The 66,321-nt window shown below is 38.2% G+C and overlaps 1 protein-coding gene across 1 annotated transcript; it reads right to left on the bottom strand.

Moving 5' to 3' along the window:
- Positions 1 to 40,236: 40,236 nt before the first annotated feature.
- LOC128722958 (protein rhomboid) lies at positions 40,237 to 66,066 on the bottom strand. Its single transcript, XM_053816653.1, has 9 exons — positions 65,842 to 66,066; positions 65,717 to 65,740; positions 65,449 to 65,622; positions 46,348 to 46,460; positions 45,979 to 46,096; positions 41,209 to 41,351; positions 40,967 to 41,088; positions 40,714 to 40,860; positions 40,237 to 40,547 (listed from the first exon to the last, which is right to left on the bottom strand). The coding sequence occupies exons 1-9, from the start codon at positions 66,064 to 66,066 to the stop codon at positions 40,237 to 40,239; spliced, it is 1,377 nt and encodes a 458-aa protein (XP_053672628.1).
- Between the last annotated feature and the right edge of the window lie 255 nt (positions 66,067 to 66,321).

Raw genomic sequence — 66,321 nt, 5'->3', positions numbered from 1 at the left:
TCGTTTTGGTTTAGACCAAATCCTTCACAGCTTAAACGAGACCCCGCCGCAGAAGTAATAAGATCCCGGTAACACCCACTTTATTATGGCTATTCAAACCCATCCGAGGCTGATGGAATTTTACGGTTCACCCGTGTGCCATTGGCGGATGGTAAATGCTACGATATTATTAAGAGACTCAGTTTTGTGAATAATTACTGGGAGCATTCTTCATGCTCAAACGAAAGCGCTACAGGATTGAGAGGAACATTGTGCGATTTGTTCGGAGAATCGCATACAATGCAGGAACCAATTTATGTATGGCTTAATTTATATTCATCAAGTTTTCGAAGCACCAGTTTCGGGTACGCTCACTGCATCGAAACCATTGCCTTACCGCCGTACAACGTAGACTGGATTGGTGGTAATGTTGATGCTGTCGTTGGAAATAAATTATTGGCTGGCAAATCGCCAAAACTCTCATGAATACTTGTTGTGGCCATCCTCAGAGAATCTGTACTGGCCAGCGTCCCCAAAAAGGAAGCAGCACACGAGATTACACCACGATTCGTGACTCTGCGCAGCTCTTGAAGCCACCGACAGACCCGCTTAGCGCCTTGTATGGAAGCTGGATTAAATTCTTTTTACTCGGTATGTGATCTTTTTTTGTTTTGTTTTCTCTCTCACTCTCTCTCTCGCTCTCTCCCTTTTCGAATAAGTCCGAATGGAACTGAATTTTGTAATACGAAAAGCATTGACCAATCTGTATTCACACTTAGAATGCACCGGGTATTCAATTCCCACGCCTTTTTGGTGTTGGCATGGGAGGCGAAAAGAATTTCTGCGGTTAGCAGAGAATTTGTTGCCAAACATGTATGTCAGTGCGAGCCGTTGTAGTAACAGTTTTGTTGTTTGGAATTGCATCGCAGCACGCTCAATGTTGCGCTGCGAAGGGCACTTAAGGTATGCCTTTGTGCAGAGAACTGAGCATAAATTAATGTCCTTTTTTGGGGAAAATTCTGTTCGGATGCGAATATTGCGAAGAACATCTTACAAATTATACTAAATTCGTTCATATACTTTCGCAGTTCTAGTCAATCTGCTTCTCAAATATAATTATAAGTATAAGTTAATTATGATTTTTAGTTATCTATTATTAAAAGGGGTAACAAAGGTGATCGCCGAGGGAATGATTTGAATACATTCTGAAATACATAAATATTCATGAGCCATGATACAGTTCAAACATTGACCCAATGTGTTGCTTTTCTCTTTTCAATCTAAATTCTAAGATATATAAATGTTTAGCGCCTCTCTGACTCAATAACACCTTTTTAGCTGTGGTAGGTCATCTACACGTAGTCATCATTGCGTGAAACGTTAATGCTCCATTCACTGGTGGAGATTTTATGATTCTCATCAGAAAGAGCCGCTGCCAGATGTCGACGATCTCAACGGTCAGATAAGAGCGATTGTTTTTCTACCGTGTCAGAAGCTTTTCACTGAGACAAACTTCATGTTCTGGTTTGTACAATGCTTTGTAACACGCTTTGAGGCACTTGGGATGATTTCTTGCTGTAACCTTCCGCAAATGGGGTTTTTGCATTCTGTTCTGTATAAAAAACGGAAATCGTCATGATCACCACCGAAAGCATAAATGTTTAAGTGAACCATTTAGCCCACACCAAACTATTTATTATATATCAGATAATCTTCTGCCCTATGTGAGATGCCGTGTCCCTCGCGGCACACGAAAAGAACAATGGATCCGACCAGGGGGAGCCGTAAAAAGTTGTTCCTCTTTTAAACGGCTGGAGGATGCGTCCGGCGATGGCGGCAATGACTGTGACGACAGACATGTTTTTGGTAAACGGAACTTCCTCTTCATTGAACCACCATATTCGTATCTGCAGAGATCTGCATTTGTTGCAAGCTCATTGCAAAAGGTAGTTTTCTCACTATCACTCGGTTACGGTTCCTGCAGCTAGGTATGTGCTCTAAACGATTTAATCTACCTTGGTAGGGCATGGCAGAAAAGATGCAATTTTTGTCTTGACTTGTAAATTTTTCCATCAACAAAAAATAATGAAATTCTTTCCTAGTGACTAAAATAGCATACATTGCTGAGATACACTTTCATGCTAATGTAACAAACAGAAATTCTCACCGCGAATCGATTCTCAATGACCTCGTACATGGTCAGGAGATTTGAGAGAAAACACTTTGTAATGTATCTGAAAGTATGGCACGTTAGAGTAGACTACACTTTCATATATCTTGATTCAAACTAATAAATTGTGATACTGCAAGCATCACGTGATATTCCTGTATCTTATATTTCTTCATTATTTTTCCAGTTGATCTAATATTTTGCTAAACAGCTTTCATGAAAAATAAAAGTGATTTTTGTCAAAGTTGTTATGTATCAAGGGCTAATAAATTGTTTGTACGTGACAGTCAACTGAATCGAAATGGCTTAAATTGTACAAATGATGAACATTGCATACCGGTTTAAGTATTCTTACCTAAAAGTTTAAGGCTATATTTATTAAAGGACAGTGGCACAATTCAGCAGCTATAAATAAAAACAAGCAAGGGTTCGTATCAAACTTCCACTAAAGGATCGAAATTTTGTTTCTGTTAAAACACCTGATAGCTTATCGAGGAGAATCAAAATCACATTTCTTTCGCTTACATATTCGTTCATAGGTGCGTAATATATCAGCTTGAAATGTTTATGACATTTTTGCCCGTCGCCTTGAACATTTTTTAGGTAGTGGGTTTATCGCAAGGATATTCATTTCATGCGGTTTGCTCTTGTTAGTTTCGTGTATCATGTGTCGGCTAAGCAATAAGTAACCAAACAAAACCCTACCCGACCATTGAAAGCCGTAGCGTTGGCTTGTGGCTGTATCCTTCAGCCGTGTTGGTTGTAAATATAAATGATTGAAGGTTCAGACTCGTGCATGTGTCAGCAAGACACGCAATGACCAATCCTTCGGGCAGCCAAAAGCACATGAAAAACGAACCATTGACATAACAAACGTGCACGACCAGCTTTATTGGTAAAAAATGTAACTAGGGTAAGAAGGGTAATTTTTTGAGCGATAAGGGGTGAGTAGAATGACTGTATTTGCTTGTTTTGTACTCCATACACTGGTAACTGCTTGAGACATTATGTGGTACAGTTATACTTCACTGATAACGTCCATAGCAGGGCTGATTTTATTTCACAAACTCATATTTGAATTATATGCTATCAATATGGCGATGAAAATCGACAACGAAATTCATAACACTTCTGCAACTGATTAATATTTGGTCGATGACCAGAAATTAGGACATACAAGCACGAAAGTCTTCTGGTATGAAGGATTCAACGGATTAAAGAGCCGGTATGATATCATATCTTAAAAGCTTACAATCGATCAAAAAAAGAACAATTCAGCCACTGATATAGGGTTTACAATTCATTTACATGTTGTTCATATTTTCTTCTAATTCATCTGAATAATTACAATGAAGGTTTTTAACATGCGCTGATTCCCAAACACATCAAATATTTTTTCAAATCTAATTTTATTTTATAAATCTTTAAAGATTCATAGAAATTTTCTAAGTATCTTTTTTTGTTTTACACAGAAGACATATACCATATTTCAAATTGTACAATTCATTCGGAATATGAGTGTCTTAAGTCTAAAAAGTAAGGTCGTGTAGCCATGAAATTCTTTTTTTATTGATTTATTCAAGTCGAGCTAAACAATCACTTGTACTACTTTTCTAGCGGTTGGAACACCGTTTCGCATTCACAAACTACCAGGCTGCTCCATCGAATGTTTGATTGTGTCAACAGAAGTTTGTAATCATTTGAACTGGAGCTGATAGCGATTTTATGATTGGTTCAACTAACTTTTCAGAAATCAACACTCCGTGAGCAAGGGTACTCTGGTTTCAATTGTTTGTTGATGTTTGCTGTCATGTCATGTTTCTGAACGGTGAAAAATAATTTCATGTCCATCATTATTTGGTTAGCAATTAATTAATAGTTTTCCTTCATTCTGTTTCGATACCATAAACAAGGCAGTTTTACTGAGAGCTGGAAAAAAGGAGAGAATGTATTACATTTGCTTACGTTGTTGGATTTTTGATTTATGCTCAACTGACAGTTATTTACAGCATTTTACACAAAACCACTGTAGTATGAAAATTAAAAAAGTAAACCAAAACTTTTGGCAAAGAAATTCATTTCCTGCTTGTACGGCATGTAGTCGGATACTTTCGTCATTTTCATGTTTGTTAGCTAAACATATTTATTGAACACCGCTAGAATGCGCCTTAAAAGAAACTATTTCTTTAACGAGCAATTATATCGTGATGAATAGTCTGTTCATCGAGGTATTAACAGAAAAATGTAATCATTTGAACTGGAGCTGATAGCGATTTTATAATTAGTTCTTCGAGGTTTTAAGCGTGTGATACGTAAGAATATCTGAAACATACTGTTTTTTTAAATTGTTCTTACCGTTCTTAGTTGTTATCTTCTTTTAACTCTGGGAAAAATTGTAAAAGTAGATGAAGTGTTTCGAATTATTTTGTTATATAAAAACTAGACTAGTGGTTTTTTTATGAGATGCTCAACATTTCAGAAATCGTATCGTCGAAACGCAATTCAAATTTCAAAAATCGTTACAAACTCAATGTGTTAGAATTCACACAAATAGGAAGTTCAAATGAGATGAGTCAACGGCCAACAATGCAACGTTGTAAGTACGGTAAATTCAGCTCACAGCACCGCAATGAAGACCCGCCCTTTTTAGCAGCACCTGTTCTCACATGGTAATCGATAATTTCACAACTTCCTTTCCAATTTTAAGCTCATTTCATGGTTAGCAGAAGCCAACAATTATCAATGGAGAGGCCTGCGTTGAAAGTCGTTGCACCAAACCGTGCTAAAAAATAAATAAAAGTGTGGCTCTGTACCCATATTACGGTTCAATGGCGACGTGACGACGTCATGCCTCACTACGTTCCGACTTGGTTAACGCATCGAATCGTTTGTGTCAGCGGTCATGCGGTTTTGGAATGTTTTTGCGGCCTTTATGTTATTTGAAACGCCTACCTAGATCAGATGCAACCCCTGTAAAACACTCGAATATTGTTCGTAGGATCCATTACGTTCGATGAAGCGGAAACGGCATGAACATTCGCTAAATGAAAAAGAGTGGCCTTTCTTTACGTCGATGTTGTTGGTTAAGAGAGCGTTCTGAATAGGGCTCACCAGAATAGGGTGATAGTACCGAAGTGGGATCGTAAGGACCGAACCGGAGTACCAAAAGTACTGCGCTGCCCTTGGTATTAATATAAAGTCGTCATAATCTCCAGTTGTGTATTATTACTTTTTTATTTTAAATTATTTAACAATGTACAAGAATATACGTATAAGAGTAGCCATCAAATACTGTACAAGAAACAAATTAATTTCATTTTAATAGTAGTAATTTTGTTTATTGCAGGATAATTTTGCAAATATAGTCACGATTTTCTAACAATGATCAACAGCGTTGGTAATTATTTTATAAAGAAAATATCTTGCTTGATACAGCCTCGATTGGTATATATCACCGTTAAGACGTTATTAATACGAAACGCATTGGTGCTGTTCGTCTACGTTTGAGAATCAGATTTCTTTAAAATGACAGAAGTGACTAAGTCGATGTTGACAAACGCCCTACCTATGCTGATGGCATTGCTGTTGAAATATTTGCAGCAATACAGAAAAAAAACCAAAAGTACACGATTTGAACCCCAAAGAAATCAGAACGTTATGAAGTGGCACAAACAAAGCACCAAATCTGACGACCAAGGAGCAAAACCGTTTTTGCAGCTGTGATCGTGTCCAGCTGATAGGCGAATTAGACTGATGTGTGCGCGAGGCAACCTGAATGAACACAGGAACTCGAGACACGAGGGCAAATATTTAAAACTCTGGGCGGATACAAAATTCGGCACGCGCTTTCAGATCCTGGCTGGGTATTTAGCCGCAACGCATTGTCTATGATGCGGCTGGTACTTTCTGGACGCCGTTGAGCAAACGTCTTTGTAGAGCAAACACCGGTTGTCTGATAATTGAGGTGTACAATATCCACAAAGGCCCCCGTGCGCAATGTGCTTGAATTTTCTTACACGATCAACCGACATCTTCCTTCCGAACAGGAAGTAAAGAAGGGATGAAAACGGAATTGCAGCGTGGTTTCCTCACAATTCATCGCGCAGCATGTGTTTGATTGCAAACAAAAGATTTGAATACAGAAGTGGCTGTGACCGAAAGTGGGTAGGGCTGTGATTATATTCCCCTCTTTCTTCGATAGCACGGAGCAAGACAACTTATCGTGGAGAAATTGTCCTTTCGTGCATACCCTGTTATTAACGTGCAGCTTGCGCAGATCCTATTAACGGTTCTACCAACAAATCGAGCGCAGAAACCAATTTGCGGTGTTTTCCATCACTAAAATCGGCAGTATTAAGATTATTTTTTATATAAAAACATATAAAATCACTGTTGATTTACATTATAAAATCCCTATTTATTACTAGGTCTAATATTTCGATGTGGTTTTTAAATTGCCTTAATATTAAAGATTTATTTAATTTTTTTTCAAATTGAGCGTACAAGCATAAATAATTCTCTACAGCTAGTCTTTTTATGGTTCTAGGATATTTTTATTAGAGATAGTCGTTTGATCGTTTGTCGAGGATATTACCAAAGAGACGATCTCCCATTGTATCAGATCATTTCACCATTACTTGTTTTTTGCAGGTTTTTCAGAACCAAATTTCAATTAATGGATAACACTTGCTGCAAAGCGGCTGAAGGGTTAACATAATTGATACATTTAATTGGGTAGAAATTGCACATCCCTTCAAATTAATAAAGTATTTTCAAGGCATTGCAAAATACCTTGAATAAATTATTTATATTGCATAAGTTATGTATTCAAATTACCGATTTAGCAAAGATACATTTCTCTTTCTCGTCACACTCAATAAATAGCATTAATTCATTTTCTGTTAGATTGGTTCCATTGTGAGATTGGTGAAATATTATTTAAAGTAATTTCAGTAAGAAATTGCAATGACCACTCTTAGCAAAGGTAAAACTCTCTTGCAGCAATATTTAACTTCGAGGAAACATCGTTGTTTGACGAAATGTGGTCGTCGACCACAGCTGCAATATATTTATGCGAGGTTTATGTTCGAAAAGAAGCAAACAATGCAGGAAAGAATTGTGCGGAACAGCTTTGAGCGTAAGTCCAAACCCTTACCAATAAGCTAAACCAGTAACCCGTAGCGCAGATCGTGGTTTCGGAGCCTCTGCTAAATGGGGATAATGTTGTTAAATGCCCAACAAATAAAAATAAATTGAGACTGCATACCTGACGGCACACAGCTAGGTCAAAGATGGGAAAAGTTGTTGGGCTTAAAATCCTGTCACCAATCAGTCGGCACATAGAACTGTTCCATATGGTCGGAAGGCACGAAAAGCGAATTGAGTGAAATGGCGACAAAGAAAAGTTTGACCGGAGCCAATTATCGGCAATTTCTATCCACAAAAGAACACCCGGGAAGCAATCCTAATTCCCGATATGTCTGGGAAAACGAATACAAAGACCGCGAAGCAGTCGGCCGATAAATCGTCACCATTCTGTGCTATTCTTTTAAAAGAATTTGTTGGAAACGAATGACCGGAAGATAAGTAATTTATGACTAACAACATACGCCACCTTTGGGATCTTTCTGCGTCGACAGCAAAAGCAGGGTTTTATAAAGCAAAGCTACCAAATACTATTAAAATTATTCACAATTTTCGATTGATTGATTTGAAAAATCTTACTAACGGATAAACGAATTATTCACACAAATATCTAAACAAAACAAATTACTACTGGACTTTCAAGTTTAAAATTAAAAGTAATCCATTCTTTGAAATATTAAAATTTGTGAATATAGTATATATTATAATATTGGAAATTTGATGTCCTTAGTTTCCATAGATTGATTGAAAGCAGCAAACATCTGCAGCATACCGATCGGAAGCTATTTCAGCTCACGATAATAAATACCGATGCGTCAAGCAATAAAACATTGAGCATGAGTGCATTCTTATGCTACCTCTATTGGCCCCAAACAGACAGACAAACAGAATAGATCGATGAGTTTCTGTACGCCATAATCATTAATTATGAAGCCAAATTGCCAGACACACTGCATTTGGGTGCAGCCGGTACTGCAATGAATAAATTACGAGCAACGAACGGCGCCCTCCCTCACAATCCGCAATAGAAGGCTCCGAGGAAGGCCGAAACGAATTGCATAACCATAGGTATAATAAAAGAGGTGTAATAAATGCGGATCTCTTTTGCATATTTTATACCCTGTTATCATGAACACCCACTGCAATACAAGTATTAATTTCGGAAATCCCTTCGCACTATATGAACTCCACCCTAACTGGGTGCCCAGCGCATTAGACTGATTACTTTTTTTGACTCTTTTCTTAAGCTTGGCTAATATATCTAATTGACGGACGCTTTTGCAATTAATCTTGCTTTGCGGATTATATATTTTTGCTGCTTCTTTTTCTTCTTAATTGACGCAACAACCGTAACATGGTCAAGGCCAGCCTTGTGTTAAGGGTTTCTTTGCCGTGACTTACTTTTACTTATTTTCTTTAACAGATAAGTTCAATCATTTACTTAGTTGCTATTAAAAACACGAAAAATGCAGCTTAAATTCAGGCATGGAATTATTATAACATAAATTAACCAAAAAATACTATTTGAATATTAGTTTTAAGTTTTCATTTGTAGCATAAAACAGGAACACTTTTTTACTAACCTAGCTTATTTTAGGCATCTTATTTCTTTCCTTTTAGGTTACTGTATAAGTATTTTTAAGGTACTTTTCTTGTTGATAAACTACTATTCATAGATATTGACAGAAAATGCTTACATACTGGCTGTATTTAAACGATGCTAATATAATTTTAAAGTCATTTCTGGTTTCAGAAAATACAGTCCGTTTGCAGCGCACAAAATTGGACGGTTAGGTCGATGTAAACCAATGCGACGGGTGTGATATTGAGAGGGACACTTTTGAAATAACCTTCAATACACAGCCAGAAGCCTTGCTCGACACTCGTCCAAATTCAATGATTACTGAAGCATCGGGAACTCCTAAGATGCAGGACAATCTCGCCGTCTGTCGTCGTGGAACCGGTTTATGAAGCGGACCACACCGATCTCAAGTCCGAGTGAAATTCGGCCGGGCTTATGAAAGATGTAAGTGCTGCAGTCACTTGTTCCGTTCCTGACAGATCCCACCCACATTCACATCAGCGCTTTGGGCTGCCTCTGTATTTTTTTTCAATTTCCATCCAGCCTTGGAAATGGGACCAATTATTGGATGTGGTTCGTCCACGTTTCCTTGAATTTGACTTGATAGCTATCTTGGTAATCAACTGGACTTCGACCGTATTAGTCATTTCCCTACGCAGTTCAACCAGGAAGAATTTAGCAAATTTTCTGGGGACGCATTTAATGCCAGAATATCTATTAGAGTTTTAGGTTACTGAACGAACGAGCATATTGTGCGATCATGAGCTACAAACTAATATATTCAACATCAAGCCAAGGCTATAAACGTGAAAGATTCTAAATCTGGTCTTTTGCACTCTTTTTTAAATTCTTTCAAGTATTTTTGTTCCTGTATATTTCGTCACAAATTTATGTACTATTAAAGTTGCACATTAGATAAGTTAAAACATGGTATACTAAACGTTTAATATATAAAGGAAACAATATTTGTCCTTTGTTTTTATAATCACGGTCCAAAAGCGTGAACCATTTCAATTTCAATCTCTGTACCAAGACGTAATTAAAACGCCATTAATAAGGTGCTTCCATGCCATTTAGTGTTTTTCGTCCAATTTTGTCCGACGGCGAGATCGAGGCTGCTTAAATTACACTAAAAGAAATCCAAAAATAAAACAATGGCACTAACAATCGATCATTAGAATGTTCCGTATTCGAGGTCACCTTTATGGCATCAATGTCCCTAATTGTTGGGACTATTAGGAACATTTTAAGAACATTTTACTGAAAAGCTTAGCTTCTTTTCTATTATTATGGCTAAGATAGCATGTTAATGGTTATCATATGAAGCTTCACAAGTGATATGAAAAAATATTTCCCCTGCAATTCGCCCACAATTCACTTAAGTCGTCGTAAGATAAGTCACCAGGCTCGGATGGATGAGGTGCGATCAATAAAGAAGGATCAATAACTATGGCTCGTGGTTTGGGCAGTTGAGAAAAAATGATATGTACAATTTATTTCTTCAATTTATATCTAGAATACACTTCATCTTAATTCTTTGTAATTGGTAGATGTGATTGACCAGATCACTGTAACGGTTCGTTACTGTATAAGGCTCGTGACTCATTTTACAAAATTCTAAGGTACATTTGTCTATTAACACTCCTATTAGCTTTTAACTAATATTGTTTAAAGATTATATATTAATGTACCACATTATATATGAGCGGTTTATTTAGAAATGTACGTTAACTTTTTTTGTGAAGGTTTTGTAATATACGTTAAGTATATTTGATGAGTGCTAATTATATTGCAACAAAGTGACACTATGAAATATGATGACAACTATGAAAAAAGAGAGCATTTTTAAAATACAGTTTAAATCATTTTTCAAATGTTCCGTCAATAGAAAAATGTTTTTGTAGTTACAAATATGAGCTCATTACAATATTTCGCTTGGTAATGAAGTGATCCTTGCAATGCGTGCTCGATTAGCTGTCGTAACGGCCATTGTCATTGTGATCACTTACGATTCCAATATTTCAAATAGTACGATGTGGCACTGGAGAATCCAAACTCTTGGCTCTGCCGAGATCCATACTCAAATGCAGCTGGTGTCGTAGAGAGACTCCTCGCTCAGCTGCCGCTCTTCTTTCGGTTGCATTTCAGCCTTATTTTAATCATTTTCTGGTGAATGATACTCTTTCTTCAACCGTGCAAAGGTGGGGTTCAGTCAGACGCTTTTCTTTTCACCTCACACATCTTGGGGTCACATGAAGTTTACATGGCACTGCAATGAGACGGCATAGTGTTAAAATTAAGCTGACAATAACTAATGAGGTATCGTTTTCAGGAACATTGTTTGGTGACTGTGCTTGTTTAACGGATATATGGTATAATTGATTGATTTTTTCTTCAACCCACAAAACCCACGCCTGGAAGTATATCACGGCTTTGCGGGAGACTTTTTTATTTTTTATCTCTTTTTGTCATGATTTAAGAATGTGATATTGTACTCCATGCCTTATAGCCGGCTAGAAACAGATATTCTTTCTGAACTAGTTTTTTATTATTTGTATACAATAAGGCCCCAGGGCTCCTTGGTACACAAAAATTATATTAAGTTTTAGTTTATCTCATGCAACGCAAATATACATTTCATAAATGTTTGCTTACATTTTATAGAGAGAGCAAATATATATGAGGTAATATACCTCTTATGCTATTCATAAGTCTATTACTTCGGCTAAAGCCCGGCAAGAAAATGCATTGACCAAATGCTACCGTTTCAGGATCGTGTCTTGAATACACCGTATCTATTAATCTCATACCCGTCTTCTACATCGGTCTCTGCAACAGTTGATGCTACAGATGTTTCGAATGGCGAATCGTCTATCACTACCGCCTAAGAGCAGCAGGGACGCAGCAACCAGCGTGACGGGACTTGCTATAGCGATCGCTCTTTCGGCGTTTAAGGGTCAGGCGTTTCATTTATTGGCGTATCCTAAATTCACAGCGTGTGCCAGCAGGTAGCAAACGTGACTGACGTGTGCCAAAACCTTACTTGAACATGTGGTGGCAATACGAGACGTATTGTGTCGATCCGGAAGTTCAGGACCCGCTTTTTGACCATTTTTTAAGCGAGAGAAGGAGAACATTTTTTATGCCACTTCATTCTCAATTTCGAAATAATTTATCATTTTGATAGCCATAGTAGTTATTGAAAATGAAATTAAATTCTTATAATACTATAGAATGATACAGCGTGGTTTACAAAAAATAAATAAATAAGTAAAATTATCAACTTAACGAACGAAACGCTCATTATAAATTAGTTGCAATAGAAACTATTTCTATGTATAATATAGCTTCAGTAGCTTAGCTTGTTTAACACAGCATCACAAAATTCATCAACACCTGTTACGGTTGCAGTCATTCACCAGCCACAGATCGATCATTGTATTATTGGCCGATTTTTTTTTTTTGAGGAGATCCCTGAACATCTGCAAAGAAATGGTTGGTAGCAATCCGGAAGGGCATTTGCTTGAACCATAAGCAACCCGATAATCGACAATGGTTTATAATCGCTGTTAGAGGCTTGGCTCAACGGGCGCCTGTCCGTAGGATGGTATTAGTCGAGGTAATGGGTCGGCTTGTATGTCTAGAGACCAACTGCTTGCCTTTCTAGTGAAACTTGATCGCTGTCATTGGCCACACGTGGCTGGGCATGCGTGTTCGGAGCAGATGGGCCTCTACTGGCTTTGGCAAAGGAAGACCCTTTCACCCGAGAACGTGCAGATCATTTACGACGTTTTCGAAGACTATGCGTTGCATCTGGACCAAGTGCTCGTGTTCTCGGCTACGACAGTCCCAAAGGAGCAGTTGATGCTTCCGTTTTTACTTGAACACCGTTTTAACACATTAGGTGCGTGCGTGGAGTGAAATCCAACGCAATGGGATGAAAGAAGACTAATGCCAACAGATTGCATACCAATGCTTGATGATAGTACAAATAACGACGCTTCCATCTCTTAATAGATTTATTTCATCATCAAAAAATAGGATCTATTAAAATATTGCAGTATCGATTTTTGTGCTCTAAATGTTTAGAAAATGTGCTTGTTGTGAATATTGAATTTATGCCTGTATTCATACAAATTTCATTCTTTTCAAGCTTTTATAACTTTTGTCGTTAAATAAGCAATAATTTTATCAACTGTATGCAAACTACATATATTTTCTCCTTGCTTGCAGAGAATGTAATTTTCTTTATGCTGATGAATAGATTAATCTGTATGGCAAGAATTATGTGTAATAGATATTATAGCAGTTATGACGAAAATCGAATAATCCGTAAAAGAAAGTTTTCCCAACTCGATGTTAACCTTTTTCTATGAATCCTGCTGCCTGCATCATAGCTCACGCAGGATGTAGAACGCAACGGCTGGCGTCTGCTGCTCGAACAATATGCAATAAACATTAGTTGTTGCATTTTATTGATTTCAAAAACCGAACGCAAGCCTATCAATGTGAAGCTCATCCAAATGACAGGTTTATTACGATCTGGGTAAAATTGGAAGAAAGGTAAAAAAGAAAGGTTTTTGTTCAATAAAATTATTACTACTCTTAAACCAAAGCATCGAGGGTGGATATCAGTTGTTAATGTTCTGCGTGTGCTTAGCAGCTGTAGATTCCTAGCATGTCTGTGTTTAAAGTCAGTAAGATTGTAAGATTTTGGACAAAAACATCGGTGGAAATAGAAATTTGATAAACATGTTTGATACAAATCATATACTACACAAATGATGATGAGGCCTAAGTTCATCTTATCTGCTTCAAATTCTTCTAATTTTGTCAATGTTATAACGAAAAATATCGTCTTGCCATATTTGTAACATATATTTTGAAATTTTCATTCATGTTCTTAATCAAAGTGATACGTCGTTTTGCAATCAATTTCACTATGTTTCAGACATTCTACCCTGCACGAGGGGTCGTTTCACAAAGGCATCGTGAAAGAAAACAGGTGCAATGATTGGCAATTCTCTTGGCTAGAACACTTCTTGATCCATTGTAATCAGAATGATTGACTGATTGACAATGTATAATTTCCCGTTGATCCTTTAATGTATGGGAAACTGCAAAGCTGATTGTTTGACCAATTATCAAACCACATGGCACGGAGTCAAATGGCGAACAAATTATTGCTTGTAGATATTAATAGTAGCTGTCATGCAATTGCTCCGTGTCAATTTACAAGTGTTTACGAGAGTGCTTCGCTTTACCACTTAAAGACACTATCCTTACAGTTATATCCTATTCACACAAAGCCCTATTTTTCGCAAGATATAACCATGACATCGCTACCTTCGGTTCAAAAGTCACACAATAGATGGATACATTCCCGTCGAGTAATTCATTACCATTTATCTGTAACGGTAAGTATAATTCATTATCATTTATCTGTAAGGGTAAGGGTAAGTAGGGTTGTTTTTTAACAACAACCTTTAATTTAGTAGAATTACCGATCGTTTTATTGACCAGAAAATCATTTTTTCTGATTTATCAAGTGTTAGGCAAATTTGCTCACTGCACCTGCAATTACCGAAGACTTTTATATACTTTTAACTGTAACTACTGTTTACTACTTTTTAAAAAATGCTTACCTCATATCTGACCATCAATAAGAAATATGATAACTGTTTATTTCATGAAATAGGAAAAATAAGAAAATCTAATGTTTCATAAAATCAAGCACTTGATTCTTAAGCAAAATTGATTTTAATTGATCTTCGATAAGAATGAGTGAAAGAATGAACAAAAAGTGTCCTTTAGCAGAGACGAACCAAAAATAATTTTTCTTCAAAAATTAACTTTGAAGATAAAAGCAAAGAAAACCGATTCTCAAACTATTCGTAATACTTATTAACTATTCGAATCACACATTCAAGGCACGCCACGAGGCACGAGCCTTTGATAACAACAGCAATCGGTGATACAATAAAAAAAAATTGCAAGCAGCCCATCTTGACAGCAAGTTTTTCTTCGAATGATTCCTTCGGAATCTTGATTTGGCTCACCAGCCAGGTGAGGAAAACTTTCCCGAGAAGATAATTAAAAACTTGTTTTCGATTGCGATGCATCTTACATCACTTCGATTCAAGCACGCGATCCCAGTCCAGTTGTCTGCATCACGAGCCACTGAACAGCTTGCATCTCTAGAACTGGTGGAAGGAATAATTTGCTTTACATCAATTGAAAATGCAGCGCACGAGACAAAGCGCTTGTTCCATAATTCATGCTCGCCAAGTCGGCATATGTGTCATTTTCGCAAAAATCCGCAGTCTTTATGCACTTATGCGCACAGCTCACCACCTACCAACCGCAGCGCAAGAATGATCACTCGTACGTGTTCGCTCGAATGTCGTTTGCATTTTTCAGCGGTTTGCCACTTATGCTTCAATTATGCGCATGATAGCAGCGAGAATCGTGAAATCCTGCCCACCTGGCAACCGACCGATTCGATGGTATCTTCTTCGCAGAGCGCAAGTGGACAACCGATGGGGATTCAATAAATTCCCCTTGCTTCATTAAACGATTGATTGTGCAGCATAAGAGACAATAATGGAGAAAAGATAAAGCTGCGGTGATATGTATCGAGTTTCTAACCCGCTATGTGTGACAAATGTCATTTCTCAATCTGTCGACTATCAAAAAGAGGATAGTCGAGTCGAGGATAGTGAAAATGTTCATTTATTCTTATTCAAAACACGCTGTTAACCATTTGCAAGCAGTGAATTTTGTGCATCTCGATAATCCTAACAATGGTATATTTAAAGCTTTATCTTTACTGAACATTGAATTTTGGATCAATAAATGTGAACTGGAAAGGTGTTTACTAGGGACTCGAAATTTTCATTCCCTGATTTTAGAAATACATCAAATCTGTTGGAGACACTTGACGCGCTTGATCTCATCGAATTCCGGTCTATTATCCGGCCCTTTGAAACGTTAAAAAACATCAAATAGTTAAACCGATCAAAGCAATTTTCTACTTCATTCTAATTGAAACCGTTTGAAATTTGAAATTGTTTCTCACACCCCATGACGGCTTTCAGAATCGAGGGTCTTGAATTAAACCAGGAAAAAGATACCAATAATCACTTTCATGGTTTAAAAACGTAAAATTGCAAGAAAAGTACACCGCTTCGTGTCGGACATTATTAGGGATGCCGGTAAACCAAAAAAAAAAACTAAACCCAAAGAAAGGCGGCGTTAACTAAAGCAATGTACAATTCTTTCAAGTAATCATTCCATCGTCTAAGGTTAACATAGTGTGCAGGTCAAAAGTTGAAGTCAACGCGTGTCAGCCACAGTTCCTGATGATGGCTCCATAGGTGATTGGTTGGAGCTTAAAATCAATTACGGCGGGGAAATAGGCTACCTATCTTCAGGAACCAAAAAAAAACAAAATTTGACAACCCCTCCAGGCTAGTGTAAAAAAAGCGACAGCGTTAGAAAAATGCCGACACAGAGCGCTGTTTAATAGCACCGAAAGAATCAAGAAGTGTGAGAATATGCTTCTTTGGACCATTCCCATATGCGTAAGAAAAAATGCCGCCACGAAAATCAGTTTCTCCATTTGTACTCAATGATGGTAAAGTAGGATTCTGAAAGAAAAAATGTTTTAAAAAATGAATGCACTATCGACTGGTTAAATGTATAACATTTTCAGAAAGTTTTGTATCACTCCTTTAGATCAAAATTGTGTTTAGTTTGGTAAGTCAATGATTCATATGACCGGCTTATCAATTTTTCCTATAAAGAAAACCTGATAAAAAAAGTTTGCATTCTATTGTTGTTGTATATATTTTAGGTTAGATACAAACATAGCGAAATATTAAAGAGAGGGATGGAGTAAGTATTGATCGACAGATTGAGATATTGGAACACATAAACACATATGGATTTCAAAATAGTTTGTTTAGAAATGTAAAAAATGTCAAAAGTAAAAATAAGAATAAATTAGCGTTTTTCGTTGTGTGAAGTCTTACCAGCATGCATGCATCCTGCAGTTTCATATACATTTGTGGGTTTTAGATACGATTCGAATGATTTAAAATTTGTTAAAAAGAACTTGAAATGTTTAATAATCCGGGTCAATAAGGCAAGGCATTACCCAACCAATGAATGGAAATTGAACATTCAGTGCCGTTAGTGAAGATGCAAAATTGAAACTAATGGAATATTAATACCGCACTGAGAATTACTGTCAAAGATTACTTTATCAGCAAAAGCATCAATCAAGTAGCTATGTTAGTTTATTTACGATAGTTGCAGTCTAGAACAGTTTTAATTTTCGTGAAAAAATATTTGTATCAGTGTGGCTCTATGAGTTGTAATAAAGTTAATTTCATATGTATTATAAATATTGTATCAGTATTATTTGTCAGAGATGAATTTACATTTAAAAAATCTTTGTCTTCTTGGAAACATTCCAAAATCTCAATCGATGGTTACAAAACGCGTGTCAGATTAAGTATTAGAAGCAACAGGCCATTCGCAATATTGGTGCGACAGCTGTATAACAATATTACGTAGCATATTGGAGAGAAAATTCCTGATAAGGATGCTACAAACATCCTCATGCTTCCATTTATTTCTTATAAGTATTATCAAAAAATTAAAGTAGAGTATGATCTTGTTAAACCGTGACATACATTTACAAAAATAACGCAGTACGTGCCCATGAATAATTAGCTTGTCTTTCAACGATCGCCCTTTCTATGCCCAAAGAAATGACGAAGGTGCCACATTACCTCACACATCTTCAATAAACAGAGCGGTGACTTTAGAGGAATGTATCCTTTTTGATGGTAGTAATGAAATAAAAACACCACCTACGAGAGGGTGTGCAGTGTAAAAAAAACCAGCATTCCATCATCTGCAATTACGTGGAATTGAGGACCTCCATGCGGAAGAAAAGTAGAAAAAAAGGAACAGTAGAAAGGCGGTAGAGAAGAAAACGGGATCACCCACAGGTCAGTAGGGCAGGTAAATCAATTAGCCTCCTGGGACGTGTTTGTTTAAGGATACGACTGATTCCCGTCCTGTGTTGACATCGTTCGTGCCTTATGATTCGAGCCGGTCACGTATTTAGCAGTATGGTTGGTTGGGTTTGCGGCAAAGATCTTTTCTTCTTCTTTGCCGGCTTGATCCGCAATGGGCACAATGCCCAACGTAGGGCATGTTGTAACAACTTTTGTTAGGGGTTCCTGCCTATGCTTTAAGGAGCTCTCAAACCGCTTTCCTTTTGAAGCTTGGAACTTGGGTGATCCAAATGTTTGGCGTTGTTGCAATGTGTAGAAGGATCTGCGCTAAGGATAAGTTACGGACGATTGCAGTAAGAATGCTAATATGTCTATCAGTAACGGTCACGCACAAGAGCGAGGATCAACGGGGCTTGTTTCCAGTAGTTCTGGCACACGGACTGTCCTTCTGGGAATGGAAAAGAGTTCCTTCTTTATCGGATGAAGAAACATGTTGATCTTTGAACGCGATCAATTATGAGCGAATACACGTGAAAATATCCATAACAAACATGTCGGACCCGAGCAAAAGAAGAGATTTTTATATAAAATCTATGCCGAGGATTTGCATTAAAATATGTTTTGTTGCTTAGACCAAAAGCATATCCCATCTAAAAAGTTAAGTAATCCTAGAAAGTGTAGTTAAACTAAGCGGAAATTGTTTAAGGAAACATGTCATAAAATCCGCTGGTTAATAACAATAGCTATTTTCATCAAATGATTTCAAATCATAATTACTCGAGCCTGCATACAAAAAAGCGCGCTCTCAGTAGTCGCGTCGATTGATCAGAACACCCGATCGAGGATTTCTTATGTCATTAGCTGCTTCGGATGAACCGTATCCAACATCGATCGTGATTTTCCCGCCAAAGACAATCTGCGGTGGGTGGAGTTATGTTGCGCCCTATGATGTCCGGAGCGATTCTCCGCATAAGGCACATGGCAGCTCATACCGGAGCATAACAACCGCGGGACCAGATGACGCGTGAACACACAGTTAGCATCCAAAATGAATCCCCTTCGGAACCAGCTGGACGAGCCAACCGGAATGAACTCCCTTTGGATGAACTCTTGAGTCTAGCTTCTCTCGCTGGCTCAGGTTTTCAGCTCTCTCAGCTCACTGCGCTCTCTCTCTGTCGCTCTCTCTCGTAATGCCCGTCGTCTGACGCTCGAAGTTCGCTCCTGGCTTGGTGCAAACAAATTCGACAGTTTTTTTCCAGACATCGCCAGACATCGACGGAAGCGGGTGCGTCGAGACGATCGCATGCTTGAGCTCGAACACGGCCAGCTTGCACGTACTTCCTCAGTCTGCCAATCATCCAAGCGATCCTGCCGGCAACGAGTGGCGTGTGCGCTTTACTAAGAAATTCGATTTCGATCAAGTGAAGCTAGGCAAAGATCCGTCGGTCACCGTGCAAAACGCATTCCAGACGAGCGCAGAGTTTCTACGTGCGGTAAGCGAAACGTTGGCGGCGTTTGAAAGTTTGCTAGTGTGTGTTGTTCCGTACGTCTGAGCCGGATGAAAAGAAGCACGTGGACGCAAGGTCCTGCGAAACGATTGTTTTTTCATTACCGTGCTTTTCTCTGGAATGATAATTCGTCGTTTGACTAAAGAGTGTGTTGTGCTAGGGCGAAGAAACGCATGCACAGTTGTATGCGTGTGTGGGAAAGTAATTGCCCCGGTAGCTATAGCGACAGCAAAAAGTAATTCGTGTGTGCTATAACTGAGAAGGCATTATGAAAAATCGAGAAAGAAAACACGTGGTAACAGCGTGTATGCATCGTGCAGATATTGACACGTTTGTCAAAAGGATGGTACGTTTGTCGCACCCCTCGATTAGATTTCGCTAATTACTAAACCTGCGTTATTTTCTGGCAGTAGAGATGTGAAATTACGCGTTTGTTTTTTTGGGCCAGGCGTTCTAAATCATAGATTTGAAAACCAAAAACTATGACTACGAGATCAAGCCCGTAGCGAGCGTTTGGAAAATACGGTGCTGCTCACTGCATGCTGTTTTGCGCAAAATGAATATAAAAAATTTTGTATGATCTCGCTTTTTTTCAAAATACATATTCAACATGTAAACGGTCCATAGAATATAAACATCAGGTGTGGAATGGATTGATTCTGTTGGACATGGTATGGCAAATGATGCATCAACCTCACGGGGGAAACGAAATTGTTCAGCTATGTTGTTTGCGCAGTGATAGATGTTTAAACGCGTTCTCATTGCTACATAGTTTTTTGCATTTTTTGGTACGTTTAATTGAAGAGGATCTGTAATTCGAGAGAAAGGATATATTAATTGTAAATCTGTCTGCAAAGTTTAATTCGTGCTTAAGTGACGAAGTTTCTCTGCCGTTTCCTGCTGTAAACTCATTCATCAAAGCAATGGAAATGCTTCTATTTAGAAAAGTTAGAAAAAAAATTTGGTCCTATAGTTTAAAATTAAAGCAGTTTTTCAATTTTCTTCTTCTGAAAACTTTTTACTTATGCTGACTCGTTTTGTTGGCTTGGATATATAATGAAATGTAATAATAGTTATTGTATTATTTCATTTATAAATACAGCCAGGTCGTTAAATAACAATAACTATTATATTATTTGATTTGTTGTAAAGTATGTTGCTATGGTGTAGATGATATTAACAAGTATTTTACGCCTGAAAATATAAATTTTAATTATGAAAATGGATATTGTTCCTTGATAATATTACAAGAATGAAATTAATATTTTTTTAAACCACACGTCAAAACAGTATATAAGTAAATTGTATTTTATAAAAACTTAACGAAACATTTTAATATGTGATAATTTGTTTACGCTGTTAAATGTTTGCCAAGTTACATTTTATTCACTCGTATGTTCTATATAGTTTTGTTTCGTAGCATTGCGCATTGCGAGATGTTTATAAAAAAATGTTATACGATATTTTGTTTCTTAAACACCCTTCAAAAAGTATTTATTGTTTCTAACGAAGCCTAGTGAATGTAAAATTCTTTCTCGGTACGTATACCTTATTGTAAAAAATGTGCTTTCACGATTCAACGCGCTAGTCATAACATATGACCTCCTCATATTTTGTCCAGCTCTATTTTGTTTTTGTTTAATTTAGCGTTTATTTTTTGAAAAAAAACTGGCTGAGAAAATAAGGAAATGTCCGGCCTGTTCAGGATTTCACGGGCAAAAGTGATGGTATTTTGACTACGAGTAAAAAGGAAAACAAAATTTTCACCTTGATTATTAAAAAAAACAATATCATTAAGAATAATATCAGTTTTTAAAAATCGTTTCGTTTTGTTTTTTCGTGACGTTTTCATAAGCATAATACTTAGAACACCTCGTGGACCGTGGACATGATGACCATGTGTTTTTTTATCAGCAACATAAAGTGTTATCGGCATTTCTTTGAGTTTTAAATGACCTTTTGGGTGTTAAAATTTCACGGTTTTGAACTTTCTATTGCAGTTTCGTTCACTACAGTACATTTATACTGCAGAAAATAGAAATAATCGCAATGCAGTATGCAGTATAAAAGGGTTTCCTAGCGTGTTTATGTAATCACCAATGGTGGCAAAATGGATTGTGGAGCAAAGCCCTTAACTTGCACGGAAGAAGGCAACCGAGAGCCAGCAAACAATCCAACGCGCACAGGACAGGAGTTCCATCGCGCAAATGAAAAGAGCTGGCTCCCACACGCACAGTCTGGTTCCGGTTCGTTGCACAGTTCGCATGGGTTCGAGGGCACATGCATGATTGTGGCTCATTGCACACGATCCGTAAGGAAGGCGGGAAATGAGTAGACAAAAGAGAGGGGTAACTTTTTCCAATTCGACCTCGCACGGAAGGACAAGGGTGTACGCGGTTTCAATAGCCCCAGAAGGTGATTTCTCACGTGAAGTTTTCTGACCAATTTAACGATTCTGCTGGGTACGCGGAAATTTTTAAATTAGTTCACGCAGCTGCAATCGGTAGGAATGCAAGGGAGCATAATTTTTTATATCTTCTGGGTGGTCTGTGATGATTCAAATCAAATTGGAAAAGTTACACATCGCCTTCGAGAAAGCTCGCTTATTTTCATTTCATAACTGATAATCAATCTACTAGAATCAAGCCATTATACTACGTTCCTCTTGTCGAGTGAACTGAATCATTTCCCTGACTAGTGTTGAAAGGAATGTGAAGTACATTAGTCACGACACAGATACTTTTATTTATGGTGACAAACATGTTATCGATAATCGATTATTGATTGCATCAACAGCCAAAAAAACAATTTTCTGTGTACATTCCTTTTGTGGCGCGACACATCTGCTTCCCTAAAATCAATTTTCGTCTCGCGAAGTGAGGGTTTACATTGGAAGTAAGCGACAATGAAGCATACGTTTATTCTTATCGAGCTCGCTTAATCGTCTGGCGTCTGGTGTCTAGCGTCCTGAGAATAGATCGCAAATGTCACTAGAATGTTCATGTTTTTTACGCGTACAGGTGTCTCAATATGACGCACTGATTCAACATGTTAGTACACGATTGGGAATCTCATTGCGTCACTGGGTTTTTCGATGCTTACGATCGAATTCCGCTAAGTGACACAGCGTTTCAGAATCGATTTGTGAGTCACGTCAGAGCGAATGTTATTCCGAGAGAAAGTGTAGTTTTGCATGTGATCGATTGAATTGACAAAAAAAAAAATCAGTAGATTCATCGATATATCGACACTGATAACTCATGGTAGTGTCACGCAGAAGATCGTTACGAAACACAACCGGTTGGTTAAAGCACGTGCTCAACATGAGTCATGGCCAGCTTTGATTCGTGCAAAGGCCGTCGGGGAAAACCCTCGTCCTTGGCCTACTGTAATGGACAAGTCTAGCGTAGATCCACTGAGAGGAGAAGTAGAAATCTTGCAGATCGTAAAACACGTCTTTTGTGTGTGGCGCCCTGAGGAGTTCCCTCGTGAATAAGCGTGAATTAAGAAGCGAAAACTCGTAGCTTCTATGGTTTGGTTTTCGCTTTCTTTGAATGACCGCTTCAATCCGCTACTCATTCCCCTTGTATGCTCGATAGATAGCCTGGCGCTATCTTCCTCTTTGGGATTCCACCAACTCGAGCTGACATTCGATCCCTTAAGCCGGCGGGATCTTCGTCGATAGCTGCCTGTTCATCAATTCGCTTCTCTCGTAAGAACAAATGAAAAAAGCGACGAAGAAAAGGTTGGATCACAATTAAGACTTTCAGCTTCAGGTCTCGCGTTCGATTGCGTGCATTCTGCCGTCGTGGTGAGGCGATGGTGAAGGTGGAAGACCACCGTTCTCGAGGAAAGCGGGAGTATTTAATCACGCCCATTTTCAGCGCCCATTCTATTGGGAGGGTGTGAGGTCCCTCTGACTGCAGGCTGACTCTCAATTCGACCTTTCAATCATGATCATGGAGCCGAACAACGCGTGGCCAGCCAACGCGTATTTGACCAGCGCTAATAAAAGAGGCGTTTGCTGTGGAGAGTGCAGTGAAGCTGGGTATGAATGAAATCTTGTTCTCAAGTTCCTCAGAGCTAGACACTCGTGGGTAGGTGTAGTGCCGGTGTACTGACTCTTTTTAAGCTCGATGTGAGGTTTGTTCAAAGTAACTGCGCGTAAAATTTTCAAGCAGCTCTCATTGAATTAGAATTGACTTCTTACGTTAGTCATACTCGTGGACCGGTTGTAAATGTACCTACGTCGTCGTTGGCTTGACCTTCAGGTTTCCAATGTAATGTGGAATTGAGTGTGTATGTTTGTCGATCTGGTGTGTAAGTTTTTCGGGATTATAGCATATTCAATGCACTCTCTCGAATGACGCACGCATATATGAGCATTCTATATTAAAAGTTTGCGCAAAAATGTTACCAACAAGTTATTTAGTGAGCTGATTTCAGGTTTTTCTGTGGAGGCGTGAAAGTTATACAAGCACTTTTACCCTACAGCTTAGCGCTCTGATTCTTTTGGATTGATTTTCTTTTTAGGCGTGCATATAAAACGTAAGAGAAAATAAAAGAGAGTCTCATACTAAGACTAGAGACATTTGCTAAATGTAAGACTAACTGCAACAGCAAAAATAAACACAACAAAAATGTAATGTTCATTAACAAAAAAGGGAACACATCGTACTATTCTCCATTCGCACGAGTCAGCTTTGTGCGTTGATTGATGCGGATCGTTGCGGATGTGTTAGCTGGCCCAGAAGCATATTCGAGCTCTCATGACTTCCTCCACGCTGTGACCAATAGTTGGTGGAATTTTCACTTGCTTGCTGTTCGCCAAGAAATTTTCAAAACAAACACTTGCTGTCTCTGGGAAGATGGAAAGGAAAACAGTGCATTGTTTGCTAAAACAATCCAAGGAAAAATATAGTAGCAGATTTGAGCAAAAGATTTTGGTTTTGTTATGTTGCACTTCTCATAGCACGGTCCATTTGTGAAAGTTTTTGCTGATGTTTTTGTGATTTAACGGAATAAAATTTTTAGGTTTAGCAGTGCAGCATGACGAATTTTCCGTTGATGCTGCATCTCGTTTCAACTTCCCACAAATGTGGTTGGAATAAATGCATAAGCTTAATCGCTCAAATCTCTCTCGGATGGATGCGCTCCACTTGCTTTGAGCATTGTTTTGTGAAAGATGCATTTTACTGTTGCTTTTAGTTTATGAAGGCGAGTTTTAATTGCGTACTCACCGTGATTAACACTCGTAAGTGGTTCGAGGTTCGTTGATAAATTCCAATTTTTATGTACACTAATGATGCAGATATATATATATATATATATATATATATATATATATATATATATATATATATATATATATATATATATAATATATATATATATATATATATATATATATATATATATATATATATATATATATATATATATATATATATATATATATATATATATATATATATATATATATATATATATATATATATATATATGTATACATTTAATCTAAAATTTGTTTATTATTTGTATAAACCAATTTTCAATGCTTATTACGATTTTAAAATTATTGAAACATTTTCAAGCTGGTGGGATCAACGGTCCAGCTGAATTTATTGCCATGTTATGTTCCATTCGGTTTGCCATTTGAGCTGGTGCAGATTTATGGTTCTCTGGCGAAATTGGATTAGATTCATGAAAAATCGATTAATTAAATCAATTGTCGTACCGTTCCGAATTAGTGACGTTTCATAGCTCCACCGTTAACTTAACATTAAGTTTAAATGCGAAAGAAACAACAAAATCAATCTGAGCTGTATTTGGAACGTGATGGTATTAGGAGCGTGAGAACTTGATGTTGAGTGGCTGTAGATTTGGGTTTTTGGTGAATAAGATTCTGCGTTGCAATCGTTCCTTCCCGAAATTTTCTCTTATTTGTTCATGTAAGATGTACTCTTTACATTTGTGTACATGAAATTGAAAATCACGCATAAACTAACAATACGTTAGCCAACATCGGGTAATTATTTCAGCAATTTTCGAGATCGTTTTTATATGTAGCATTGTTTTAGCAGCTAGAGGAGCTTCAAGAATATATGCACGTGGCACCTAATTATTAAAATGAATACGCCTCAAACGGAGGAGCGAAAATTGTTGCCAGATGGCATCAGGTTGCATCTGCATATCCTGCACAAGATCACGAACCTTGAAACCACCAGGTGGTTGCTATTTCATAAACGAACCTGTTTTTGTCCGAGCGAGAGACACGATGACAATTTCGACCATATTGTTGATGATGGTTTGGCCAAAGTAATGAGGATGTAAGAAAGCAGCATCAATTGTGCCGAAAGAGCTGTTGGATTGCTTATGTTTGGCACACGCCGTCGTACAAAGATCGGCAATCAAGTGAGAAACCAGATTTTTGCCTAATAGCAGTTACTGTCGATACAGACTTATGTCTTCCTCTTTTGTTGATAATTCTATGTTGATAAGAAAGAACGTGCGGTTTGGGAAATAGGTTCTTTGATTGGTAGAAACTACGCATATCAAGCTCAGATGCTCTTTCGTTTTGTAGGAGATGGAATTGCAAGCAGAGAAGAACCAATATTTATATATTTAAGGGGAAAACATTAATAACTCATTCAATTAATTCATCCAATTAAACATGTTTGTATACATACCAAAAAAATGAAGATAAATATAGATAGCACTTTTTGATGAATTTAATTAAATTAGATTTTTTGTCGTTAATAATCCAACAATCCGAACACGATTTCCAAATAGTTTTTCAGCAATATATTCCAGCTTCGGATGGTTTATTGCCTTTACTGCATGTACTAGGTTACCTTCCTTTCAGTTCTGTTCCTGCAGTGTCATAGTATTGTACGCATTATGCGGGGTCAAGGGCCTTTATTGAGTGTAAAAAACTCGGAATAACTTTCTCATTCCCAAAATTGTCGGCCTAAAGCTAGCTGGGCACGCTCGACTGTAATATTGTGGTGATTTTCCTTCGTGACTTGGGTCAGTATTTGATCTCACATACAGCTCTGACATACACAGTGAGAATCGAAATTGATAATTAATTGTAGGATCATTTGTTTCGACCTCCTGTGGTGTTAATTCCCACGAGTCTGCATTAGAACTAGATGGCAGTACAGTTGCTATGGAAGGTGTTTGTTTGAGGTCCAAATGGATTTCCGTTGTCATGACACCGGACGCTCTTGATTTGTTGTTGGTAGGGTATTTTAATAGATGGCATTCACACTTTCATTAATCTGTCTCATTTTAATCAATCATGAGCCACTTTCAATCATGATAAACTCAATCAGCTCATTCACATTCATCCCGTATAAATGGTTTTTTTTTTGTAAGAATGGTTTGCTACTTTCATATTCATAGATTTTTGTTCCATATTATAAAAACATGTAATGATCACATTTTCTTTTTTGAAATTGAAACTTTATTTATTGACCTATTTCTACTCGATAGACTTGATTTTTTTTAGAATCATAGAACACAATCCAATCAGTTCTGCAATATACAAACAAATTTACGTTGCGTTTGCGAATGTAAAATAATCGTAACAAAAATACACACAGTAAGATAAAAATTTAAGTATTTTTAGATCTCAAAATGAAATTTGTACAAAACTATCCGAAGTCCCAATAAAATATGCACACATGCTCCAACCCTTAACTGTTGTATGATGTTTCAATTTTTTTCTCATACTTGTAAAACTAGAAACATCTTGCACTTAGCTTCCGCAAATCATTGAAAGAAAAATTTGATGGTTATTGGCCTGGATCTATTCTCATCATTATCATCATTTTGAAACCAAAATATGGTTCGCATTTTTTTTGTGAGCGCCATCGCTTTTCGTTTCCGTTACGTTTCTATGCTGTATGCGCGGTTTCCTCAGCCATGAAGCGTAGGCCCAATTAAAGCGTCAGAAATGTGAACAGGAAAAGTACGTAGCTTTGACAATCCACGAAATAGATGGAAAACGATCGAGAAGCGTAGCTCCTAGGGGCGTTTTCGTTGTGTATGACAGATTGGCGGTAGTTTGATGGCAAACAATAGATAGATGACGATGCGGTTCTCTTTTACCTACGAAATAACTCGTGGCACAGCGATATTTTTCTTGTGATTGTTGAACGGATAGTTATGTTTTATGTTTCGCTTCAGCGCCTTCTATTCATCAGCTGCTCTGCCAGGCGTGAACTAATTTGGAAGGTCGGCTTCTTTACGGTTTCATCTTAAGATTTTTCATGAAGAACCTGTTGGTTTTGGGTGTGTGAATAAAATTCTTCTATTTTTTTTTCTAATAAGGCTGAACCCAAATGTCTCCAAAAATTGCTAGAATAATTATCATTATCACGGGGCAATTTGAGCTTGGAATTCAGATTCGTTACAAGTTGAATAAAAGGTAGACAGTTTGAAGTACGATTACCATTATAAACAACTTTATAATATATACTTATGCTTATTTTTTAAATTTAAATTAATTTTTCTCAGTATTTTGCTTCAAAATTCCTGGTTCACCTTTTTAAATGCAGTTTTATGTTAGCCACGTTATTTTTGATGTTAGAAAATTCAAAGTAAATTTCACGTAGAACAATTTTAAATTCACAGCCATGAAGCGTACTTATTGAAATGCCAATATGTCATATATTTGCAATTATTCATTGCGATGTGCAATGATTTATGTACGCGGCCAGATGTAAAGTTATGGAAGAACAAGGATCAATAGGGTCTGGAAGATATCAGGGATATATGAGTTATTATTTGCCATAATGCCAACTTTTCATTTATTTAGATTTATATATAATCCATACTCCCAAAGAAAAGAAGATAATGTCCTTTGATTGTTATCGATTATCGCTTCATGTTGAGGCGACCATGCGAGTCGTGATGATGATGTGTCGGACGTGATTTGAATCGTGAACCAAATAGTAATTTAATCAAACCAGGCAATCTTGAGCTAGAATCCTAATTTCGTTGTAGAATTTTACCCTGGCTATGGTTTTGTATGTGGCTTACAAATCTTCCTATCGAGAGAAAAACCATACTGTAATGTATCTTACAATGATTTTTTAATCAAATATAGACGGTGACTAGATTTCAATCACCAGGCATCGCTTCGTTATCACATATTTAGTCTAATCCACTGCTTTTAATGCTTACCATCATATTAATCTCCAACCGTAGTAAAGATTTTCGAGTTTCATCAATACAAAGCGGAAGTACCACAATTTCATCTGTCTAGCTGCATCTTTGGTAATTCAAAAAAGTGTTGAGTCTGTCGTGAGAGAAACTCTGTTCGGTAACTAATCAGATTCCAATCCTTATTTCGACAGCAAGTCACCATAGCAATGAACTTATTTCGATGATCTAATACCTCTTACTAAAACCTTTCTTCTAGTCCAGATCTAACTCTGGTTCGTTAGAGGTTTCGCACCGTTGTTGTTCTCTGTTATGGCGAATTCGTTTCTCTTCCCGTCTGACCCATAAACAATCCTCTATGTATGCCTGTATACATTTCCTGACATTTCCTTCCAATTGATCAAAGCCGATTGTTGAGGAAATGTGTGCGATTTTATGGCGCTAGACGTAACGCATTAACACCTTGAGTGCCACATCACCCAAAAAGTGGGTGATGTAAATTTTTACAAAACGCCATGTCACTCATTTTTGGGTTACGGCAAAAACGCATCATTTTAAAATGCAATTTTTGAATATTTAGAACAGCTATTATTCTCACTTATCGTATTTGTGACCGAATAAAAATACGAATGAATGCAAAGAAAACCAAAAATTCATCACAAACGTAGAACGTTAAGAATTAGAGCCAATGCTACCGAGGCTCTGACGTATGAGCAAGAATCGCTTGAATCGTGGCATTTTGTGCACTTTCCTAAAAAAACGCTTGGCACGCAAGGGGTTAAAGATGAACGGAAGTGTTTCGTATAAATATGTAAGCGTTTTGCAAAAATATCAATTTCCTGTTCTACATTTGAGTTCGTTTCGTTTTTCGCAAGGCATCGGTGTTGCAGCCGCCTTGTTTTTGTAGGTCAAATACTTTGTGTTGAAAAGGGCGGCTTTTCTTTTGAGAAAGTATATTTGAATTTTCTGATCCCGCATCGGCCGTGGCTCATTATTGAATGAGTTGCATCAGGCAAGTTTAGGTGTTAAGTGGTCAAAATCGTAGCCTTTCCATAATTTTGTTTTTCTCTTGATTTTACTTGGAGTTTTAACCTTCTATCAAATGCATAATCATCATCATCTTACAACGGTTCTCTCAAAAAGACTACCGGTAAAGGCACGTATCCATCTGGTCAGCGGTGCTTTCGGAATAGGAAATGGATAAAACCTAGTGAAACAGCTATCAGAGAAATGAACGGAAAATGAAAAAAAGGGAAAACTGTATTGTATCCTAAAATATGTTAAAAGAAAAAAACAATGGTATTATCAACTCAGCTATGCGATGTATTCATCGCATGATAAATGCATTTTCCTTCTTCATTCGTTAATCGACAATTTTCATACATCATTTAATTACGTAGCTTCAAGCAAACAATTTTTAAAAAGATAAATAAGGAAAAAATTATTTGTCGAGGCATAGAGCAGAGCTAAAGTGTATAAATTAAATAGCGTAAATATACATATAGTTTGCGCAACAGCGAGCCTACTCAGAACAACACACAAGCTGCATTAAGAGGATCCGATTTGCATATTTATTACATTTTTATACGTTTATATATATATGTATATATATATATATATATATATATATATATATATATATATTTATTTATTTATATATATATATATATATATATATATATATATATATATATATATATATATATATATATATATATATATATATATATATATATATATTTATATATATATATATATATATATATATATATATATATATATATATATTATTTTTTTTCATTCATGAATTTCAAAATTATAAAGAGCAGCTTGACTCATCCCTAGTTTGAATTATGCTAATTCGATCGATCATCTATAATTCGGATCTCCATTTTCATGTTTGACTTTTTGCTTCACAATCATTGCAACGATAGGATCCGAGATTTGACGCTGTTCTTGCATGGTTTTGGTGTTTTGTATGGGATTTGTATTTTAATTCGTTTCTCTATCTTTTCCTTCTCTAGGATGGTGCACGTAATTGCAATGGAAGTGCTCCCCGAGGAGCGGGATCGGAAGTATTATGCAGACAATTACTCATGCTGTCCACCTCCGTTGTTTGTGATATTAGTTACAATTGTTGAGGTATGTATCATTTTTGCTTATTAATGTTAGATTTCATTAGATTTCATTAGGAATGTTCTCACTTCTGCCATCGTTATTACGTTAAAGCACGTAGGCGCAAAGGTCGAAGTCTGCAAACAAATTCTGCTAACTGTATAACCATCTTTGGGTGGGTAACGTTGTTCGAGAGCATTGTTGAATCCAATCGATGCAAATTGAAGCCGAAGAAATGGAAAGGGGTTTGTCGCTTAAACAATCGATGTAATCTTTCGTTCATCAGTAACACTAACATTCTCTTCTATGTCTATAAAACGATTGATCGAATTGTTTACTTTTGAATAATGATGGGTGATTGGTTGGACATTTTCGATGAGAATAGGAAAAGAGTATTCAGCTGAAGTACACAAAATTGCACAAAGATGGGACTTGAATGAACTGATAGAGATGTAACAAACTTGTAAGTAGCAGCAATGATAATATCAGTCACTACACAGAGTGTTTCGAGGTTAAGATGTGACAACAATGTTGTTTGATTTTCTCACGTTCTTGTTGGGAATGAAACATTTGCAGATTAGAGTCGTTCTTGACTCTGGACCTAAATTAACATTAAAATCAACAATAACTTCTATTCATGAGAGAAATCGTTCCTCTGCACTCTCCGGAAAGAGTGGGTTATGTGTAATTTTTCATAGTTATCCTGTGTGCGAGTGAAAAGAAAGTAAAGCCAGCCAAAAGTTCGTATTTTAAACTGAAATAAAATTACTTAAAATGGTTAAATACCAAAGAAAAAAAAACAATTATACTTCGTATTCCATGAACAATGAATACTTGCATTCAATAAAAATATTAATAAAATAGTTCCTTATTTACATAAATCACACGTAAAAACACCATCACACTCCACCTTATCTAGTTTCATGAAGTACCGACGATCAATCGTCATGAGTTCTTGGAGATCTCCCACTTGATCATATGACGTGATTACACGGAAGCGGATGTTGTCACTCTTTTCTTCTATTCTGTTTTACTTTTCTTTTCGGGTGTTGTTGATGCATACTGATCAACATCGTTGCACGGTTCATCGCATCAAGGGTGCAGAAGTTCAGCTGCGTGTTGGTGGTATGCACTTCCTGTGCACCGCACGGCACGTACAAATTCCAATAGAGTTTTTTAGAGTTTAGGAAACATAAACGCACCGGAACTGCGTTGGGATGAGCGGAAAGAAACGGAAAGAGAACGAGAAAACCGGGCAAGGCTGCTATTCGCTGTGACTCACCATCAGTAAGAGTGCGTTTCGGTGTGTTCGTTTTTTTCAACAGTTGAACCAGCTGATCTGTTTGTGGTCATAGAAGAAGCGCATAATGGTTATACGTAACCGAGCACCTGCTGGCAGACCGACGTAAGGTAGAAATTCAAATGCACCGAGCAGATTATGCAGTGAAGGATGAAAAAATCCATCTCCCAATTGTCGAATGCCTTACTGCTCGTTGAATATTTTTTACGATTCCTTTTCTTTTTGTTTTCACACCTGGGGCGTCTTTTTTTTCATACTACTCGTTGTGCAGCGTTGTGAAGAACCAGGTGATATTTTTTATATACTGCTTTTTTATTCAGAGCTCTGACTTTTTTCTGGTAACGTGAGGGGAAGCGTCGGCTGTTAATCTGGCAGCAGAAAGTGAGATAAGTAGGTAGGATAAACGAGAAATCGTGACTTACCAATCATCGATCAGCTTGATTCGAACAGAGACTTGCTTGTGGCAGTTGCACTTGCATCAAATAATGATGCGCACGTGACCACAAATGCCGGCGTGCCGGGGCCTCTTTATTACGGACCGTTGGAGTAAAGCAATAAAAAATGATTATTGTTCATGAGCAAATATTGTTCTTGCTCGGTTTGGTGATCGATTGTCGATGAATCCATTCCATGAGCATTTGTGCAGGGAAGCAGTTGCAAATAAGAAAAATTATACACTTTGTTGCCGACGATTATTGAAATGGGTGGTTTTCTGAACAAACTTGTACGTTTTGGTTAGTCATTTTTATGATAAATATCCCCTTAAGAACTTACCTTTGCTCATCTTTTAACTTTTGCAATTACCCCGTTAATCTCCTTGACAAATCCATACAGCCAACCTGTTTCACCTGTTTTTCTCACTATTAAGTCACATGTTCCGAAATCCTTTCCAATTTCCATCCACATCCACATTCCCTACCCCATCAATACCTCTAAAATAACCTTTTCTTGTACAAATTCATAAATTGCATGTGTAAAAAATCAGAAAAATACTCAGGAATAATATTACATAGCAACGCTGTTCAATGGTTAAGACTTGCTCGTTTTTTTGTTTGAAGGCTTATTTTATAGCATTTGAGGTTGCTTATATTTTACAGTGAAATATTGTAAAATACCATATTTCTATGTATGACATGTTCTATGCAGTATTGCTCATAAACCCAATGTAGAATTCACCATATCTGCATTTCTGAAATATCTAACAAATCAGCTGTTACATGGATATGTTTTTTTTTGCAATTCCAGAAAAGGATTAGATAGCTTTGCGCATATCCCTTTTGTTTTCAATTTTTTAGTCCTTTTTCCAGTATAATGTGTCATGTCTAATAGTTATTCTTACATATTTTGAAATAATCGCTTTAGTCTATCAAGAACTGTTCCATCATTCAAAGAGCTCAAATTTAAAGTGCTTTGTTACTTAACTTTGTATATTATTGAGCTAAATTCCCTTCAGTTAGCTATTTTTATAAATTTCTCTTTTCCAGCAGATCTTGGCAATGTGATAAAGTGAAAATGTAACTACTTGTAGGATAATTCTAGCTCATTTTATGTTTGAAGATAGCGCGAGTTGTAAAAAGTTGTTTTTCTTCTGAATCAGACAAAAAAATTCCCATTCCCAGTTCCCAAGGTCTTCCCACCGAATGTCGGCGGGACAAACGGAGATGTGAACCGTGACAAATAGTTCATCAACTGCTGTAACATGCTACCCATGCCAGTTCTCATTCGAATGTCTTCGCAAAGAAAATTTACAAGTCTCGAAGTAACGGTAGAGTGTTGGGAATGGATTAGAAACAATAATTCCACCTAGCCCTGTGGGAATCATACGACGAAGAGGCAGGCAATTAGTTCCGTTTAGATTAATACCATCAGCAACCGCTATAAAGCAGAGTATGGCTAGCGAAAACTCAGAATGGAAAACGAAAAGAAACCGAAGGAGTTTCGAGGGCAGAACCGAAATTGGGATGTTTTCATAAAGCACATTCGAACACATGCCTGTATGAACGTACGCACGGTACTTTTGCTTCAATTGTTTTACCGAGACTGAGTTGTTAACTTTGGCTTGCTTCCTTTTTTGCCACCTGTCGCTCAAACAGCGATTGCTGTATGGCTTTAATTTTCTTTTCAATGTGCTGCTATGAAATGGAGCATTTTCAGAGCATTTGGGAGTGTGTACAACCTGATAAAACAAATCGAAAGCTACAGGTTTCAGATGAATGATGCTTCATCTGCACCTCCGGTAGCTTTATGCGCCCTGCGCCGAACTCGCAAGTGTTAACAATTTGTGGCAATTAATCTGTAATATATACGTATTAATCGATGATTGCTGTTTTGATTTCGGCTACGCAGTTTTCTGGTGTATAATGCGGAAAAGAACTCATTATTTCCACATATTTCTCTGTCCGTTACGCTTTTCTCTCGATCGCTCGTTCTCTTTCTTTTCGCCTTATGTACCAAGAACGAGGCAGATGGCGCCTCCATTGACGGGATGATGTGGTGCCAGCGAGTCGAGACAACGGTATTCACGATTAGCTGAAACTACCGTCGAATGCTCTCTATCAGTAGTTATTTCCAACACCGAAATAATGTTCCTGTGGGTGATTGAAGATGCCGCACTGGAAACAATTACTGTGTTCTGTTCTATTCGACGATCTGGAGCTCCGAATCGAAAGTTAAAATTGCTTAAGTGATCCAGTCTCACGACCAGCATGGTCTCTCCTGGTGTGCCTTTGGCCGCCCAGTTCGAATGGAAGAATGCTGCTAATGCACCGATAATGAGCTAGATGAGCAAATAATTCTGGCGAGAAGCGTATTGATTTTATTAATAATCCGAGCCTTTCAGACCCGATCAAACTAATCTCTCTCGTATGAGGGTTATTGTACAGCTTCCGTATCCGTTTGCACCTCGTGAAACTCCATAAATCACTTTGGCATGAACCAGGAAGATTCGATGCACTCTCGTGGAATCTAATCAAGTTTACACAACAATGTTGGACTGAACAGCAACGAGAAACAATTTCATTTGATAACAATAATCTGCGTTAAGCAAATTGGTAATCGGGCAAATGCTGTGCCAGAATTCCGCAAATATAGTATACACCATAGCTGAAAGTTATGTCGGATCGGAAGAAATAATATCGTTTTATAAAAAAACTAAGTGAAGGCTGAACCAGTACAAAAGGTGTCAAAAATGTCCTTGCTTTTGACAGCTTCTTTGCCCCTGTCGGTAGCTTTCTCAAAATGAAAGAAGATATACGTGAAATCACTTACACCGCAACCATTAGAAGCGAGAAAACCGACAGCATGAAACAACATCATTGTGGGAAAAAGAGAAATGATTTATGACAGTTCTAATATGAGTTATGACCCCAAAAGTACTTTTCTTCTTCATGTCGGGATTGTCCTTCGATGCCGACATACGAGCGCGTGTCGTTGGGCGTCCCTATTTTATAAATAAATGCCAGGAGCGAATGTTGATGGTGTAGATCGTGAGAAAGTGGCTAAAATATAAGGCTAAACTGCTAGAATCCCCCAAGCAGAATCTCGCGATCGAGCGTATCCTTGTTTAGATCGCAGATGCTCAAATTGAAAGAATTTCATTGATAAACCCACAGCGTGTTGTTTATGAACGAACGTAGGGGTGTTGTTTGGATTTCTTTTGGATTACAAACAGAGGGCGTCTGGTTTTGCGATCGATTTTCCGGATTACTATTTGAAGTGATCGTGCGATCAATGTTGCAAATCCACCGCACACAATCATTACGTTGCAGCGGTTTGTCGGAATGTCGTAACGTATGCTCCTGTGGCTGTGGCTGGAGGTTCTATTTTCTGCCAGTTTCGATTTCCGTTGTTTATCTGATGTACGTATGAATGCAAAGCTAAATTTAGTCAGCATTACTTCCTCGAATTTCCGCTCCAAGATTCAGTTACCTGTTTTGCGGCGCTTTCGGAAACGTACGTCAGCACGTATGTTGAATTGAAATGTTTTCTGCTAAATCCTGTACTCTCAATTCCCGTATGAGGATCTACAATATTTCCCTTCTTCGATTTTGCAGCGCGGAATCTTTGTCTACCACTCATTGACGCATCGATCAACGGATCTGGCCGGATCGGTTCCGAGCAATTCGATGTTCATTTATCGGCCAGACAAGCGGCATAAAGTAAGGGGATTGCTGTTTTATATAGACGTAGGATGAAAGACGGTAGGTGTTTATAAGCAAAATTCACTGTATATGTTACATAGACGTGTACATATATCGACGTTACATTCATTTTTATCAAATTTCACAGGTAGCGTGGTTTGAAATTTGTGATTCGGTGTAGGGATGCTTAGTGGCAGAACGGTTATGATCACATACTTTGTTTTCAAACATATAGGATCGTCGCCTACCTCAAACGTATCACACGTATCTGTACATTTCGTATGAGGTGATTTTCTCGGCTAATGATGCGAAAAATAAAGGCGAAATAAAATTATGAAAAATAAATCAACTTTGGTTGGGATTAATTTCTATGCAGACATTTCCACCATCACATGAAAGCACTTACTCGATTAAGGTAAGTAAATGTAATGGAAGTACACTAAGTTTGATAAGATACTAAACATTTTTTTTAAGATAGTAAACATATTTTTTTTTAATTTCCACCATGTAAAATAAAAATTTTGCATAAGAGGTTTGTTCGCCTCCACGCATTCTGCAAACAATTGAACTCACGGAACTCGTTACACAGTGTGTAGTTATTAGCGCAGAGCAGGGGCCTCTTCAACCTACAATCAATCGTGTTGCTAATTATCTGAAAAATATGTACAGTGGGAATGACTGCAACTAGCATATCAGTTTTTATCTCTCATTTATCCAAAGATTCCCATTTTGCTAACTTACCTCAGATTATATAGTGGCAAAAAACAAACCACATGCAATAAAATCATACATTTAGAATAGCTTTATCGTTACAGTATGGTTAACATTATTTTTCCAGATGACCTATTAATCTTTTGATCTTTATCAAGCTTGTCAACAATATTTTCTTCGACGTACATCTTACCTTCAAACGCTCGCGTTTTCGGAGTCAACATTCCCTAGGCCTGTGATATTTAATAGCTCCCCAAAAAAAACGACAGACAAAACAACTGAAGAAGTAGTTTTTTAGTCAATTCCTTTTGTTTATTATTTTCTTGAAAAAAAAACGCCTTCGATACGCATCATTTCTATTGGTACATAATTAATTTTTGTGATGCTTATTGATTTCTGTGTGTAGTAACTATTTTCAAATCCCCATCTTCCCTCACTCTTTTGTATCGTTGAACTTACAAAATCGTCAAAATACGATCCAAATGGAATATTCAAAGGGAGTGAGTGTGGTGTAGCATTCTTCTTACATGGTAGTATATTCATTTGCTTAGTTCGTTACGTACCGGAGGCTAAGAACTCACTCATCACACAATTTAGTTTTTCTTCACTTGTATCGTTTTGCACTTGCTTGCTCACGAAGGCCATATTGGTATGTTGGAGGGAAGTGGTATTTGTGTTTGGGTAGTATTTACTGGCGATTGTTTTTCGTACAAAAAAAAACTTAAACCTTGGACGAGTATTGATCGGTGTTCGATCGGAGACGATGTGTTACTGCTGATTAAAAATAGCAACAAAATAATTGCGTCAGGGAAGCAGAACAAAATGGAATGAAAAGAGGAACACCATGAGTGAGACCGTGCTGAAGGTTTTGTTGGGAAACAATAAATAAATAAAATATAAATTATCCTTCCATTTGGTTCAGTTCCACCTGTCGTTACGTTTCGCTTTCATCGTAGGCTCATGTGTTTTTTTTTACTATGCGCTACAACTCCCTCTTTCTGCTTCCATCTTCACTCTCTCCTCAAAGTCCATCTTTGGTGTCTCTTTAAAAAAAAAACAAACAAAAAACTAGATGCATAATTGGGACGACTTCAGGTTATTATTAAGACACTAAACGTCAATAAGCAGACGCTGAATTGTCCCGAGTCCCGAGTGCACCTTCTCAGCAGCGTCAAGAAGGTGATTGATGGATCATTTTGTATTAGATAGTGATATCGATTTTTGGGCGCCAGTAATTGTGAGATCGATTACCCATCCTGTGCTACAGGATTTTTCAACACCCGCGTCCCGCAGCAGTGGTGCAGCTCTACACTTATGAAAATATTTGCTCTTTTTCCTGATCTACGAAAGACATCCAAACGGACGGTGGAAAAGCACAAGAGAAGATAATTTACATGTGCAATAAATAAGTTACTTTACCAATCGTCGACGTTTGTTGCCGTTTGCTCTTTGTTTCGTTATGACTTGAATCGGTTCAGTTGGTTTTTGCATTTTGAGTCGTCAATGTCAATGTTTTAAGTTCTGGGTTCTTTGCGTTCCCTTCACTATCGAATTTTTCATGGAAATGTTAGATTTTCTTTACTTGTTTTCGTTCGAAGTGCGCTTAGTTGGAAATATTCTCGCAATGATTGTATTTCGATTTATTTGCTTTTGTCCTATACAATGTTCCGAGTTGCCCTTTGTTGGATACCAAATGAGCCAAGGCTAATTTAATTTGAAGTAAATTTATAATAATTAGAATACAATAATATAATTAATAATAATAATAATAATAATTAGCATTAATACAATATAATAATTAGAATATTTCCGTAGAGATTTGACTAGACTTGGTGATTTCCATATTATTGAATATTATCTTAGCTCTTTTCTGTTTTTCGTTTTCCTAGTAATTCTTCCCCCCTATTTGCTTGCCAAACTCTGCAAATTAGTCTTTAGTTAATGCCATAGTTGTGGGATTTCGTAGTTCAGCTCTTCACTCCAGTTTGCAATGCGCTTACTGTTAGATGATCTCTCCCGGCTGACCGTTGTTTGAGATTTTATCTGATTGTGTTTTTACTAATCGATTGCTTATGCTGTTATCATTGCAGCAAGTCAGTCTAAGAAGCATCAAAACTAACCCTGCGATATTGGAAAATAAATAAGGTTGGCGAAATACGAAAAACTCCATTCGATCACTATTCTCATAATACACTCTTTGCTCAGTCACACTCTCCTGTTTATCTTGTTCTCTTTCTTTCTCACTCGCTGTCTGATCGCGGCTAAGTTGCTTAAATGGAACTGCTTCGTGCAAAAGTCCATAGCCAGGGCGATCTGATTCATTGTGTCTTTTAAATTGAAAGAAAAAAAAACGCGTACACTGTCCTAGCTATTTGAACCCCGATTCTACTATGATTTATCAGTATACGGATTCATGTGTGGCATAACGATGTTATTTTAACTTACATTTGGCTTTCTCTATCTACTTCTCTCATAGGCGGATGCTAAATGTTTCACTTTACGGCAGTGGCGTCTTGATTCCATGACGGACGGTTTTATTTGCTAGAGTTTATTAGATACCGCGATTGCTTCCGAAGCAAAGGGAATGCAGTCAAACCGTCGGCTCTTTCAACGATCACTTCATGTTGGCAGTTGGACAGCGATACAAACTCGGCGGCTGGTGGCGTTTTTCATGGTGATTGATTAGTGAGAACACTTCGGAAGCAGACAGAGGTCGGATCGGTTCAAGGAAGCCATAAGGATAGAAGGACGGAATCTGGTCCTCCTTCCTGTTGCTCCATGCACAGTCTTTGGTATTCTGGTATTGTTTTGGATGTCGGTCGACCTTGCGGGAATAATTGCCTTTCGTTTTCAATTTAGCACGCCGAGGTTCTCTCCTATAGTACCTCGGCACTGTCACTCCACACTTAACGAGTGTTGTCGTCTATTTAGGAGGCATGCGTGGCTTTTAGTTGATACAGTCCTTCCGTGCTGGCGTAGATTTATAAATAAAGTATATAGTCTATTTACAATCACATTTCATCTGCATTTGTTTCCGTTTCTGTCGTTGAGGTTTCGTTTCCGTTCCAATTCACTCCTGCACGGAATTTGTTACTCCGTATATGTACGATATACGGGGGAGTTTGGTTTTGCACGCTACACAAATAAAGGTTGATGACATTTTTACCCTAAACTCGTCCCTCGACACCTTGAGAGACGTTTCTCCAAGGCATTTCCCAAATTTTCTACCGAGTTTTCATGCATCGTAGACAAGGCTTTTTCAACGACGATGCGTGCTGTTGTCCCTGAGGGGAGGAACGGAGGCGTTTAAAACGCACTTTGCTTCCAGCGTCGTTTGAGGGGACACCAGTAGAGAGTAGTGGGATTTTTGGCCAAGCTTGCTTTCGCTTAGAAACCGAAATTGGTAAATAGTTGCTGCTTAAATACCTCCTCGCTTTCCTCCTCGAGCCTCTGAACGGTGACGGTGTTGAGCAGGTTGAACACGATTGCGAAAATCGTGCAAGCCGCATACACTCCGAGTGCAACCCACCAGAGCAGTTGTTCGTGCAACTTTTGCTCAAAGTTCTTCAACACCAGCAGGCCGATAGTAAGTCCTGCTAGTGCTCCGGTGAGATGCGCCACGTACGAAACTGATGGCGCCCCGCTGGCTGGTTCCACCGCATACCGGGAGTATATCGCAAATCCAACGTCACAGGATGCTAATGTTTGTGAAAATAAAGCAAGAATATAATAAGCAAACAAATGAAAAAAAAATCGAAACAAAGCAGTACACTTTGATAACAAAAGAAAAGTTTGTATGTTGCAGGCACTGATTTGACGATAATGCGCAAACATAAAAAGAGATTATTATGAAGATTCACTTACCGAAAAGAAATATCGCTAGTAATCGGAGAACACCATATTGCATGTTGCGGTAGTTCAACATGACATTTGCTAGATGCGCTGCAAGAAGAGCATATACACCCCCGCTGGCACCTACAAGATACACCTCTGGGTCGAACACACTGGTACCTTTACGGACACAAAAAAAAAATAAATAAAGAATAAAGCAATTGATAAGCTTTTTTGAAAAACAACTGCGAGTTATTTTTCAATTTTCTGTTGGAATATCACTTACCTAACGATCCTGCCAGGACTCCTGCTAGATATACACAACCTATTCTTGCTGATCCGTGTACCATCTCTAATGGTAACCCAACAAGCAGTTGTATAATAAGATTAAACCCTAGATGGAACCATCTGTATCAAGGAGGAAACAATAAACATAATTTATCAGTTTTTCGCAAATTTTTACATCATTCATAGCAATCTTTTCTCGAGGTGATAATTAATTTTTATTTCTTTCTACACAACACTTACCCTGCATGAAGGACCATATAAAACAGGAATCGCCATACCTCCTGTCGCTTGTCTGGTCGATAGATGAACATCGAATCGATCGGAACCGGTCCGGCCGGATCCGCTGGGCCAAGCGTCAATGAGTGGTAGACAAAGAATCCGAGCTGCAAAATACAAAAAAAGGGAAATATTGTAGATCCTCAGATGGGAATAGACAGCACAGGATATATAAAAAAAAACTTTCACATCATTAGAAGGTGATCATTATAGAGCAAACATTTCAATTCAACATACGTGCTGACGTACGTTTCCGAAAGCGCCGCAAAACAGGTAACTGAATCTTGGAGCGGAAATTCGAGGAAGTAATGCTGGCTAAATTTAGCTTTGCATTCATACGTACATCAGATAAACAACGGAAATCGAAACTGGCAGAAAATAGAACCTCCAGCCTCAGCCACAGGAGCATACGTTACGACATTCCGACAAACCGCTGCAACGTAATGATTGTGTGCGGTGGATTTGCAACATTGATCGCACGATCACTTCAAATAGTAATCCGGAAAATCGATCGCAAAACCAGACGCCCTCTGTTTGTAATCCAAAAGAAATCCAAACAACACCCCTACGTTCGTTCATAAACAACACGCTGCGAGTTTATCAATGAAATTCTTTCAATTTGAGCATCTGCGATCTAAACAAGGATACGCTCGATCGCGAGATTCTGCTTGGGGGATTCTAGCAGTTTAACCTTATATTTAAGCCACTTTCTCACGATCTACACCATCAACATTCGCTCCTGGCATTTATTTATAAAATAGGGACGTCCAACGACACGCGCTCGTATGTCGGCATCCAAGGACATTCCCGACATGAAGAAGAAAAGCACTTTTGGGATCATAACTCATATTAGAACTGTCATAAATCATTTCTCTTTTTCCCACAATGATGTTGTTTCATGCTGTCGGTTTTCTCGCTTCTAATGGTTGCGGTGTAAGTGATTTCACTTATATCTTCTTTCATTTTGAGAAAGCTACCGACAGGAGCAAAGAAGCTGTCAGAAGCAAGGACATTTTTGACACCTTTTGTACTGGTTCAGCTCTCACTTAGTTTTTTTTTTATAAAACGATATTATTTCTTCCGATCCGACATAACTTTCAGCTATGGTGTATACTATATTTGCGGAATTCTGGCACAGCATTTGCCCGATTACCAATTTGCTTAACGCAGATTATTGTTATCAAATGAAATTGTTTCTCGTTGCTGTTCAGTCCAACATTGTTGTGTAAACTTGATCAGATTCCACGAGAGTGCATCGAATCTTCCTGGTTCATGCCAAAGTGATTTATGGAGTTTCACGAGGTGCAAACGGATACGGAAGCTGTACAATAACCCTCATACGAGAGAGATTAGTTTGATCGGGTCTGAAAGGCTCGGATTATTAATAAAATCAATACGCTTCTCGCCAGAATTATTTGCTCATCTAGCTCATTATCGGTGCATTAGCAGCATTCTTCCATTCGAACTGGGCGGCCAAGGCACACCAGAAGAGACCATGCTGGTCGTGAGACTGGATCACTTAAGCAATTTTAACTTTCGATTCGGAGCTCCAGATCGTCGAATAGAACAGAACACAGTAATTGTTTCCAGTGCGGCATCTTCAATCACCAACAGGAACATTATTTCGGTGTTGGAAATAACTACTGATAGAGAGCATTCGACGGTAGTTTCAGCTAATCGTGAATACCGTTGTCTCGACTCGCTGGCACCACATCATCCCGTCCATGGAGGCGCCATCTGCCTCGTTCTTGGTACATAAGGCGAAAAGAAAGAGAACGAGCGATCGAGAGAAAAGCGTAACGGACAGAGAAATATGTGGAAATAATGAGTTCTTTTCCGCATTATACACCAGAAAACTGCGTAGCCGAAATCAAAACAGCAATCATCGATTAATACGTATATATTACAGATTCATTGCCACAAATTGTTAACACTTGCGAGTTCGGCGCAGGGCGCATAAAGCTACCAGAGGTGCAGATGAAGCATCATCCATCTGAAACCTGTAGCTTTCGATTTGTTTTATCAGGGTGTACACACTCCCAAATGCTCTGAAAATGCTCCATTTCGTAGCCGCACATTGAAAAGAAAATTAAAGCCATACAGCAATCGCTGTTTGAGCGACAGGTGGCAAAAAAGGAAGCAAGCCAAAGTTAACAATCCAGTCTCGGTAAAACAATTGAAGCAAACGTATCGTATGTCTAACACTGGTGAACGTTTGTGCAGGTGCTTATGTTTTGATTTTATTAACGAATCGCAATTCGGTCGATGAGGTCCATTCTCGTTTTATTTTGGTTCCTCTGTTTCATGTACTATGCTTTACTTCGTTTGCTTTTTTTAACCGTTGGCTGAGTTATTAATCCATACGGAACTAATTGCCATCCTCTGCGACGTATGATTCCCACAGGCGTGGTAAAAATATTGTTTCTAATTCACTCGAAACACTTCACCGTTACAATTGGCCATGCTTCTTTTTCACATGAACCAAATCCACAAAGTGAAAAGTATCTTGGGTAGCACATCAGAACAGACGATGTAGATCTATTTGTTACGGTTCACATCTTCGTTTGTCTATTCGAAGTTTGATGGGAAGAGAGTTTTTAGACATCTTTGCGTTATAACAAAACTACTAACTTTTCCATGTTGTTAAACATCATCGAATGTCCGCAAAATATGATAAAGCAGACAAACCATATACGAAATCGATGAAAATTATAGTAATATATGAATACAAATTGATTGAACTAAACTTACAAAACGACATTTTAAACGACATTTGGCATGACGGTTTATTTGCAACAAAGTTGTAACAAGTAGTGGCAACAAAGTGTTATTTCTTTAGCAATCTCCGGTATATACATGTACCGTCCTTCGCAAACGCTCATCGTATGTTTCATCAACAATCAATCACCAAATCAAGCAAGAACAATATTTGCTCATGAACAATAATCATTTCTGCTCAACTCCAATGAGCCGTAAAAAAAAGAACCCGACACGGCGGCGTTTGTGGTCGCGTGCTCATCATTATTTGATTGATGCAAGTGCAACTGCCACAAGCAGGTCTCTGTTCGAATCAAGCTGATCGATGATTGGTAAGTCACGATTTCTCGTTTATCCTACCTACTTATCCCTTTTTTTACTGCCAGATTAAGAGCAGACAACGTACCTTACTTTACCAAAGCAAAACTCAAAGCACTGACTGAGCAGAAGGATCAAGAAAACATCACATGGCTCTTCATGAAACACTAAACTTAACGCAAAGCATCCATCGAAAAAAAAACACACACACAGCTGGCAGCAAAGCCAAAAGCATATAAACCGGAAGAGAGTCCCTTTATCCTTTACATCCTCATTCGGTTTGCCAGCAGGTGCGGTTATAAAACCCATAACCCATGCGCCTCTGCGATGACCACAAACAGATCAGCTGGTTCAACTGTTGAAAAAAAAAACGAACACACCGGAACGCACTCTTACTGATGGTGAGTCACAGCGAATAGCAGCCTTGCCCGGTTTTCTCGTTCTCTTTCCGTTTCTTTCCGCTCATCCCAACGCAGTTCCGGTGCGTTTATGTTTCCTAAACTCTAAAAAACTCTATTGGAATTTGTACGTGCCGTGCGGTGCACAGGAAGTGCACATACCACCAACACGCAGCTGAACTTCTGCACCCTTGATGCGATGAATCGTGCAACGATGTTGATCAGTATGCATCAACAACACCCGAAAAGAAAAGTAAAACAGAATAGAAGAAAAGAGTGACAACATCCGCTTCCGTGTAATCACGTCATATGATCAAGTGGGAGATCTCCAAGAACTCATGACGATCGATCGTCAGTACTTCATGAAACTAGATAAGGTGGTGTGTGATGGTGTTTTCACGTGTGATTTATGAAAATAAGGAACTATTTTATTAATATTTTTATTGAATGCAAGTATTCATTGTTCATGGAATACGAAGTATAATTGTTTTTTTTTTCTATGGTATTTAACCATTTTAAGTAATTTTATTTCAGTTTAAAATACGAACTTTTGGCTGGCTTTACTTTCTTTCCACTCGCACACAGGATTACTATTAAAAATTACACATAACCCACTCTTCCCGGAGAGTGCAGAGGAACGATTTCTCTCATGAATAGAAGTTATTGTTGATTTTAATGTTAATTTAGGTCCAGAGTCAAGAACGACTTTGATCTGCAAATGTTTCATTCCCAACAAGAACGTGAGAAAATCAAACAACATTGTTGTCACATCTTAACCTCGAAACACTCTGTGTAGTGACTGATATTATCATTGCTGCTACTTACAAGTTTGTTACATCTCTATCAGTTCATTCAAGTCCCATCTTTGTGCAATTTTGTGTACTTCAACTGAATACTCTTTTCCTATTCTCATCGAAAATGTCCAACCAATCACCCATCATTATTCAAAAGTAAACAATTCGATCAATCGTTTTATAGACATAGAAGAGAATGTTAGTGGTACTGATGAACGAAAGATTACATCGATTGTTTAAGCGACAAACCCCTTTCCATTTCTTCGGCTTCAATTTGCATCGATTGGATTCAACAATGCTCTCGAACAACGTTACCCACCCAAAGATGGTTATACAGTTAGCAGAATTTGTTTGCAGACTTCGACCTTTGCGCCTACGTGCTTTAACGTAATAACGATGGCAGAAGTGAGAACATTCCTAATGAAATCTAATGAAATCTAACATAAATAAGCAAAAATGATACATACCTCAACAATTGTAACTAATATCACAAATAACGGAGGTGGACAGCATGAGTAATTGTCTGCATAATACTTCCGATCCCGCTCCTCGGGGAGCACTTCCATTGCAATTACGTGCACCATCCTAGAGAAGGAAAAGATAGAGAAACGAATTAAAATACAAATCCCATACAAAACACCAAAACCATGCAAGAGCAGCGTCAAATCCTATCGGATCCTATCGTTGCAATGGTTGTGAAGCAAAAAGTCAAACATGAAAATGAAGATCCGAATCACAGATGATCAGTCAAATTAACATAATTCAATCTTGGGATGAGATCAAATTAATGCAACGCTATGCGCATGTCAACTATTTTATATTGCATTCGAACTTACCTGCGGAATAATGGTGGATTTTCAAATAACAGATGAAAATCGTTCTCAGAACAAACCTCTCGATCGCGATGATGCACTGCACATTTGAAGCTACGCGAACGCTTGCCGCTCATCTAAAAACAAAATAAAAACAGACAATATGTTATACAATCGTTCACTTATTTTGTTCAAAAATAACAATAAAAAAATTTTTTGTTCATTACAAGTCGTTTTAATTATGGATCAATAAATATAGCATAAGTTTCAGCAACTATCAAAGGATAACAAAACGATATTTTTTAAACGGAAAAATAAAATGTCTCTATTGGGGCAGTCAATACTAGAAATAGACCACATCTCATTAAAATTAGAAGAAAATATGTACATTATAGCAATACATATATTTTCATACCAACGATCTGCAAGATATATACTCCAATCATTAGAGCAAATACAATCATTGTATAACATTCAAATAAAATTGAAGATATTTGCAATGATATAAAAATAATTTCGTATGTTTTTATATCGTTGCAAATATCTTCAATACATTGTAAAATGTTTAAATTTACGCAAGGTTAAGTGTAATGTAGGATAAAAAAGGCGCATTAGTTAAACAAAATGTATACTTCGCTTTGTTAAGTTGTAGTAAGTCACTTTGGGAACGCATTGCACTAACTATATAGCGCTTAGTGCAAATGACCCGACGGCTTTAAATATTTACATGATTTTCATCAATATCCACCTCACACGCGCCGTTCAGCACACGACTGTTGAAAGACCTGTTCGAACGCACCTTCACTCCACGTCATCGAGTAACAGGTAAAACATCCCGCCAGCAAATACAAGATAACACCAGACGATACACTTACTATTGAATCTGTTTCCTATCTTCATTCGACAGCCGACACGCGTTTCTGTGGCCAATTCAAGAGCTGCCCCAGAACAGTTTATTTTCATTACGAGCTATTATTAACTACCGCAATCGCCAGGCATGTAAACATTGACTATAATTGGACCTGTGGTTAGTAATCGACAGGCATTTTCACACTTCATAATTCTAACAGTCGTTGGATGGTTGGTGCGTTTACGCTCGAGATCAAGTGAAATAGTTAAATACACTTCTCGGGGTCTCGCGTCCGGGCAAGGATCACCAAAACCGAAGCAAGTGCACAAGAAGTGAGGAGAATAGGTATACGGATATGAATATACGGCTACTTCAGATGTTACACAACAGCTACTTCAAAGATGGTCCGTTTCACATCCCAAACTCATTACGTAGGAGTGATGCAACGTTTTTTTTTATGTTCGCTAGTGTGCGCGGTAAACACATAATCGGATCCATTTTGTATCCAAATCTAGAATACTGGAGGATTAATACGGATTAATATCAGTTTCAAGTACCAGTTGTTTTGCAGTTATTTATTCTTAACAGTTCAAACGTTTTTTTATCGTATTTTAATTTGAAGAGAAGCCTTTTCCACAAGGGGAGCATAAAATTCATGTCAGTAAAATGAATTAATGTCGCACATTACATCGCACAGTGGGGTATTAACCGCACCATGAACTCTTTTAGTTTCTGCCTATTTCCGAAGCACGATATAATTTACCTATCTGTTTCACTAGGGTAAAGTCATTTCCGATTCTGACAAAGTACCGCTTACCAGGTGCCTGCCTACGAGTCTTTAGCTGCCCGCGCCTTTTAGGGTGAACCGTTGCAAGATGATGATGATGCATTCGTCGGAAAAGAGGGGTAAAGATTCACAAGCGATAGAGGGAATGACGGAAGGGCCACAATTTTGACCAATTATTGCCTCAACCTACTCCACGCAACCCATTTAATGCGCACAGGTCAATGAGGGTGGGAAATTCACACAAAACTCCTCCAAAGGAAAGCCGCTAACGCCAAAACTCAATATTTGACCTACAGTCATGCCGTCCCTGTCAGACATGGAAATGAGTTCGAATGTAGAACAGGAAATCGGCATTTTTTTTCGAATACACACACGCTCGTGATTTTATCTAGAGCAAACACACCTTCTTCCTTCTGCTGATATGCTACGATGCATCGGGAGTGTTTGAAGCTCACAGGTTTAGATTGCGGGCGGTTGTTTCGATTGATCGTTATAATACATGCACGCATTATATATAAACACAGTAGCTACACAGTAGTTCATTTTACTTTTGATAACAGTTTGTATTCTTTCAACAAAAACTAATAATACATTGTATGTACAAACACACAAAAAAACACAGCAAACCTAATAAGTAAAATTAGCGTTGAGTGTTTCTTAGATCATAGCATTTTAGAACGCTGCAATGATTGTTTTTAACTATTTATTACTTTTAAAAAATTAAATCCATAGATTTGACATACAAGAAAAATAGTCATGGTTTATAAAAAAAGCTTCATAAACGTGGTATTCAGAATACTGTCTATCGTACACACATTCTTTTGTGAAACTAACTGTTTTATGCTTAATGATTATTCTTGTCAGCGTACGTGTAACCGAACAGTTCCACTCCATCTAATTATCCATTGATATGTTGTGCTCGAAAAGGCAAAAACTCCCAAATTTACACCAGAAATAATGATTGTGAAATTTTCAAAAGCACCTGCAGCCTTCTATATCTAACACAAATTACAAAAATATCTTGAACGTTCATCCAACCATTTTGTTTCATGTGTCCCCATGTCCAAGTGCAAAAAAAATACACAGCCGTTCAATGGATCTTCGGGGCGTTCGATGTATGCACTCCCTAACATAATCAACATTCCTTTTAGACATTTCATTTTTTGATATCAAACGGCACCTGCGGAACCTGTAGGAAAATTGATAGAAATATGCATATGTTGCATACTTTTCAAAGAAGCTAGCACCTGCCATAAAACAACTTTTGAAACATGTTTGAATGTTTGAATTTTAGAATAAACCATCATTAATTTCAAACAAATTTTGTATGCCTCAATTGCTGTATGAAATTACAGAAATTTTGTCATGTTAAGAATTTGGTTTGGCCTGGTTGCTTAATTAACACTTTCCTTAGTGTGGCAGTTCCCTGGACCATCCTTCTTCACGAAATCATCGAGAGAACTTGAGCAATTTTGGCGTATTTTCACCGTTCATTTCAAGGAGCGTTATACGACACACGACCACCTACCTTCTTATCAACTGGGAAGGCGGAATAAGCAAGAAAATAGCATAAAGATTCGGCCAGCAGCAGCTGCTGGGTAGAAAATCAGGTTTTTCTCTTCATCACCAATCCTTGTGTGGCTGCGTGCGCCAAACATAAACATTCCAACAGCTCCTTCGGCACGCTCACGGGCCGCTTTCTTACATCATCATTACCTCCACCGACCATCATCATCATCAGCGTGATCGAAGTAGTCATCGTGTCTCTCGTTCTTTCAGTTAAACTGGTTCGTTTGAGAAATGGGAATCACCTGGTGGTCTCGCGATTCGCGATCTCGTGCCATTTGCTCGCACACGCTACCCCATCGAACATGCAGATGTAACCCGAGGAAGGCATCTGGCAACAATTCACTCTTCTCATTACTGAGCATACTCATTTCGTTCGCGACATGATGGAAACTCGTATTTTAATCGCGTGGCGATACACGGTGAAAAATTTTGCGCCAGTGGATAAAAGGGCAATTTAAAAACTGTTGCTGTTGAAATCGGAATTAATCAAAAATGTAGCGTTCTGAAAGCTAAATCCTTCAAAAATCAAACACAATAAGCTAAGGAAAAGTTTCTATCATTTCATAAATTAGTTACATTTTACGTAGATCAGCTTAGATAACAGCTGTGATGAAACATTCATTATTTGCTCTATCCTTTCAAATATATACCGATGATTTAAATTGATTGTCAGCTTCATATTACAATTATGAAATTGTCATTAAAATAATCACCACATAAAATACTTTTTAAACAATGCAAACGGAAAAACTTAAAAGCAAAGCTTCACGTTCATAATTTTACGAGCATTAATTTCATTATGCATTGTAGCATGGAACTCAGCTAAGCGCACCATAAATCTGCATCAAATCAAATATAATAATATCATAATTGGAACAACACGATGTTAAATTTCACGGAAATTTAACATAAATTTATTATAACAAGTAAAAAGTTACGCACCAAAACTCTTCATTTCGCAAAATTGAGCACATTGGCAGAGCTCTAGCTAGCACAAAGCAACAATAATCCGAACCCTTGCTAATACAATATTGCATGGGTCGAATGGAACAGTGATTCATTCGCGCTGAATGCGATCATCCGCCCTCGAACAGCTTACGTTCGAATTATGTAGGCCACTCCAATATATATATTTATTACCAATCCTTTCGTTTCATCTTCCTCGGTTATTTGCAAAGTATGATTCTTCGCAGTATACTATGACTTCCCACGCGTTCTGTGATCGTTTATTTATTCATGTCTCGCAGGCGTCTAGGCCCACGTGTAATCGGTTCTAAAACACCGGAAGAGGTAGGCCAGATCCATACGACCTGCCATGTAACCGCTAACGAATACAGTACACAGGCGAATTGTAACCAGACGAGCCATGAGAAAACCGAAAGAGAACGTCAACTTCAAAACACACAGGAGGTGTATATTCCAATTGCTCCTTTCTATTATTAAGCATTGTACCTTCATCGGATTCTGTGCGTTTTAATGTATTTCCCGTGTAAAAAAAAATGCATACAAGGTTGCTGACCGAATAAACTAGACATCATTAGTGGATGCATAAATTAAAAATGGAAATTTATCAACCACCTCAATACTAGTGTTCATCATGATAGGTGCGCAATTAAAGCTCGCCCTTTGCATCGCGTCGAGTCGCTCCTAACTAAAAGCAACAGTAAAATGCATCTCTCACAAAACAATGCGCGAAGCAAGTGGAGCGCATCCATTCGGGAGATTTCAGCGATTAAAGCTTATACATTAATTCCAGCCAGCTTTGCGAACAGTTGGAAAGAGAAGCAGCATCAATGAAAAATCCGTCATGCTGCATACATACTACGGAAAACATGAAAAGCATATTCAGTTAAATCACAAAAGCATCAGCAACAAACTTTCACAAATGGACACTACTGTGGGAAATGCAGTCCAACGAAATCCTTCAGCTCTAATCTGCTATTTTATTTTTCGTTGGATTGTTTTAGCAAACAATGTGCTGTTGTTATTTTTTTTTATTTTATGTTCCCAAGCGCAGTAAGCGCTCATTTTGGAAATTTCTTCGCAAGCAGCAAGCAAGTGAAAATTCCGCAACCTATTGGCTGCTACGTGGAGGAAGTGACGAGCGCACACGGTCGCTTCTGGGCCACGCATCCGCAACCAACCGCATCAATCAGCGCACAAGCACAAAGCCTGACTCGTGCGAAAGGGGCATTGCTATGATGTGTTCCGTTTTTTTGTTAATGAACATAAAGCACGTTTTGTGTTTATTTTTGCTGCTACAGTTAGTCTACCATTCCTCCAGCTCTTGTCTCAATATGTGTCCACGGCTCTAATTCTCTTTCGCTCTTGTGTTTTATATATATATACTATCGTCTAAAAGAGAATTCAATCAAAATGAATCAGAGCGCAAAATAGTAGGGTAAAAGCGCGGTCAATGATTTCGCACCTTCACATCCACCCTAGTTGTAGATGAATAAACAATAATCAACACATACCTACGCAAACTCACTAAACAACACCGTCTTGGCAGCTTAAACTCATTAACATTTTACTCTTTAAAAGCCGTTTAACATACAAAGACTATACACCACCGAAACGACAGAGGAGAGAGTGCTTTGGATGTGGAGTAAACCGTGTAAGATTCAAGTTCTACAAACATACAAACACACTTCCTGCACATTAAATTGGTTAATCTGAAGGTCGAGTAAACCTCAACGAAGGAAAATGCACTACCGCATAGTATGATTACCGTAAGCAGCCAATTCTGCCCAACGAAGAATAAAAACTTGCTCGATGATCATTACTTGAAGAAACCTGCTTGAAAATTTTACGCGCAGTTACTTTGACCAAACCTCACATCGAGCTTAAAAGGAGTCATAAAAACGGCACTACACCTACCCACGAGTGTCTAGCTCTGAGGAACTTGAGAACAAGATTTCATTCATACCCAGCTTCACTGCACTCTCCACAGCAAACGCCTCTTTTATTAGCGCTGGTCAAATACGCGTTGGCTGGCCACGCGTTGTTCGGCTCCATGATCATGATTGAAAGGTCGAATTGAGAGTCAGCCTGCAGTCAGAGGGACCTCACACCCTCCCAATAGAATGGGCGCTGAAAATGGGCGTGATTAAATACTCCCGCTTTCCTCGAGAACGGTGGTCTTCCACCTTCACCATAGCCTCACCACGACGGTAGAATGCACGCAATCGAACGCGAGACCTGAAGCTGAAAGTCTTAATTGTGATCCAACCTTTTCTTCGTCGCTTTTTTCATTTGTTCTTACGAGAGAAGCGAATTGATGAACAGGCAGCTATCGACGAAGATCCCGCCGGCTTAAGGGATCGAATGTCAGCTCGAGTTGGTGGAATCCCAAAGAGGAAGATAGCGCCAGGCTATCTATCGACCATACAAGGGGAATGAGTAGCGGATTGAAGCGGTCATTCAAAGAAAGCGAAAACCAAACCATAGAAGCTACGAGTTTTCGCTTCTTAATTCACGCTTATTCACGAGGGAACTCCTCAGGGCGCCACACACAAAAGACGTGTTTTACGATCTGCAAGATTTCTACTTCTCCTCTCAGTGGATCTACGCTAGACTTGTCCATTACAGTAGGCCAAGGACGAGGGTTTTCCCCGACGGCCTTTGCACGAATCAAAGCTGGCCATGACTCACGTTGAGCACGTGCTTTAACCAACCGGTTGTGTTTCGTAACGATCTTCTGCGTGACACTACCATCGATATATCGACACTGATAACTGATGAATCTACTGATTTTTTTGTCAATTCAATCGATCGCATGCAAAACTACACTTTCTCTCGAAATAACATTCGCTCTGACGTGACTCACAAATCGATTCTGAAACGCTGTGTCACTTAGCGGAATTCGATCGTAAGCATCGAGAAACCCAGTGACGCAATGAGATTCCCAATCGTGTACTAACATGTTGAATCAGTGCGTCATTTTCAGACACCTGTACGTGAAACTACATGTACTTTGTAGAAACATTTGCGATCCGTCTGAAAGACGCCAGTCGGTAAGGTGCGAACATGATAAGAATAAAGGTATGCTCCTCCAATGGTACTTGCATCCAATACACACCCACTCTTTTCCCACCGATAAACGATTTTGGGGACGGCACTTTACGATTGCTCACAAATGGTTGCCCTGTGTGTTGCTGATGCAATCGTTATCGGAGATGTCTGCCGCCATAAAGAAAAAAAATATCTGAACAATGACTAATCTACTTCAGATTTGTTCAAGCGTTTGGCATGGTAATGATTCATTTCACCAACTATTTTAGCAAAGATTGACTGTGATTAATGACAGTGCAATTTCACAATCATAAGAAATACTAACGCCGAAAGACTAATACAAGAGTTATATTAGAATTGAACCACTTTTCTGGCCGCATATAATCTGGTTGCCACGTTAAATTCTCCCCGAACAAACCAGATAAAATATGCTTACATGTACAATGCGCTTCTTACGCTGGAAGATCATCACACGTTGCACACCTACGTGAAACAGTTACAGTTTTTCCACATAGCGAATAGAAAAACAAATGGCTGTTCGGAAAAGTTCACGTGGGAAATCGCCTTCTGCAACTATTCATACTGGTTTCCCTACTACTTCCACACTGGGTTTAATTGAAAAAAAAATTATTTTTCCCTTTCCACTGCCTTTTTTCACCCCTACAATGCACTGCATACAGGTACATTGCACTCCTTCAGATCTTCACTCACACATCGTCGAGCACCTTTTTGATCATATCTTGTGAACCGCATGCATAAGCCCACCGACACATACATATTGTGCAACGAACCGGAACCAGACTACTCGTGTGGGAGCTAACACTTTTCGTTTGTCCAGCCCTGGGTGCGCGTTGAATTGTTTCCTGGTCTCGTTTGCTTTATCTTTCCGTGCGAGTACATACTGTGTGTGTTCCTTTTTTCTTTGCAACTAGATTTGGCAACCTTGGCGGCGATGATAGAAACACGTAAGACAAACTCTCCGTGTCCATTCTTATGGGGGAAGTGCAAACTGCGTTACGATGAGCTCTAGTTTATTCCAATAAAAATCAAACGATATAACTTGAAAAATATGGCACAAACAAGTCATAAACTTGAGCTGAATAACGCAGTACATTTGCAAAGAATATATCATGAATTCTGACACGAGAAAGTAGCATTGGTTACCCAGAAAAATTCTTACTTATCAAGTCAAGTATCTTTTGTTTGTCTGTGCACAATTTGATCCACTCTAGGCTCACAATGGCCTTAAAACATTGAACAATCATGCAGAAACAATGACGAGCATTTATAGCCTGCCTTAGCCACAAATAAAAGAAAAGTAATATTGCAATTTAGTATCACTTTCAGCATAAGATCCTAATAGGTGTAATACGAACGAAGCATTACCGAGATACACAAACAAACGAATCAGGAAAATCAAGCAAACATGCCGAACTTTTCGATAGTTCTTCCTGATAGTAATAAATTATTTCAAAACTCCATAACTGCTCTTTATCGAATGACTTAACTTACCGAACATTGTCAGTAAATGAGGATGTCGTAAAAGAGCTCAGTCTTCGTGAGACAACTTTTTTCCTCCGTCGATTTGGATTTTGTTATCGTGCTGAACTATTATTATATTTACTTTGCTTCCTGAAGCAAATAGTCGTCTTCACGTAGCGCTAATCTTCTTGCACCAATTTTGCACATATCACAGCGCTTCTTACGAAATACAGCAAAAGGGTTGCAACAAAATTTCACTCAATTTCACCATCAAGAAACTCGCCTAGCCTATATGCGATAAAGGCACGGGGTTCACTATATTTTATTACATCATATAACCTTTCTTGAATGCACTTAGTTGAATTTTTTCGTCACAGACACTTTATCGAACTTCGGTGATACACACAAATTGTGAAAATAATTTTACTTCGATTTTAAGCACTAGGAACAACGTATAGGCATGGTTATTTGCGTATCGTAACACAAAATAGAAGCCAATTGAGGAATTATCTAGAAAAACTGAAGGAAAAAAGGCCGCACCACCTTAAACCTAGCAAGCACACCAAGAACTGCACGATATATGGACTCTGCTGCCATGTGCTTCCTTTCTCGATTTGTCGTATTTCCTTTTTATTCCTGGCACACACGAATTACTTTTTGCTGTCGCTGTAGCTACCGGGGCAATTACTTTCCCACCAACACTAGCCAGCGGTTCACGGACTCCAAATGCTGCAGCTGTGTATGCGTTTCGTCGCCGGTGTAGCTCCTTTATTATTCCTCTTGGTTATTTCTTTCGCTTTGCACAACACACTTTTGTCAAACGACCTGATGGCTTTCGAATTATCGTTCCAGAAAATTGTGTACCATCGCTTCTTTATTTGGCTTAAGCTCCCGCCGCCACACAGCACATTCCACGATTTCGACTATTCAATTCCAACGAGCTGTTACCCAACAGCGCCTGTTGTCGAGCGCTGCGGATTCACGGTAATGAAAACAATCGTTTCGCAGGACCTTGCGTCCACGTGCTTCTTTTCATCCGGCTCAGACGTACGGAACAACACACACTAGCAAACTTTCAAACGCCGCCAACGTTTCGCTTACCGCACGTAGAAACTCTGCGCTCGTCTGGAATGTCTGGTCTTTTGCACGGTGACCGACGGATCTTTGCCTAGCTTCACTTGATCGAAATCGAATTTCTTTCCAAAGCGCACACGCCACTCGTTGCCGGCAGGATCGCTTGTATGATTGGCAGACTGAGGAAGTACGTGCAAGCTGGCCGTGTTCGAGCTCAAGCATGCGATCGTCTCGACGCACCCGCTTCCGTCGATGTCTGGCGATGTCTGGAAAAAAACTGTCGAATTTGTTTGCACCAAGTCAGGAGCGAACTTCGAGCGTCAGACGGCAGGCATTTCGAGAGAGAGCGCGCAGTGAGCTGAGAGAGCTGAAAACCTGCACCAGCGAGAGAAGCTAGACTCAAGAGTTCATCCAAAGGGAGTTCATTCCGGTTGGCTCGTCCAGCTGGTTCCGAAGGGGAATCATTTTGGATGCTAACTGTGTGTTCACGCGTCATCTGGTCCCGCGGTTGTTTTCTCGCTTCTGTTCCGATTTTGTTATGCTCCGGTATGAGCTGCCATGTGCGTTATGCGGAGAATCGCTCCGGACATCATAGGGCGCAACATAACTCCACCCACCGCAGATTGTCTTTGGCGGGAAAATCACGATCGATGTTGGATACGGTTCATCCGAAGCAGCTAATGACATAAGAAATCCTCGATCGTGTGTTCTGATCAATCGACGCCTCTACTGAGAGCGCCCTTTTTTGTATGCAGGCTCGAGTAATTATGATTTAAAATCATTTGATGAAAAAAGCTATTGTTATTAACCAGCGGATTTTATGACATGTTTCCTTAAACAATTTCCGCTTAGTTTAACTACACTTTCTAGGATTACTTAACTTTTTAGATGGGATATGCTTTTGGTCTAAGCAACAAAACATATTTTAATGCAAATCCTCGGCATAGATTTTATATAAAAATCTCTTCTTTTGCTCGGGTCCGACATGTTTGTTATGGATATTTTCACGTGTATTCGATCATAATTGATCGCGTTCAAAGATCAACATGTTTCTTCATCCGATAAGGAAGGAACTCTTTTCCATTCCCAGAAGGACAGTCCGTGTGCCAGAACTACTGGAAACAAGCCCCGTTGATCCTCGCTCTTGTGCGTGACCGTTACTGATAGACATATTAGCATTCTTACTGCAATCGTCCGTAACTTATCCTTAGCGCAGATCCTTCTGCACATTGCAACAACGCCAAACACTTGGATCACCCAAGTTCCAAGCTTCAAAAGGAAAGCGGTTTGAGAGCTCCTTAAAGCATAGGCAGGAACCCCTAACAAAAGTTGTTACAACATGCCCTACGTTGGCCATTGTGCCCATTGCGGATCAAGCCGGCAAAGAAGAAGAAAAGATCTTTGCCGCAAACCCAACCAACCATACTGCTAAATACGTGACCGGCTCGAATCATAAGGCACGAACGATGTCAACACAGGACGGGAATCAGTCGTATCCTTAAACAAACACGTCCCAGGAGGCTAATTGATTTACCTGCCCTACTGACCTGTGGGTGATCCCGTTTTCTTCTCTACCGCCTTTCTACTGTTCCTTTTTTTCTACTTTTCTTCCGCATGGAGGTCCTCAATTCCACGTAATTGCAGATGATGGAATGCTGGTTTTTTTTACACTGCACACCCTCTCGTAGGTGGTGTTTTTATTTCATTACTACCATCAAAAAGGATACATTCCTCTAAAGTCACCGCTCTGTTTATTGAAGATGTGTGAGGTAATCTGAAACCTTTGACATTTTTTTCAACATAGAAATGTTGTTCATCATAGATTGTTGTAAGACAGCCTAGTTGTCCGTAGGCACGTAATTTTTGGATAAAATGCAAAATTAAAACTTCATATTTCATGTCTCGTCTTCTGTCGGAAAATATTATTCATATCAACTTGGTACGGTAATCTTTTTTAAACAAGAATGTGGGTTTTGATCTTTTAAGCAATCCTAGCATGAATGCAGGGAGTTGCATGCCTTTCCGTATCGGAAAATAAGAAGAAATGTTTGTCGCAACATAAATAGCATGTGAAATAACTTATATGAGAACCTCATTTGTCCCAATGTTTGGGACGTGATGTTAACAAAAAGGAATAAGCTACTCATCATCGAGAAGTTGTAGCTTCAGATATGAAATCTGATTCCCTTCCCGTTACAGATGAATTACCAGTAAACAAGTGATACGTGCTTTGGCGCTTATAAAGTTTGTGGAATTTTCTTCTATATCTATGTGCGAGCGAATGGAGTGGATTCGAATGAAACTAAAAATAATAAATAATAAAATTTAAATATGAAATAAATTTCATAAAGAAAATACCACAGTTTAACTTACTTTAGCTCAGTATTTATTGAGACATTATAATATTCAATGAATATTTGGTTGTGAAATTTTGGAAAAAGCTTGACGTAAATTTCGCTTTAATTTTTTCATCACATATCCTTTTAGATCAGTAAGAATTTATTCTCAAGCAAGTGTGTGTTGAATATAGAACCAAAACCAGTATATGTTAATTTTGGTACAAAGTATTTCTAAAGATTGCTACCAATTTACAAAGCCGTACATAAGCAGTAAATTTTCCCATGAAAATTAAAACAATCCAAGTCATTCACCAACGTAAAGACAAGCGTCAATGTAGAAATATTACTACTTGATTGCCACGGTCGGTGATGCAGCAGTAATACCCAGTCAATCTTAGTTCGAGCTTCTTGCACCATTAGTTTCAATTACGCAGCATCACGGGCGACCCTGATTTTTCAATTCCCATGCAAGAGTTTGACTGTAATTGGTGCCTATTACCTTGCAACATCGAAAGTCCATATTTCCATCAGTTTCACATATCGCCAAAGCGAAACATTAATCTGCATAATTGAAACCCTGATTATTTGGCATTTTACGACCCTTTTGTAACTGAATTTTCTGAGGCATTCTAAGCGCTAGTACTAGAATACACAAAAATATATTAAACCCAATGAAACAATGCTGGTAGGAGTGACATAATAAATGAGAAATAAGTTGCACGGACAAGGTATCATTTGTCAAATCCCTTAACAACTTTCTTTTTAACGCTCTCTAACTTGAGAGTTTCAGTTGCGGAATATACATATTTGTGGATATTAAACTTTTTATAAAGAATTTTGATAAAAACACTGTCTTATTCTCGATAAGCTCAGCGCGATAAGCGAAAATATGGATATGCTTTGTAGAAAGCCACAGATTATGTATTCATCTTGTTGTTCAGAAGCTAAAAACGATGTATGGAAACAGTTTCGTTTTTATTTTACATTTATACATCCAAACTTCGTATGAACTGTACTTGTAGAAAAGTTCCTTCTCGATTTATTTATCAGATTTACATTTATCCTCCCAAAAATAATACCCTCATTTTCATTGCTCGATGACGTCGTAAAAACAGGAAACATTAAAAAAAATGGAATCGCCAATCCCAAAACATAAAAGATCTTTCAAAGTACCTCATACAAAGCATGCATAAAGTGCGGATGGTAAGAATAAGGTTTACATGAATAATGTGCCGAAATTCAACCAATCAACCTCGCGGTAGCAATGGAGGTTTCTTCGATTTCATCCGAATTAATTGACGAAGTCGTATATTAGCCATCAACACCAATAGTCCTCACCCACATGCCACCATCTTCCGAAAATCGTTCGCTCTCTTTTGCAGATAAGCATAAAATCACTCGCGGTCATACTTTGTGTTATGGAAACAATCGAAATATTGCGCTTGTTGCTTTAGTCCACTTTCAACATGATTTTCTTCATTTCGTTCGGCCGGTCGAACTTTGATCATGCCTTTATGCTATAACCAAGGCATCTTTATGGATTCAATCAGTTCGCCTTCGATGCTCATATCTTCATCGATCGCGCATTCGACCACCATCATTCGCTTCATAGCAGAAGCTATTCCGATGCTGGCAGGTCTAAGGTGGAAAGGTGGATGCTGCTTGCTCGAAAGGTGTACGAAATGTATAATGATGGGCATAAGTATGTAATAACATTTAATTGACCCGGCAACATTTGATTTCATTCAACAAATACTTTAAAGAACGTGCTTTGCAAGCTGCGTTATATTCGCCTCGCTTTTCCTGTAAATTTTGTTCACACCCCCTCCCATTCTAAATACCTTTCCGAGAGTTTGGATGTTGGTGAATGCGGAAGTTGCGTCTCAAGGAGAGATTCCTGCTTCCGCTTACTTGAGTTGATCAACGAGGAACTGACATTTTCCCACACTTCTGGGGCGTGATTTGTGCCAGATTTCCGTTTTCTTTCAGGTCTTACTGCTCTTCGCTGTTGTGTCGGCATTTTTTTTTCTCCGACAACCTTTTGTTACGGTCTTCTTGGGGGCTCGACGATTCTTGTCCGTTTGGCTCCTGGACCTTGAAAGCTTATTTACCCTGTATTGATTGATTTCGGGCTCCAATCAATCATGGTTTTTGCTAGACTGTGGAGCCGCCGACAGGAATTATCGCTCATGCGCCTTGGAATCATTATCGATCGTATTTCCATTTGTCCAGCTCACCCAATAGATTGGCCACTTGAGTTTGATCGTTATCTTTGGTTAACGCCGTCTTACACGTGAGCATTCACCAAGCAATCTTGCCTCAGCATCTGCTGCATTGCTACTTTGCATTTGTTGTTTGCCGACTGCCGCAGTGCCTGATTCGTCTGCTTCTATGCCTTTCTTTTGTTTATGTCATTGTTATTCTTTTCTATCCATCTGCTTTGATCCAGCTTTTCTCATAGGAGTGTGAGCATAAGACACCCACGATCATTAGCGGTTCCGTTGTATTGTGGAGGCAATGGAGAATAAACACAACCGAAAATAGGTAACTACACCGGAACGGCACTTGGCGGCGGAACCGCCGCTGGGTGTGGGAAATTTTGGGCCTTCCGAACGAAAAAAAAAAGGTTCCGATTTTTTTTTTCAGTATGGCATTTGAAACGACAATCATCTCAGTCGGCTCCATTATTTGATGTTTTGTTCCGTATCGAAAGGCCAAAAAGACCGCATTTTAAAGGGGTCAGCAAAATTAGTGTCTCTTCTTTCTATTGCCGAGTTTTGTTACTTTTGGATTCTAAAAGCGCAGCTAACTTAAAACACTGATTTTGAACTTCATTATTTTTTATGAAAGTACGCAAAGTCTAGTCGAAGTATTTTATATAAGCACTTATAAATAAAAATTCAATTTCAGATAATTGTTTAGTACATAATACTATCTAACAGGTCTGTATAAGACACATTAATTAAATTTCTTTCATGTTTCAGTATTTTTATTATGTTTTAGATTATTGTTGCTATAAAAAACGGTTTAATTTAGATTTATTAGACATTATTTTTGAATTTTTAGTATAAGTTGAGCAAGTAAATTACTATTGCCAAGCAGCATAGGTTTCTAAACACAAGAATAGACCCATACACTTACATAGCGTTGCTATTTCAAGCACTATATTGAATACGTATGTCTAATATATTGAGAATTTAAATTTATTTAAATTTTAATGGATTTTATATACTTTTTTATCTCATTATCATTGCAATATAATTTACTTAGGAAAGAAAAATCATGCGAGGTTAGAACGATTGATACGCGTGGTTGGTAGCCGGATCCACGCAGCAATATATACAGCCAGTAAATATTGGCGAAAATGATACATTCGCCAACATGAATTATGCAAAAAGCACTTTGTGCGCTGCATTTTCAAATGAAGTAAAGCAACTGGTTTGTGATTGTTGATATTAGATTGATCACAATGGAAAACTGGTTTTTCATTATTTTCTCGTGAAAGTTCTTGGAGAAATCACGAGACTCACAGATTCAAAAAAGATTGTTTTGTTAGAATGGTTTCGTATAGCATTCAATTATGTTGCCACAGTACAATAATTCTAAATGCGGCCTGACCGTCCTTAACTAAATAAATTATTAAATAAATAAAAACTTGTATGTATCCCTGCATTAAAAATACAACGATATGTTTGCCCAAATGACGCACAAATGATCCACTTTGATTAAAATTATGATATTAATATGCAGAATAACATGATGCACACTCTAAGTGCCTCGTCAAGTTACAGGTGGCTTCGCAAATCGAGCTTGCAAGGGTGATAAAGACAATAAAATATTTAACTCTTTTTGAACTAAATGTAGTTCCTGCGGATGATAGAAGGATATACGATTCCATGAAACGTAACGTTTACAAACAATACAAATTTGGTTAGTGAGATGTATGCCACTAACGATCTTTTTTTGTTGTTAAAGGAAGGATTCATTCCTAAGCCTGCAGCTGAAACTTTCATGCACGTGACCTCATCAATTTGGTTACGACGAGTAGCGGAAATATTTTATTGCTTTTCTCAAAAGTGTTAGCTCGTCTTATTTATGACCGGAAAAGCTGTTTCGAAATTTGTTTGATGTACGTGCCGCAATTCAAATCAGAACTGTATATGTTCGTGAACCATGTTCAACCAACGATCGAGAAGATACAGAGTATAATATGATACTCTCAAATGCTTTTAACCAATCAATAAGCTAAGTGATGGCTGACTAACGAAATCTATGTAAAATTTTCCAGCATTTTTACGAACATTGAATTGCTACGCCTGCTCATTTTTTATTTTTCCCAATAATAAATGTGGAAATTAAATGTAATATTATAATAATCTTCGTTACAAAAAAATCTTCGTTAAATATTTTACACAATTAATAAAGGCCCTCAAAAAGAGCTAGTCGTCAGAATGAAATAGTGAGTAATTCAAGAGTTCACATGTATTTAAATTTAACCGAACTGTGGCATGCTTTTCGTTGACATGTTTCTACTTTTGTTTCGATTGACTCGAATCTGTGCACTCACCAAACGTGTTAAAACGGTTTTTCAAGTTAAAACGGAAGCATCAATTGCTGCTTTGGGACTGGCGCTACCGAGAACAGATGCATCGCATAGTGTTCGAGAGCATCGTAAATGATCTGCACGTTCTCGGGTGAAAGAGCCTTCCTTTGCCATGGCCAGTCGAGCCCATCTGTTCGAAGCACGCATGCGCGGACACGTGCGGCCAAATGCGATCAGGTTACACGGGAAAAGGAAGCAGTTGGTCGGCAGAAACACAAATCGACTCATTACATCGACTTATGGCATCCCGCGGGCCGGTGCTCGTTCAAGCAAACGCCGAACAGCGGCACTAAACCATGTTATCAGGTTACGTATGATTCAAGAGAAATGTGATTACGAGATGCCGCCAACTGCTGCTTTGCAGAAGTGGTGAGGCTCCCCAAAAATGTCAATAAAATAATGATCGTTCCCCGTAGCAGCGACGTTGTGTATCAAAACAGGTGTTGACCAATTTATGGCGCTCTGTGAACTTTCTAATTTAGTATTACTGAACATGTGCTTATTTTTATCTGTTAGTTTTTGGTTTTATTTAACTTATGAATTGAAAATTGCAAAAAAGTTGGTTTAAAATGATTCAATCCACTTCTTGGCATGATTTTACATAAAAGATAAAACAAATTTTTAAATTAAGTAATTCTAGAGATAAAACCTAAAAAATATGTAATAAAGAATTACATTAAGAGAAACTAATGTATGTTTTATTGCGTTCTCTAAGGGAATATGGTCCATGAGACCAAGAGATATGAACATGATACCACGAGAAGAAATGATAATTTCTATTGCTTAGCACTCAAGAATGACTCGGAGACATCTAAATTAATTGATACATAATTCCGTCAGACATGTGCTGGCCGTGAACAATTTTCACGAAAATGACACTTCATTAATACATGTCAACTTTATTTTAACACTATGCCGTCTTATTATGGGTCTCTCAGAACCCAGTTCAAACGCGTGGCATGGAATAAGACAGCGAGACATAGTTAAAACCATAAGCCACCTTTGCGTCGTGAAAGCAAATCATATCCTAGAAAGTATATGAATTATACGTCACTATATGTTCAAAACCGAAATGCAGCAGCTGAGCGAGAAATTGGGCTTAAAAACCAGCTGCTCATTGCCAAGCTTCCAACGTTATTTCGAGCAATTCGGTCGAGATCCGATGCTTCCTTATTAACGCTCATTAACGCATAAACTAGTTGCCGAACAGGACATGCTGGAATCTCTCCATTAACAGTTAATTTTCTAATATTTCAAATAACTTCTTCTAGGCACGAAAGTACTTCATTTCTTGGTAAATTTTAACTCATTTATTTCTATGATTTATTGCTGTCTTCTTTTCGTCTACATAATAAGATTATGATGTACAATTAGAAGCAAATGTACTTTAATAATATGTAAAACAAAAATTTATATTTTTCACACAGAATTTATCCAATACAATTCAAAACTAATGATTGACATTCTATGAATTTGTAATGAGTCGTATTAAGATTTATGCAATCCTTGCTTTTTAATTTTAGGTTTTTGACATAAAATGGTTTTAGTTGCTACTATTTCCTGATGTTGCGCTAAATAAAGTAAATTTTGCTTTCATGGTCGTGTCATTTAAGTATGAGAAAAAATCATTTTTTTAATAACTTTTTATTCTGGTGACACCGGCGGTGTCCGTGACGGTCTGAAGAATAATAATGATGATGACATTTTGTTGTTTCTTTTTTTTTTTGATAGATTATCTAATGTCGGAGGAAACAAAGTTTTCTTTTCTTTTTTGTATGGTGACTAAGAAGTTTTTTCCTATCCTATTCGCTGGGGCGAGAGGGTGACATATTGGAAACGACATGCTAATGACCATTTGCGGTTGCCCTTGCTTTGTCTCTGACTTCTATTAAAGCGTTTTGAACACCCACGAGCTTACAGTATATCGTAAAGAATGATGCATAAAAGAACAATAATAACTGAATAGAATGAAGACACCACATTAATGGGTTTTTGATGGACTCCATGAGTCTGAGAGCGATATTCCTGAACCTATCCCAGTCAATAAAGATGTATACATTCGACATAAAAAAAACCATGAGATTAGAAAGTAGTTGATAAAAATTTTAGAGGTTTGAGAATTGTATTATACAATGAAAACCAAAACACATCTCAAAAGAAACTTTGTCTAAATTTCAATTGAAACTAAAACACTTCCATTTGAAGTGATTTATTTGCCTTAATTTCTTAAAATAATCTTGAAATGTATTTTTAGCATATTATTTAGTTTATACTTTTCGGAATTCATGCATTACGGTATAAAATGTATAATTAAAATCAAAAGATCGATGATTTGTTTCTTGAAAATTTAAATATGCCTTTACGTAGTTAAATTTTCAAAAACTAAAGTACAATAAAAATCACTTACCACGTTTACAAAGTCTTGAAAGGAGATGGACTCCACATTAGAGGTCTTTGCTTTTAGCACCCGATCGTACAATATGTCACGCTTGTTAGGTGGTACATTGGAAAGAAACTCTGGTGATTTGAGAGCTACAACAAACTCGTCCACGGGAATTTCGCCAAATCCTTCTGGATCGAACTGTAAAGAGGAAAGAGCAATAGCAATTCAAACCTCGGGTTGAAACGCCTGCAACGATAGGTATCAGGACCAGTTCTAGGAAACGAGCACGTACCGCATCGAACAATTGGCGCCATTTCTGAGGGTGGATGTAAAATTAAGAACGAAACATAAGTCAACGTGCTGAAGTGAATGTGGGTGGGATCTGTCTGGCAAGGTACAAGTGACGGCGACACTCACATCTCTCATAAGCTCGCGGCGAAGCTCCACCTCGTCGTACTCGGAGTTGAGATCGGTGTGGTCTGTTTCATAAACCGGTTCTCCGTCGCCGGACTGCGAGATTGTCCCGATGCTTCCGAGCGAACCGGCAATCGTCGAAATGTGCTCGATGTCGGCCAGTGTTTCTTGTTGACTATTGCTGGCTGCATCCAGCTTCCCACTGCCCTTATCAAACCCGGACCACATGACTCGTTGGTTTGCATGGATTGAAGCTTAGATAGAACTATGCATCATTCGAGATGTGGCCTGCGGCTGATTCAGAATATAAACATTCTGTACAATGTTGGTTCGATGTTGTTGTGTTAGTTGAAAATCATAAGAGTAGTCACAATTTGTTGCACCACAGATGATCATGCCTGTTGTCATCTACGTAACCCTTCTCTCTTATTGGTTTTTTTACTGTAGCCGGCCATCCAGAAAAGGGTCCACCATTTAGACAAA

Source organism: Anopheles nili, chromosome 3, assembly GCF_943737925.1.
Source record: "Anopheles nili chromosome 3, idAnoNiliSN_F5_01, whole genome shotgun sequence".
NCBI classification, from domain to species: Eukaryota; Metazoa; Arthropoda; class Insecta; order Diptera; family Culicidae; genus Anopheles; species Anopheles nili.
This window is presented reverse-complemented; position numbering and strand designations above follow the sequence as displayed.

Coding starts and splice junctions, on each gene's coding strand:
- LOC128722958 (XM_053816653.1), bottom strand. CDS start 66,066: ATGTGGTCCGGGTTTGATAAGGGCAGTGGGAAGCTGGATGCAGCCAGC. Junction 46,461..65,448: donor TTCAAGACTTTGTAAACGTG/GTAAGTGATTTT, acceptor TTTTGTTTTTAG/ATGAGCGGCAAGCGTTCGCG. Junction 40,861..40,966: donor AGTCCTGGCAGGATCGTTAG/GTAAGTGATATT, acceptor GTGTCCGTAAAG/GTACCAGTGTGTTCGACCCA.